The sequence below is a fragment of the Nanorana parkeri genome, unplaced genomic scaffold (genome assembly GCF_000935625.1).
Source record: "Nanorana parkeri isolate BGI_ZX_2015 unplaced genomic scaffold, ASM93562v1 scaffold397, whole genome shotgun sequence".
Lineage (NCBI taxonomy): Eukaryota > Metazoa > Chordata > Amphibia > Anura > Dicroglossidae > Nanorana > Nanorana parkeri.
Window position 1 is genome coordinate 1,193,410 of NW_017306665.1, and position 72,089 is coordinate 1,265,498.

Genomic DNA, 72,089 nt, shown 5'->3' on the forward strand with positions numbered 1-72,089 from the left:
AAAATGTAGCCATAACTCCCCGCAGGGAGCCGCTGATTGCCCGGTCCTCATCTAGTCAGTCTAGGGGTTGATTTTTTCCGAAAGCCGGCTCAATGCTTTCACGTCACATAGTGACAAGAAGCATGGGGACGGCTTCCCTGCTAATCAGGAAGGCGGGTGGCGAGTCAATACACACCGCCTGGCTTCCTTGATGGAACTTCCGGTATCGGTATTCTGTATCGGCGAGTATGAAAAAAAAAATATTGGTACTCGTACTCGATACCAAAATACTGGTATCGGTGCATCCCTAGGTAAAATAATAACTAGTAATCCTGCCATGAAGATTCTTGTCCGGGCAATAACTGTTATAGGGTGACAACGCTCCGTCCCTTTTTCTCAGTGCTCTTGCGTTGTTATCCTGTCACGTAGGCCTCGAATGGAGACTACAAGTGGCATTAAGCAAGCATGATCCACTGATGTCACCATCAGGAAACCCGCACCTGAGAAATGCCATGCAGCCATCGCTGGAGTGCATGTAGACGGGAAGTGGCTATAAAGAGGTTCCAGGAAATCAGCAGCACTGTAACGGAAGAAAAAAATGGGAAATAAATGCCCATAAAAAAGGAACAGAGCCTTTATTGACTTTACCCACTCTACATGTTAATGTGTTGTTAATCTTGCTTAATACTTGAGTTCTTGCATAATGATTTAGCACTGAAGTGAGCGGATGCACATGACATAATCTCCTTGATTCATCGATCTGGAGGTTGGCCAGCTATTGTACCTGATGCCAGTGTATGGACAGAACATACCTCAGCTATGTCCAAGCATGGCATTCCCAGGAACTCACTCCTCCTGTGCAATGCTGAGGTCACCCCACCCCAGCCTATTCTCTTTCACAACCACAGAGAGTTGGGTGAAACTTCCCAGTAACCTCCAGAACTATTCAATGTATCACACAAGAATTTGGCATCCCATCCGCTGATTGACTTGCGGCGGATCATCAGGATTGTTGGATATTTTACCCCTTCATGACTGAGGCCTTTTTTCCATTTTTTGCACCCATGTTATATTCCACATTTTAGGCCTGAAAATTACTTAAAACCCCCAAACATTATATATTTTCTGAATGCCAAGACCCTATAGAATACAATGGTGGTAGTTGCAAATTTTTATGTAGCGCAATTCCTTATTAAACCCCAAAATTTAGTGACAAATTTAATTAAATGCCCCAGAACACAAAAAAATACCCATTTTTTTAATGAACATAAAAGATGAGGTTACAACGAGTAAAACAATACCCAACATGTCCAGTTTACAAATTGCGTGCGTCCGTGAAACGGCGAATAACTGCAGTACCCCAAAAAGTCAATAGAAGACGCTTTAAAAGCACCCACAGGTCATCAATTTAGAGCTACCCCAAAATACTGGCCCTATAATTATTGCTCTCACTCCGGCGTGCGCGGCGATACCCAACATGTGTAGCGCGTTCGTCGTTTTTATATGTAGGCGCACCCGGCGCGTGTTTACGTGGCGATGCGCGTGCTCGCGGGGGCGGGGGACTTTACATTTTTTTTTATTATTATTAGATTTATTTAATTTAATTTAAAAAACTGTTTTTTTTTGTTTGTTTTTTACTTTACTTTGACTGCTCTCACATAGGGGGGCTTTCAAGCCCCCCCCCATATGATAGCAGATGGTGGTGGCAGGTACTCTTTAAGGTGATGCTGGGGGTCCAAATGACCCCCAGTGTCACCTTTACACTGGAAATAAGCTATTGAAGTGCAGATCGCACTTCAATAGCTTATAGCTGGGCTGCAGGAGCCCAGAACTGACAGCCCAGGGACCGGAAGTGATGCAATCTGCATCGCTCCCGGTCTCATAGAACGGGGAGGGGATCGATGAACGGAAGTTTGTCAACCTCCTCCCCAGCTCCCCGCAGACACCAAGGACGCCGGTCCTGTAGGATGGGCAACAGAGCCCGGGAAGCACGGCGAGGGTGTTCGGCAGGGGGCCCTTCTTCGGGACACAGAAGCGATTTGGCGACAGGTAAGTCGCCAGAATCGCTTCTGTTGTAAAGCCGACAGTCGGCTTTACAAGTTTAAACAGAGTCCCGGCGGAGTCTGTTTAAACATCCCCGATGCTGGCGACAGGTCCGGCCTTAGGCCTTTAGGCGCCCTGTGCGAGAAAGCTTTACAGCGCCCCTCAGTGACCACACCCCTCCGTGGCCACACCATTTAGCGGCCACACCCCCAGTAACCACACCCATTTCCCCCAATATCCGCACCATTTAAAGACTCCTATTTTGTTAAGCCGCAAAGAAACATTAATTCTCTCCCCCTCACCGCTCCGCCATCCTGACAGCAGGCAGGCGCTCCCTCCTGGCCCCCCCCTGAAGTGGGGGGCGGACGAGGGAGCGCTGTCATATCGGATGACCAGCAGTGAGGGGGAGAGAAGCCGCCCACAGGAGGAGCTGTGACGGCCGCACATCCGACACTCCTGGCGCAGAGATGGGGGGCCCACCGGCCGCCGGATACTGATGGTTGCCATGGCGATAGAATGCTGAGCCGGATCGGGATGTTGGCCATGTTGGCCACCGGTGTGTTCTGTGAATGCGTGCCACCATCCTGGAGGCGGGGAGCATGACGTTACATAACCTAGATATACACCAAGATGGCCGCACCCAACATGTGCGGTGTTATATAACGTCAAGCGCACTGCCTGTAGAACACACCAATGGCTGAATCCAACATAGCATAAACATTTGTTTTGTTTGATGAAACGAATGAAAACTTTTTTAGTCTTTGTTCATTTCATCTGAAATTAATTTTTAGTCTTCGCACATATCTAATAATATGTGTGTGTGTGAGAGGGGGGGGAGAAGGGGGGCAGTTTTACATTTTATTTTTTTTTCATTTTGTATTATTTATTTTGATTAAATTAATTTTTAGTCTTCGCACATGTCTAATAATACGTGTGTCTGTGTGTGCGTGGGGGTGGGGGAGGGGCAGTTTTCACTTTTGTAAAATAATTTGTAAAATGTTTTATTATTTTTTAAATCATTGTTTATTTTTTAATTATTTATTTATTTTTTACTGTTGGGGGGCTTCGAGGAAATATTGGGGGTCTAAACAGACCCCTGACATTTTGCTTTTAAAATAGTTAAGAAATTGAGGACACCAAATCCTCAATTTCTTTTTCTGCAGCCTCAGCACTCAATGAATGGGAAGCCCTCAGTACAGAGGCTCCTCCCCATTCATTCAGACACTGATAGTAAAATATTTACTATCAGCAGTTTCTGAATGGGGAGGAGCCTCTGTACTGAGTGCTTCTCCCCATTGAGGAAATCTTGAATGAACAGGATGCGATGTAAATCACAGCCTGTTCATTCATAACTGGGGACACATAGTACTATGTGTCCCCGGTTATTTACAAACACTGGAGTGATCAGACGATCAGTCGGCCGCCTGGCGCCTTTGTTGCCATGGCTCCATGTGCGGCCGCACAGCTCGCACACCCCTAAGGGACAGGACGCTGTCGCCTCTAGAATGCACTGGAATGCAAGCCAATTGACTCCCTGCGTTCAGGGGCAGGAGGGGGCGTGGGGTTGTATTGAAGTCAATGGCACGGCAGCCATGCCCCCCGCCCACAGTGTGATCTCCTGCCTGCATTCCGGTCCAGTGCAATCTGCAAAAATAGTGCTTGCAGCATTTTTGCAGATCGCACTGGAACGGAACGCAGGCACTAATGATCGCACTGGAACGGAACGCAGGCACTAATGATCGCACTGGAACGGAACGCAGGCACCTGGAACGTTCCAGGTGCGGGTGATAGCACTGCGGGTGAGGGGCGTGACTGTGGTGCCATTGACTTCAATGCACCACCATGCCCCCCCTGAATGCAGGTGTTTTTTCGTTGGTAGATCTCATTGAGCGTGTCATTTAAAAAGTAGTTCTCCGAAGAAAAATTGTGGTTGCCCCTTCTGTAAGTGTTTGGCAAAAATGTAAAGAAATGCTTTAGGCATCAACAGTGATGACTAAATAAGGTACAATTGTGTGAATAGTTAGGGTGCTTGAATGCATTTTAAGGTTTATCTCCTGAGTTTAGTGTCACTTTACGATAATCTTTATTATGTGTGCCATACTTGAGGGCTGGATTTTATTATGCGGTTATTTAAACACATAAAAATGCTCTTCCCCACTTCAAATGCTGAAGACATTCCATAAAAAGCACAGCATGACTAAGGATTGACTGGGATGATTGCACTCCCTCCCGCTGTAAAATTCAGGTCATTATATGGTAATGTTGGAAGCCTGAAGTCAACTCTCATCCCAGACCAGACCTTGTAAGTGCACAATATTCACTAATTTAAAATTTGTTCCTGCAACATCAGTGGGTGCACCTAGTAAGGAAGCATAAGCAGCAATGAAGCTGTCCAAGTGCCGCAACCCAGCAACCCTTCAGTTTTCAGCTTAGGATCTAAACTTCAGGCAAACAGCTAAATGCAGATACAATACATATATAGGAGCTGTTGTGCTTGCCAAAAGATTTGTATTTCTGTCCATCCAATTCTAAGACTTGCACAGCTTTACCACTGTGCTGTTACACAGTCGTAAAAATATGACACAATGCATAGTCATGGTTAAGATTCATATTAATGTGAAGTGAGAATTTATATAGTTCATATTCCTTAAGCCATGTGCTCATTGGTATTGTATGGCTAATTTATATACTGCCATCTTGTGGGCATTCTGGTTATTGCACCACATTTTTCTGTGTTCCCCGATCTATGATGTATTTCCCCTTTCTTCATGAGTCTTGTCGTTTCTGGCATCAAAATGTCTGACAGTAACATGGCCACATATTAATCTGCTTGCATGTTTGGAAACATTACCATCTCTGACCTTCAAATACCGCTTGTTCATTCATTTGCTGTGTCCTGTTGTCTGCTGCAATCTGCTGCATGCAATAAAGCAATTCGTGGATGAAAAGGTATTTGATGAGTTCTGCTATCTGATAAGGATTGTCCGCAGTGATTATATCTGCTTATACACACAAGGCATAGAGGTCTCAGCAAGGCATAAATCACTAATACAACAATCGGAGTTAGAATAACCACACAGCACAGCACTGTCTGGCAGAGCAGGAGACATGATTTTTCTGTGCTTCAGTTAAGTAACACTTACAGGTCTTTTACTATCTCCAGCCTGCAACTGGACACTGAAGAAGAAGAAGAAGCCGCAGACTGGTGAGCTCAACTCTCTGTCATTCTGCTTTCTCCATCTACCCGCTTGCTCTTGCACTGCAGCACAATTGATTGGCTCCTTGTGCTGCTTCTTCCTTACCTACCTTAAAGCAGACCTTTACACTCAAAAATCAAATTCTACCAATGCATCCCTCTATGTATGATGATTAATAATAACATATTACATGACATATGACATGTCAGGTGTACAATACTGTGATTGTGAAATACTTACACTTGCAGAACATTCACTTCCTGCTTTGAAAGGGCAAAATGACTTCAGTTTGGCAAAGCAATGCACACTGGGATTGCCTTGTCATTAGCAGAGCATTGCTGGGAAATCTCATCTGTAATCTCAGGAGATCTCAGGGAAAGTCACTTTCCTCCCCTCAGATGATGTGCATGGTCACCTGTCCTAGTCACATGTTGGGTTACATGTGCCAGAAATCGAGGAAGTAAAAGGAGAGCTAGTAATCTGCCCTTAGTAAACATGGCCACTGCCAGAAGACTGGGGAAGAAAAGAGAAATAAGGTGCAAAGAATACAAAGCCGGCAATTATCTAGAAGTATGTGTTTGTAGATTGTCATCACTAAACATTTCTAAAGGTGTCTTTGTTGTCATTTTAAAGATATGGGGAAGGTCCTCTTTAAGCTCTTCTGTACAGAGGCTGATATCAAATGTAGCAAAAACATCAAAAAGGGCGCAACGCTAGGTGGGCTAACTGACCGGGTCGGGAGACCTTTCCTCTCTCTCTCTCCTGGCTGCCTCCCCTCGCTCTCTCTCCTGGCTGGCTCACCGTCGCTCTCTCTCCTGGCTGTCTCCCCTCGCTTTCTCTCCATTTGAGTTTCGCCTAAGGCCTCACAAAGTCTAGAGCCGCCTCTGATCATGCAGATCAAGATTTCTGACGTAGCTAGCTTCATACTTGTTCCAGGTCATTGAATCAGAAACTAGTGAAACCTGAGTCAGCCAGACAACTAGAATGTTTGTTAGAAATTTCTCCCTTTCTTCCCTTTCAGCGCCAATACGGTTCATAAACCACTCCCATATAAGGAAGAGAAGACACTTTCAGTTTCCTTTTTCAAGCTATTGACAGAAGTAGGAAATTGAAGGTAAGTTTTAATATATTATGTAGCTTTATTCTGAACCTTCTTTCAGTTCAGATAGCCTGGAATTCTTCTTTAGCCAATGTAGCAGTAAGAAATCTATGAAAGGACTGAAATCCTGAACAACTCATCTGATGTGGTCATCTGAGGAATAGTAAGCATGCTTTGCAGCTCATACGGTACATGTGAATGTAGGAAGTAATAACAGTTGTTAAAATAGTTATTCATATTTCTGTAAAAAGGCAAAATATAAACAAAACAGTATTTTAACTGCTCATTTGGTAAGCAGAATGCTTCTAAAGTGTGCTTCATAAAGGGGATGTAGCACAGCCATTCTTCCTTTAACAAGACTACAGCATTCCATAGTGAGGTGTAAAGCTGGCCATACACCTATAGATTATCTGCAGATTTTCTGTGGTCAGATGGAAAAAGTGCAACAGATTCCTCCATCTACGCTAAACTGTGTGCATGGAGGAATCTCCCGCTGGGTCAAGCTTCAGTATCTTGCTAGTCGGCCCCGCTGGCTCTCAAAATACCTGAATAATCTGAGCTATAGACTCATACAATGAAGCAGTAATGGTGAGTTCATATGATTATTTTTTTTGGTCACTTTTAAAGAACATTCACAGATGCTGATGGGCTGAAGCAATACATTTTACCTTGTCTTGTAGATCTAATTTGTTGTCGTGCAAAGGGAAACTCTAGAAATTTTGTTTCTAGTGTTGGATAGAGTGCCTGTCTGTCTACCCAAAAACAGGTTTATTTCTCATTTATCATCTTTTTACCATGACCCTGTCACTACGGGGTCTAAACAACTACCCTGTTTCCCCGAAAATAAGACCTACTCCGAAAATAAGACCTAGTACTATTTTTGGGAATTGCTAAAAAATAAGACCTACCCCGGTAATAGCATTACCTACCTAAAGAGAGAGGCTCTATACATATGTTTTTGGTGGTCCGTGTAAACATTGTGATGCTGCTCCAGGCCACTGCAAGCATTTAACACATTCAGGGGTGAATTCCTGCTATCTTCGCTGCACACAGTGGTTCCTCCTACCACCTCGTATATCACCTCGAGTTCACCAAATTTTTTTGTTCTTGCCTCGGGCGCAAAAGGAGCTAGCTACATCTTTGCAAATACCTGACCAGTGCACTGTGTATGCTGTGCCATACATTACATACTTTTGACAACTGATCTCTCTATGTTTTGCTGTTCCCCGCTAAATTTCCTTTTCCTCCTTTCCAAGCAAAAATCCCCCAACTTCAAGTAAACGCTCTCCCAAGGTAAGCATCCAATGCTCATCTCTACCCACCTCCTCCACTGCAGTGCACCCCCCCCCCCCACACACACAAACACAACATAATTGTGCACCAGTGGGGAGGCAGGCAGGTGGGGACAGAACTTCCCAGCTGCCAGTGCAGCACAAATATTAATGTAAAAAAAATGCAGATGGTCACAGCAACGGACAAGGGCACTGACCCATAGATGTGGGACATGTGCCCCCCGGGCTCTGGCAACGCCCCTGACATCTGAAGATGAGCAACATTTCTGACAAGCAACAACTAGCAATTATAGGGATGTTCTGATTTTAGAATCGGAATGTGCACAGCTGTACCACTGTACGCTCATGTGTGAATGAGGCCATAATCTAAAGCTGGGTATACACCCTTCTGCCCAGCATCAGCTGATCGAAGGAGCAGGTTGGAAAATTCTTGGACAAACAACTAGCAGCCAATCAGCTGCAAGCTCCATTCAGGTATTCTGACAGCGGCCACTGTAAGAATACAATGCAAACAGTGGGTTATTCGTCCATGAACACTCGTAAGCGTTGATGAAGGATTATGTTATATTTTCTTTGTTTAGCCCCCAGGTTGAACTAAAAAAATATAAGCGTGCATACCTGGCTTAAGAGGTGGGAAAATATCTTGACACAATAAGCAAAGGAGATGGCAATGACTAAAGAAAACTACATGGAGGTTCCTGGTTTGGGTTTGCAGGGGCTGATAGATATATTAAAGATTAAGACTAGTATAATAGGATAGAGCAGGGGTAGGCAAACTCTGGCCCTCAAGTTACTGTGGAACTACAAATCCCATTAAGGCAATGCAAGACTCTGGCAGCCACAGGCATGACTACAAGCGGCAGATACTTGATGGAATTTCTAGTTTCACCACAGCTGTAGAGCCAGAGTTTGCCTACCCCTGGGATAGAGAATTTTGCACAACAGGGGTTTTAGGTGCTCTAGAGATACTTTGTAGTTGGACATGAAAATAAAGTGGCAGTGAAGAGGGGAGTAGGTACTGTAAGTGCAGAAGCAGAAAAAGATATTTAGAGCATATTTGTGTATGAGGTCAGGAATTTAGGTGGAGAAAAATGGTGAAGTGCTTCGAAGGCAAAGCATAGTAACCTGAATTGTATTCATTGGAAGGCAGTGAAGAGACTGATAGGTGAAAGTTTTAGCAATTAAATACAAAATATTACAATATTCATGACAAGCGGATAATAATCAGGGGATTTTATTATTTCCTAAATCCAGAAAGTACATATTTTGGAGATGCTGCACATGTGGAAGGACATGTAGATGTTCTAAATATGAAGGGTGAAGGTGGTAGCAGATTCAAAGGTGACCCAGACACAGCATAGGCATAGGAGAGAAGGTAATTAGCTGGGTTTTATCCAGGTTGCATTTAGGTACTTCTCTGACAACTATGTTGATATGGTTGACAGGCAACTAGAAGTGGTCATTAATACAGACAGGGCAGGTCCGGAGATCTGTGTACAGGTCGTATTGGAGACCACTTTGCTGCAAGAGGAGAGACAAATTGAGGGCTAAGCCTTGGGCAACACCTATAGAGTGTATGATAAAAAAGAACCACTGAAGAATAAGTATGAATAAAACCAAGAGAGGAAAGCATCTAGAACGCCAAGCGAGGACAGAGTTTTCAGTAGAAGTGGTAGGGAGGCAGTGGCGGAACTACCGCCGGTGCCGGCGCCCGGGGCCTCAGGCTCTGGGGGGGCCCAAGCAAGATGCCGGCCGCCGGATCAGTATCCAGCGCCCGGCGGGCCCCTGGTCTCTCCGCCGGGAGTGTCGGATCATCCGTTCATCCGACACTCCCGGCCAGTGGCATAGTGAGGGGGGGGCCGGGGGCGCCGGCTCGGCCGGTCGCACGAGTTGACTGGCCTGCGGCATCAGACGCGGCTCTGTATCTTTTCTCCCCGCTGGACGCTGCTCTGTGTCCCAGCGGGGAGGAGAGAAAGTGACAGCCGGCCGAGCGCTGCGAAAGGAGAGCGCTGTGTTTGTGGGTTTATGGGGGGGGGCCCCAAAAAAAAATCTTGCACCAGGGCCCTTTGTTCCTTAGCTCCGCCACTGTAGGGAGGAGAGGTTAAAGAGCAGATGCAGGGAAAAGCTGTCATTTGATTTGGCTCTGTAAAGATCATTGGTCACTTTTGTAAGGGAAATGTCTGTTTACTAGCGAAGGTGAATGCCGGAATAAAGATGATCAGGAAACAAGTTACATAAGAGGTAGAGGATATACACAAGGCATCCAAAGAGCTTTAGAAGACAAATGAGGCTGTAACTAAAGTGTGCAGTTTGCAGAGAATTTCTTTAAAAAAGAATGAGTAAAGGAAGAAAGTCAGTACATTGTATATAAAATGTAGCAGTCATATTTGGACTACCTAACCCAGGGACCAGCAACCCGTGGCTCCAGAGCCGCTTGGGGCCTGAGGCTGTGGGGGGGCCCAGTGAGGTCCGGTCCGGGGCACCCCCCCTGGTGGTATATGCGGCAGTGCAGGGTCCCGGGGCCCCGCACTGCCGGCGGGCTTCTCAGCAAGGGGGCGGGTCCTGTGACTCACCTCCTCTCCCGGCCTGCAGAGCCCACCATAGAGAGTGTCAGCTGTGCAGGATCTATGATGTGCTCTGCAGGGTCACTCTCAGGTGGGCTCTGTGGGGTCTCAGGTAAGTCCAGAGCCCAGTGCGTTACTAAGTACACATATACCTATATACATAGCATACAGGTAAAAAAAAACGATATACGCAGTGTTATCTTCATTTTAGATGTAAAAAGGGTTTTGTGGCTCCTGGTGTTTTTTTTTCTGTGGGAAACGGATCCAAATGGCTCATTCAGTGTTTAAGGTTGCTGACCCCTGCCCTAACCTCACAGACCAAAAAGCAGTTGGTCCTTTGCACCACTTAACATTATGCCGTAATCTCTCATATATTGTAATATATACTGTTTTCTCTCCTAACAAAGTAAGTTTACCCTACTATGGAATATGATTGCACTATATAAATAAATATAATGTTAATCTTGTTAAAGGCACTCTTCTTGGAACCCTTTTGAAACAATAGGACACGAGAGAGGATCGCTAGAGAATGACAGGTAACTATTTAGACTTTTCTAACTACAATACTAATCAATCAGGACATCATAATAAATAAACCATATTTTCTTTCTAGACCATCTAAAGGCTGCAAGGTTGAAGTTTGTGAATACTGTAAACAAAGCCACGATCAGTGGACTGGTGGATATACTGCTACATCAACATGTGATCAATGATAATGAGAAAGAAGTGATTGTTGAATCATCTCCAGTCACAAAAGAAATAGCTCGGGAACTGATTGACATGATTATAAAGAAAGGAGATTCTGCATCAACCATTTTCAAAGAAGCAATTGCTACTCAGGATCCTGTAATATATAATGAGCTATTTTCTAGCTAAATTCCTAAGATTTTATTTGTACTCATCATTAGTAAAAATGCTCCACAACCACATGCTGTCACTTTGGATTTTGTTGGAAGTACAGTAAACAAGAGATAGAATCATAAAGAAGGTGACCTTAAATGTAATTAATCTGTTGTGGGCCCCCAAGCCCAGAACTCCTGGATAAGGACAACCAATAATAACAGAGCTGTTCTCCGCTTAAAATCCTCCTGAACTGAAATGACATCTTACATTTTAGCAAAGCTCCCCCACCTTGGACCCAATCAGCCTTCAGATCAGAGCTTCTATACATCCAGCTGGCAACTGCACAGTGCTGCCATCGCTGCTCGCATTGCTTCTGTCTGCAGGGCTGAATGGAGTTCTGCACCTGTCCTAATAAGCTGCCTGTATGGGAGCTCATGGTGGAATAGAGGCTATGACTTTTTGTGTTTTTGGTTTAACTCAATAGGCATGTTTTTTTTAGCTTGTGTATGATCTGCAGTTTGTTTTTATTTTTTAATTAGGCTTTGAGGAAGGGGATAGAGGCCAAACCCAACAAGTGGAGGTTTCAACTTGGTTCTTGGCACCATCTCCACCACACATCTATACAGTTGTGAGCCTCAGCAGACCAGTTCAGAGCACTCTCAGCACTCTACGCAATCCGGAATCGCACATCCCGGGATCCTGCGGTCCTGCACAATGCAGGCCACAATTGCCGCACTGCCCCATTGATTTCAATGGGGTGACATCCGCACAGCAGTTGCAGAAAAAAGGTACATGTACCTTGTTTTGCGATACATCGTACGATTTTCGGCTGGTTTGAACGGTGCTCGGGAGACAAATGCCGAACGGGCCGGTGTGCGCATGGCACACTGCCCGTTCAGCATTGCGGTCATCGGAAGCCCGCCCCTCAGGGGGGCGGGCTTGCGATGATCGAGAGTATGATCTGCCTGTCCAAGATGGGCAGATCGTACGGTTTTTTAATTACTTTAATACCATCGCAAGACTAAGGTCTTGCGATGGTTGTAAAGTGTATGGCCACCTTAACAAAGGTTGTAGAGTTTTGTTAAACGTATCAATGTTCTTTCTAGGGGCACTGTTTGAGAAACCCATGCTTGTACCAAAGGAATAAGCTACAATATGATGAGTTAAAAATAGCTATGTGAGGTGAGCAATGAGAGGGAAATGGTTTGTACAAAATGGGATATATATATCTGTAGTTAGATGACACTCGGTGAACTATAAAAAACATGCTAACCCATACTAAGTTAGAGTATGAACAGATTCATTTAGCTCTTAATTACCATCATTTACTCAAACTATTTTATACAAAACCAGGGCTGAACTACATTGTACACCAAAGGGTTGCAGTATACCACCACTTACTGAACAATGTAAGTTTGAATGCGCTCCAGACAATGAGGGGACTTTATCAAAACTGGAGCAGCTGTGCATAGCAACCAATCAGCTTCTATCTTTAATTTTCCAACCATAAGTAAACAAATTGAAGAGAGAAGCTGATTGGTTACTATGGGAAACTGCTCCAGAGTCTGTCTGCTCAAGTTTTGATAAGTTCCCCCCAATGTGTTATATACAGTACCTTCCACTCAGCAGAAGGGATAATAATGATGTGCATTTTGACAACAGGAATAGGGTACATACCGGTACTATTCATGGGGCAGCAATAACTAGACAATATCCTTTTCTGTGGAACAAAATTTGGCACCCTGGCAGCAACAGCGATCTACATTTCACTGAACGCTGGGTGCTAATTGGGTACGCCTCATAAAGTTTCCAATTTGTCTCATGGATCCCAATACACTTTCTTTTGACATCAAAGAGAGAGTTACGTTATTCTACACTGGGTATCAGAAAATGGAGGACACCAAAGGAGCTTGTTATAGCTTAGTGATGTCAGGTCAAGGAGGAAATTGGACAGGAGAAAGAGGAGAAACTGACACCAACACAATGATTCTTAGACTTATCTTTACTTAGATACTGTAAAGTCTAAGACTACATGCTCACAGCCTTCTGTGTTAAACACAGGAGAAGTTATCTGGGAAGAATAAACAAGTTTTAGGCTTCCCAGATTACTATTACCTGGGTTTACATGTTCCTGGGTTTAGCTGTGTTTACATGTGCTTTTACCATGTAAAATCAGGATAAACGGTTCCAGGGTGCATTCAATTCTTGTCTTTGTAAACACAGCTAGACTTCTAGGTGTTCATTTAGCCATAGCAAAGCATTACATGCTTCCAAGTGCATCAGGAAGTCTTGCGTGCATGGGGCCTAAGCTTATAAATAAATGTCAAAACAATTTTCTAGAAGCTCCAACTCAGCCTTCACAACACATTGCTAAACTATGAATATGATCCTTTCTATCTCTCAAGAAGGGCTTGAAAAGTACGGATTGCCCTAAAGACATTACACGTAAAATTATGGATAAAAGCTGACCTCCGTGCAGATATTTAAAATACCGTTTAAAATAACTTTCAGCAGCAATATACAGAAACAGAAACCAAAGAATAACCGCACTCCTCAAGATACAAGTGATGAAGCCTGTGTTTATTGATGCAAAATCAAGTGTACATCACAGCAAGCTCCCCAGACCAAAGAGCAAACTCCTCTTACATGTTTCACCAATGTGGCTTACTCAATATACAGAAACAGTATATATTTTTAATAAAGCTGTACATTGTACTATTAAAAAGCAGGTATAAGCTCCAGTCAAGTGACTTTGCCTAAGCAGGGACCACGTTATCAGTCTTTCGCCGTGTCAGACATTTGTGAACACAGCCAGCAGGATTTACATGACTGTGTCATCACTGAGCCAGGATCTCCATCCAGGAAGCAGATGCGTATCATGCATAGTTCATGAACAATGATGATGCCATCCTTTAGTAGAGAAATTAAGATGAAGCATTATCAGGGGGGAGTACTGTGATTTCTAAAAGAGGTAATAAATACCTGAAAGTATTACACTTGCACATCAGCAGAGAGGTGATGCCACTATATTCATTAACAAAGAATGTAGTGCCACTCTCCTGGCTGTACTGTCTGGCAGATGTGTATGAGGTTACCTCGTAAAAAGAGCTACATCACATAGCTCAAGCAGCTCGCCTCCGAGCCCTTTCAGCTAAGAGTAAGATTCTAGAATCAACCCTTTACCCACACCAATACCTTCTGCTTCTGAGGGCCCGGGAGCTGAGAGGAGGAGTCACCCTGCCTTAGGATGCTCATCGGTAGTAGTCACCACTTTACTCAGGGCCAGAAAATAATTTGCCAGTGCAGTCTACCATAGAGTCTGGGACAGGATTGTTATCTTTGCAATGGGAAATGGATTTGATCCTTTTCATCCTCAGACTCCCACATTGCTGGACCTTTTACAGAAGAGTCTAGATTTGGGCCTGAGCTTGCACACTCTCAGGTTGCAGATAGTTGCCATCTTTGCATTGACAAACTCAAGGTGGGTGGGGTAGAGGATCCCTTTGTGATTTGCTTCTTGAAGGATGTAGTGAGGCTGAGGACTCCCAAGAAGAACAGGTTTGCTCGACCTGTTGAAAGTTTAGGGACCTAGCTCTGTCCTTAAACTTCCTGGCCAACCCTCTGTTTTCTCTAGTCAAACCCTGCTCTATACTTGATTTGACCACCAAGGTAGCTTCAAGCTGCAACATCAATCAGGATTGGATATTCCCAACCCTCATAGATCAACCTGACACACAGGATCTGCACAAATTGCAGGTGGCAAGATCTCTCCAGGCTTATATTTCTATAAAGTAGTTTTTCAGGTTGTCAGATTCTTCGCGCACCCTGGAGGAGTGAACAAAAGCAAACAAGCCTCTAAAAGAACCTTGGCAACATGGATAGTGAAGCTGATCCACCGCAGGGCATTAAGTGTTAACGGGTGAGATCTTCTTCAAATGCTGACTGCCCCTTTGACCAGAAGAATGGCAGCGTCATGGGCAGCCTTTACCAGTGTTTCTCCTGAAACTATCTGTCAGACAACAGCTTGTTGCCTTTTGCATATGTTCCTAGCGCATTACAGAGTGGACCTGCATTCTGGGCATTCACAAACTTTGGATGCAGCTGCAGAACTATTGCTGCTTCTTTATTGTTCCTCATAAAAATAATTCTGCATTATGTCCTTCTGTGTGGCTATTTATTTACTAAATGTATGCTCCCACATTGGCCCCATGGAAATGGAAAATCGTATCCATTCTCACCGTAATTTTCCTTTCTTACCTAAACATGGAAGCAATTTATGTCCCGCCCTCTAATGTTGATGCTATTTATGAGAATTAGGGTATCGTTAGACCTGTGGGTAGTTAGGTACAGAGCCACTTCTATATGTATTCTGCCATGTTAAGGCACCAAGAATGGAAAATTAAGTTATTAATATAATGTTCATTTTATGCATGTTATTTAACTGTAAAAGCCTCCCTTGTGAAACTTGTGTAGAAATTCATAAAGACTGCTGCTAGGCGCAGCTATCTTAGTTGTGATGTCAACAGTCCCAGCAAACTCAAAGTTTGGCACTTTATAGTATTCCCCTTCCCTGGCAGTTCCATAAATGGTTATGTAGGGAGATAAAGGGAGGGGAGAAGAACCTTGGCCAGCACAGAGAGTAATTCGACATCCTCAGAAGAGGACGGAGCTATGACCTGCAAGTGAAGGGCTGTGATAGAGAATTGGCTAGTGATATTTTCTAAAACGTTCACAGGCATATTGCAAGTAAGCATGTAAAATACTTGATTTTCCTTGCTTTTGTCTGCAATTTTTGTTTAAATTTGTGCCAGGGCCATGTTGTGAGATTTCGATATTAACCCTATATATTTCATATTGATATTAATCAGCATAAACACTGTTATTGATATTATTATTAAAGTTAGGTTACTGAAAGTTATAAACTTGCAGAGCATTTCACATATAGTAGATATATATAATGAGTTGTATGAATAAACAACATGTGGAACGTTTAGCCTTCTAGGTCAAGGTAACTAGAATTCATGTAGAACATTTAGGCCTTATAGGTCGAGGTAACAAGAGTTCAATGACAGAAAGTCCTAAACATGTTTTCTGACCTTGGTTTAAGGAACAATAGGTTCAATGCCAAAACAGCTGTCCTCTTACCTTGATGTGAGGGAGTTTTATCAAGACGAGAAGACCCAAGTAATGTTCTTGGCAAAAGCTAATATGAGTACAGGGTGGCATTATTATCTGATTTTTGGAGATAATTCAAGGTAACACATATGGTTATATTGTTAAAATCTTATAAAAAGGGCTGCGAGTTAGGATTCTTTAAATGCTTCTGAATTACTGCTTGTTCCCGGCTGGCCGAATAAACCTACTTCTTCAAGATCTGCCTGGTGTTGAATCTTCCATTTATTTTACTTCAGTCACTTTAACATTCTGCCTTCACAGTGCTCTGATTTTGTCAGCCCTAATGCTGCATGAATCACTATAAAGAAGCCTACTATAAAACTGTAAGCGATTTGCTGCCTGGATAAATGGATCAACAGCTGTAGAGAACAGTAAACCAAGGCATTGCTCTCCTGTTCATGTACTAGTCCTCCATTTATTACCAACACAGCACTGAGATTGCTCTCTGTCTGCAGTGACTGAACAGCAGGGATGTGTGATGGTGATACAGCGAAATGACCACTGTTGGAAGTAGAATAAATGAGTGATTAGTGCTGGTGTTCTTTTTGCCAGCACACTGCCTGACAACAGAACTACAGTACCCTGTTTAACAACTGATGTGAGAGCTCGGCAAAAGTGAGAGTTGCTGGAACACCCAAAGTCAGGCCTTCAATGACATAATCCCACCTGTGCCTAACCGCTGAACTGTTGCTTTCTCAAACAACTCATTCCCACACAGCTATCACCTTTTGTATCACTTGCCCCGCCCCTTTTAGATTGTAAGCCCTCAGGTGCAGGGCCCTCCTAACCATCTTGTTTTGAATTGCATTGTAACTGTAATGTCTTCCTTATATTGTAAAGCGCTGCGAAAACTGTTGGTGCTGTATAAATCCTGTATAATAATAATAAGCGCTCAGGGCAACAGGCAAAAGAGGAAAGGAGGTAGCTGTTGTATTCCCCAGGGATTAGTGGACCTTCAATTTTCAAATTCAACTCCAAAGATACTTGTTCAACAACAGCAGTGGAAAGGGGAGTGGTGGTCCACCTTACAGCGGTGTGCACGTAACCCCACTGCAAACAATAGGTGTAGATTATGGTAAGTGTGGCGCGGAAATGTTGTTTTTTCAGGTTTGATAGTAAAGTGCCTACACATTGTACATTATTTAATTAACACATTATGTCAAGCCACAGAAACAGTTATATTACCCAGCAAGGGCATATCATGCCACAACTGCAGTTATTATTCAGCTAGAAAGCATTATACCGTATTTTTCCGTCTATAAGACGCACCCATGTATAAGACGCCCCCAACTTTTCTTATCCAAAATTCAGAAATCAATATTTTAAATGATATTATGCATCACACCTCTGAGCCAATCACTTTATTCAGCCTCTGTTGCATCACTGGTTTCTTCATCACTTTTAGCTTCAAACATATCAGTTTCTTCAACTTCTGCTGCATCACTGCTGTCTGCTGAGTCACTGTCTATATATACAAGATCATCCTCAGTTCCGTCCATGGCATTGCTGATTCCACATTTCTTGAAGGACTTTACAATCACCTCTTGTTTGACACCATACCATGAGTTTAGAGAGTTTACAGGTTGTTTTTCACTTTCTGACATTTTTATGGTCACAGAATACTCCGACATTACCGCTCTGGGCACTGCCTACACGATCTCCCCAGCAACAGCTCACGTCAGGTTAAAAAGATTTATGACTGGAGGAGAACTGTTATCTTGTCTCTGCAATCCGTGAGGCTAGTTTGCAGTTGTATCAGCACTTTCAAAACCGCGGCCCCCATGTATAAGACACACGTCTATTTTTAGATAAAGATTTTTATGAAAAAGTAGCGTCTTATACACAGAAAAATACGGTACATACCTCCCAACTTTAACATTTAATAAAGACTGACACTAGTGATGTCCAGTTCCTGAACGAATCGTTCTTTTGAATCGATTCTCTTCAGTGAACCAGATGAGTCGACTCCTCTGAGTGAGCTGATCCGTTTGAAGCAGCTCAGTGTGTTCAGTGTGGAATCAATACGGTTGCAGAGCGGCTCTTGTAATATGATCCTAGAGCTCAGTTCAGCTTCTGCCAGCCCCGCCCAACCCCTCCCTGCAACCAATCACATCTGTGAGCTGGATACACCTCCAACAGCACACTGAATCATAGTCCACTCAGTCTAAGGCCTTGGTCACACTGAAAGCGGTGCATTCCAGAGCGGTAGCTGCTGGAATGGACCGCGATCGCTCACACAACTTCCCCCTGCATTCTGGGACAGGAGGGGGCGTGGCAGTGCATTGAATTCAATGGCAGCGCTTCCACACCCCCCCCCCCCCCCCCCCCACTGCAAACGCAAAAAATAGGGCTTGCTCTGGAACTCGCCAGTTTCGGTTTGAACAAGCCCTAAGGCTCGAGAGTCAGATGGGAAGTTCGGATCTTGAAATGAATCGGTTCACTTGCTGAGTCGGCTGACAAGCAAGTGAACCGAAGCTCAGGAGCTGTCTGAACCTTCATAAAAGAAGACTGATTCAAAGCAGCTCCTGGGGAATATTGATCACTGCCTTACCTCAGAGCTTTCACAAGTTTAGTTTGTCAGATCAGCCATTCTATCAGATCAGCCAATGTCATCACTTCTGGTGACGTGCGATCAACTGACAGTAAAAAGCGTGTTACTGCGCATGCGCTCCACATTCTGATGAGGTGATGTCACAGCGAACATTGTTGCGGTCAGATTTGTCCATAATCTTTACAGCGCATGGGTGGGAATACCGATAGGATTTTAGTACCGTGGGCGCAGTAGTAAATCCAATCGGTATTGCGCTCTAAACACTAGGGACAAATCTGACCGCTAGCAATATGACATCACCTCATCAGAATGCGGAGCGCATGCTTTTACTGTCACACCTGATCGCACGTCACCAGAAGTGACGACATTGGCAGATCTGAAAGAATGGCTGGTGTGACATAAAACCAAACTTGTTACATCTCTGAGCCAAGACACTGATAACTAAAACGATCCCCAGGATCTTCCACCCTTCTCTGATTCGGTTCTTTGGAATGAACCGTTCAAAATTAACCGATTCGTTTTAAAGATCTGAACTTCCCATCTCTAACTGACACATGAGAGCAAACTTTATGCAGCCTAATTTGCACCTTGAGAGGTCTAGAGACACCACTGGCAATCATGCCCTGGGGGTGGGGGGAGCGCTGAGTTGGAGTCTGAGTTGGGGACCAACCAAAGGATACTCCAGTCCTCCAGCAGGCCAGTCAGAGACTGAACAGAGGCAATTGATCTCCACAAAATAATGACTGGGTTGGGAGAACAACCATCTGCTCAGAGCAGTTCTTTGGGCTATTAAGTTCAGACAGCAAGCGAGGTCAGTCAATGAACAGCCAATGCTATCCACGAAATACTGTAACTTTGTTTATGAAAATGTATTAATTTACCTTACTCTAAACTATTTGTATTTCACTGCAGCCCAAATCAAGAGAGCCCTATACATGTGGGGTGAGTGCCTGCTTCCTGAAACCTGTTCAACGTCCCCTCTCTCTCTCTCTCTCTCTACTTGTTCCATCTCCAATGTAATTCAAAATTCCAAAGCAGGTTTGCACCTTATTGCATATGACTTTGATACATCAGGTTTCCTGTATGTGAGAGGCTGAAAGTAGTCTGCAGTGAGTGTGTTTGGAAATTCCTCTTCTACATTTCTAACAAGTAATCTAAAGGGACATCTGATGACCAAAAAAATTGGTGTACAACAGCTTTGTCTGGATAAACAAATTGTAGCTCTGAGTATAAAAGGAAAACACTGTGCTGCAAAACACCTGTGAATCATTCAGCTGTGTATGTAGTCTGATCACCCCTACTTTATTATGACCACACAGCTGTAAGACTAAAGAGAGAAAGATGTTAAGGTTGATTGGAGCCCACCATTAGCTGGCTGCAAGTAGTACAGAGTAATAGTAATAATAATCATAATCATAACAATATTACCACACAGATGTAAGTCTAAAGAGAGAAAACTGAGGGAATGAGATACAGAGACAAAGCTGTTAATCTTGCTAACCCTTAACTGGGTGCAAGTGGTATAAAATAGTAATAATAATTACTGTAATATTACATATTTGCATAATCAAAACTAACTAAAAGTACAAAAATATATGTTTTATTACCTAACAAATAACGAATTAGGCCAAGTATGGACTGCCCTGGCCAGTAAGTGCTATTACTGGGCTAGTAATTAACAGTTCATAAAGTACAACCCCACTGTGTAAGGCATCAGGCAGTTCATAAAGTGCATCACCACTTAGGAAGGCTTCAGACCTCCATCCTTCTCCTGTTTATTCACTGCTGCCCCTGCAATATATCGCTTAAACACCATACATTCCCATTAAGGTTACAACATCCGCATAGAGTCTTAAAAACTTTAGTGCAAGGATGGATTCCCTTTACATGGTTTGCTCCCAATGTCATCAACACTGCATTCTGAAAAACCAGTAAAAGAAAAGGCAGGACCATGGTTAATCATTTTATGTACATAACATCCCATGATCAGTCCTAGAGGGGAAAGGTGAGGGACCAGAACAGGTTAAAGTAACAAGACAACATTTATTTATTTAGTGGTGGACAATCAGAGGGTGTTTTTAAAGCTGTCCAATAGGAGGAAGTTCCTGTGGTTTATACATGAACTCTTACCATCAAATTGTCTTTTGAGATATTTGAAAACTAACACTGAGAGACAAATTCTACAGGAGTTTGAACAAGTTCCAAAATGGTATGTACTAACCTTTCTAGATAATATTTTAAATATAAATGTACAGTGTAACTTTTTGTTTCTTTATAGCAGCCATTATCGTTTTTGTTAATAGTTATGGTACTTGATTTAATTTTTAAAATGTAACTCCTGTCACTTTAAAGACTACCGTTAACCATGAATAGACTGCTTGGGCATGTAGCTTCTCGCAGACATAAATAAACATAGTTCTGCTGAGTCTGTTGGTGTTCGAGTTGATATCACAATTTAATATAACATTTTCTATATGACAATCATTTAAATAATTATTTGTAGCAGCACTCCCAACCACATGCATCTTTCTACTATGCTAGAGATCAAGGAGGTGCTAAAACCTTAGATACTTTGCTGTTGATGAATTGACAGTAGTAAACAAAAGGTTAAAGTATTTTACTGTGATCTTGTTTCATACATGACAGAATCAATTTGTGCCAGATTGTTTTTTTTTTTTCCTTCTTCCTAACTTTCTTGTTTTCACATATTCTGTGTTTATTTATATTGTAGAATATTCTCAATAGAGATCCCATTAGAAAACAACCCTGACCTTTCAAGTCTTCCTTTCAGGGTATTTTAAATATGTATTAACGCAAAAATGTATCTTATTTGTGTATCACTCGGCTGTAGATCCTCAAATCATCTCTGAATTGGTGCTGACACTGTCCTTCCTTCTGAAGGGTGCCTACTTTTGTTCCATATGGTCTCTGTGTGGGTTGTAAAATAGACACCGCTCCAAGCTCGCTCCCTGATTAGTAAATGTGAGATTGTAGAAGGAAGGACAGTGTCAGCACCAATTCAGAGATGATTTGAGGATCTACAGCCGAGTGATACACAAATAAGATACATTTTTGTTAATAGGTATCGTATTTGAATGCATTGTTAAGATATAACTCCTGAGTTTAGTGTCACAGATGAGAACAGAAACTTTCATTTAGATATATTGCTCAATAGTTACATAGGATATAAAACAACTTTGTGTGTACCAAATGCAGTTGCAAACACAAACATTACTTTATAAAAACAAAAGCAGTGATATCATTACTGTACTGTACATGGCCTGTGCAGGATGGGTGGATACAAGACCAGTCACACTGCACAAGGAGAGGGAGGAGCAGTGGCAGGTCTTTAGTACCAGAAACTTCTGCATGGAGACAAAGTTTCACACTGGAAATACTGCATAGATCTGGAAGAAATAAACAAATCACAACAAGATTCAAATAAGAATACACATGACTCTTGTATTTGAACAACATTTGCTTATCCTGGAGTTCAGCTTTGATATGACAAATATGACAAAATATAACAATCAAGTACTTTTATTTCTATAATTTGCATATTAGTTCTTTCTTTTTTGCATGTTTACAAAGTTACCTTTATCTCCAAGACATATTACACACGTTGTTTCTCTATTTCAGACTTCATACACTGACAAGGGCCAGAAGGTAATTAAATGTTTATTGAAAGTGGTATTAAAGTCAAAATGTTTTCAACGGTATTTCAAATGCTGTTTATATCACTTACAATGGATGATGCTATTTGATGTTTAAAATATTTACAGGGTTATTCACAAAAGGGTGAAGAGTTTGGAGAAGGCAGGAGAAGTGAACTGTCTGGGACAAAATAGCTGATCTGGAAAAATTCTCCAATTCAGCTCACTTTCCAGTTTAGCTATGTCGTCCTAGATTGTTCACTTCTCCTGCCTTCTCCAAACTCTTCACCCTTTTGTGAATAACCCTGTTAGTTTCCTGCAGAATCAGTTGGTCCCCTGAGCACTGGCCCTGATATCCTATTTTAGGGTAGCTCCTTTCCCTTGCATGGTCCTATGGAGTCACCCTTGTGGGTTCTAGTAAGCTATGTGTGTCTCCACAAACACACAGATACAACCAAGCAGGCCACTCCCCTCTCCCCTCCTTCCTTTTCCAAGCTAGTAGATGGAAAGTTGAGGCAGAATAGTCTGTCCCTTGTGATCTTGTACTGGACAGGAGGTTCAGGGAAGCCGAGCTGAGAGAGTTGGAACTAGCTGTTTGGAAACATAATGACTTTAAGTGCTTTGGCAAAAATGTAAAGAAATACTTTGCTGGTCAGTGTATATTTGTTTGATCTGGATTCATTATTGAAAAAAAGATTGAGACTGTATTACTACTTGAAGATAAATGAGCATTCTTTTTGCTGATGTGAAGAATAATGGAAAACGTTCAAAGCATTTGGATGTTAACACATATAACAAGGGGATTATCTGAAATAAGATGGAAGGCAGCATATTTGTTGTTTTCTGATTCTATATTGTGTTAACAAATGACATTATTCTTTACAGATTATACAGAATCAAACACACCATTAAAGTGTATGCAAAGCCAAAACTTTTTTTGTTTTAGATAGAGTAAGAGTAGATAAAAGAATGGTTAAGACTACTGCCAGATGATTTTCTGCTGTCTGTGGCTCGTTGTGGAGATTTCACTTCACTTCCTGTCCAGCAGACACTTCAGGAAATCAAAGGAGATCTCACAAAAAGAAGACACATTCAATCTTAGACTTTTCCACTGGAAGATTTCCCCAACCTTCTGTTTCAATGAAAACTCATTTTGGATTTACAGTCACATTTTTTTACAGGAAGAAACCTGAGAGAGGTTCTAAACCCTACCTACTCTATCCAAAACTGGAAAAAAAGCTTATTAAAGGAGAAGTACAGGGAGAGTAAAATGTACAATAGTTAGAGCCGGCGGGTGACACTGCAGCTGTTCAATGCCAGCTCTATAGATGGAGAACTTAATGGAGCAGAGCAGAATCAAGAGCTGGTCAGACAGAGCCGAAGGTCAAGTCGGGCGGGCAGAGTGGTACCGGAAAAGGAGGTAGAAGCATAGTCAGGGCAAGCCAATGGGACAAACCAGCCAGGCAACAAAGTACAAGAACAGAAGACAAGGCAAAGTTTAGTAAACAGGCCAAGGTCAGGAGGCAATCCGTGTCAAAACAGGAAACAGGCAATCCAACAGAGTAAGGGGTGCACAGGTCACAAGCTGAAAGCCATTCAGCAACTATGGATAGGGCAGGCTTGTTTATATAGGCCAATTCATTAGAGGGGAAAACCTAATTTCCTGTGCGCCTGCACACTAGCGCATGTTTCCCTGTGATATGGATCACAGGCCCACTCGCATGCACAGGAGGGGTCATTGCTGTACAACTCATACCAAGATGGACATCTATATTGTAAAATTGCATCATGTGAACTGTCACAAAATTATGACATAGAGAACTTTAATAACCCTGAAGAAACCATGAAAATAATGATGAAACATGTTGGGTATGAGTTTTAGCAATAAGAGATTTAGTGAGAGCTGTATAGAAAAAGACCAGCAAACAATTAACAGAGGAAAAGAGAGTGCAACAAATAAGATTAGAGATTAGAGATAGTAAAGATACTAAGATTTGCAGAAACAGTTAAAAACAAATGGAAGACAAAGGAATAATGTACAGCGTATACCTTTCTTGGAATGGAGCCTCATAGTACCCTAGCTTCTTTCTTCCCCCTGCACATTCCTATTGGCCAGTGAGGCAGCCCATCATAGTGATGGGCAAATAGAAATGTGAGAAGGGGGCTGCCAAGCACCTTTATTTATTATTCCCCAAGAGACACACTGAAAGCCTCAAATCTTATATATCTTGTATAAAAATTCTATGCAAAAATATAACAAAAAAGTGCACTTATATTGGAATTTAGTTGATGTAATCAAAATAATTTTCAACATAAAAATAACATATTGTTCTATTTTTAGCATGATAAAGGTCGGTTTCTGAGCTTCCACCATCTCACTTTTTGGGTTGGAAACGCTAAACAGGTAAGTTATTATAATGCTGCACACGCAGTGTTGGAAGATTATCTGTGCAGATCATGTAGGGCTTCACTGGTCGCTGCCAGGAGCACGGGTGATGTCAGAACCAGCAACCAGTAGCTGCATCTGTCTACCTCAGAAAGCCTCAGACACTGCCGGAAGTGTAAAATATGGTTAAAGATATTCACACTGAAAAAAAATATATATATATAATATACATACATACACACATTTTTATTTACCATATTTTTTATTAAAGCAGGTAATTAATAAGGCTGACTTCATGGATAAACACTAAGCATGGAAGAATGTCTGTAAACCTCTATTTAATGCCCTTTGGCGACAAGTCAATATCTTGAATTAGAGAATCTTTTTGAGATCTAAGGAGCATTGTTATTAAATGACTCAATGCACTTCATTAACCACTTAAATGTAATAATATTAAGAAAGGCAAAGACATATGTAATAATCCAGACTCATAATTCTGGGTTATGAAGAACAGATGTTCTTCAATAGAACTCTGCTCATGCATGCGCATAGCTACGTGAGACTGCTATGAACTGCAACTGACAAATAAATCGAATTATGTGATTCACAGTTGGAATCTCCCTACAGGCTGCATCATTCTACTGTGACAAGTTGGGATTTGAACCTTTTGCCTATAAAGGTCTTGAGACCGGTTGTCGAGATGTGGTATCACACGTTATCAAGCAGGACAAGGTAAGCAACGTGGGATACAGTGTATAATATTAGTGTATCTATATTATTTGATTATGGAAGGTGCCAATTGTGTTTTGTACAATTATAACTCACATGGAATATGTCCACATTTTGATACATTTAAGGTAATAACTACTGTCCTGGCAGGGAAAATAAGGCGATTCTTAAGATTGAAAATAAATAGCCTAATTTTATTAATTTTAAGGAAAACTGTTCAGCAATGAGGGTGCTTTAGTGATCTGGCTCCATCAACTTTCAACAAATGATCACATGTCACATCGCCCAAAAGAGTTTCTTAATCTGACTTAGGACCTATGCTGACAGGCATTTGTTCGCTTCAAGGGGGTTCTGCATTTACATACACATTAATTGGAATGCAAAACCTGCTTAATGCAGGTCAAGTGCAGTTTTGAAGGAGGTCAACTGCAGGTCAGAAGGTATAATGCACTTGTTAATGAATTCTAAATAACATCAAATTGATGCCATCAACACTAGCCCAAAGCCCATCAACACAGGCCCTTAAAGGAGAACAATGGGGAGAGTGAAATGCACTCATCCCCACAGTTAAAGTCAACGTATGACACTGCAGCTGTCACGTGTCAGATCTATTGTTTGAGAACTGAGTGATCACAAACCTGCAAAGAGTAGTGACTGTCAGTCACGGCTTCCCGCAGGTGCAGCTGGCTCTGTCTCTAGAGAGGCAGAGCCCGCTGGTAATCAGGCATCGGGGTGGATCCCAACAATATTGTCAGGATGTTTCATGGCTGCAGTGCGGCTCTGAGCTATATGCTGAGGTTTGGGTCCATAGGTTTGAGCAATTGTCCTCCCGTGCCCCAAAAGAGAACTAACGTCAAAAAAGGTTTAGCCATTGCTCTCTTTTAAACTGACTTCCTGTCTAACAAACAGGACCCTAAAACATTGAACATTGCTTCTACTGTTGACTTTACAAAATAGTCAGATTAAGGAACATTTTGGTGCACTGGTGATTGATCTATTATTAATTTTCAGATGACATGGTAACATGTTAACTATCTAGGGAATGACAATTTTATTTAGGTAATCATAATGTAAGGAAAGATCAAAAAGAAAACTAAAAGAAAGCAAAAATAGACATTGTTTTGATGATTTTGGTGAGATTGTTGTTGATGTTACTCCAGTAATATTTATCAAGCAGTTAATTCCACTGTTTTATTATTGTCTGTATTAAAATAATGCTGATTTGTCTGGAAGCTTTTTGTTTACTGCACTTTATCACAACTGTAGCCCAAATCCTGCTTGTGTTAGTGAAAAGAAGGTGTAGAACTGGTATGGCAGTTTGCCATTACAATTACAGCCTACATCTTGCTTGTGTTTATCGCAGGGAAGATGTGGCCAGTAGCCTATCCCACCTCTGACAGTGATCTCCTATCCCCAATGCAGATTTCCAAACACCAGGGCCATCCTTGTTATGGATGGCTTATTTTTGTTAAAAAAATGTTAATACACAAAAGATTTTTCTTTATTGTATCTTAGATTTTTTTCGTGTTTCAATCCCCCCTAAATCCGGGTAACCGAGGTAAGTTTTTTATTTTATGCCTTATTTATAAATATGATTTTAAGCAAAGCTCAAGTCCAAACTGTTTTTTTTAGCTTTGAATAAAGTGGAAAGTAACCTTTCCATTATTGTGTGTGGCCATGTGAGGGAAACATCCTTTTACTTCTCTGTCTTAGGGACAGGAAGTGAGGAGAAATTGGTCCACTGGGGAAAAAGGCAGCAATACAAATTTCACAGAGGTTTGAACCCTTAAATATGTCTGAAGTTAATACTAAAAAGTGTCATGGGCCATTAGCCAATATACCAATAAAAACAATATTCTACAGCAGAGATTAAAATAAATCTTCCCAAATATCTTTTTTTGGCTGCATAGAGCTTATTGGCTTTGTTGCGATCACATGATTAAAAAAAAAAAATTCCAAAAAAAGGAACAACCATAATTAAACATTATGAAATACAATTTGTATCATCTTAACTATAATAATATTTATGAAATAATCATTGTTCTTACAATGTTGGAGGTAGAGTTTGTGTTGATGGACAGCCCCTGTCACACTGGTAATCATGTTGGGCGGAGAGCATGGAGAGACGGGAAAGAGGCAGTGGAACGGAGCGACCAGTGGGAGATGGTGAGGTGTGATTGGGGGGGTGTTGGGAATGGGGTGATGTGGGGTAGCGGAGTTACCTCCGCAGTGCAGAAGACGTCCAGGCTGGAACAAAGTAAAAGACAGCAGCCGGCTGCAAAATTATGCCCCCGGGAGCTGATTGTAAGCACAGCAAATAACTGCGGATTAGGGGAGCGGGCCTGAAGGAATTCATAGCTATGCCATGTGCCGACCCCACTAACCCCCCTCCCCCCCCGCCTCCATCCCTCATTTTCAATGTGGCCATCTATTCCTGGGTATTAATATTGATATACCTGCACTGTACAGGACAGGAGGATTTTCGCCGCTCACACAGAAGAGTCAGTCCGAGTGGGGTCTGGGCAGAGTCACAGCAGGTGGCGAGTGCTTCAGATTGATGGGCAGTGTTTGGAGTTTGTACTGTGGGCGGGCAGGGGAGTTGGGTTATTATCGGCAAATTTTTTGTTGTTTCGGCATTTCCCCAAAAGAGCTATTTTCGGCCGATATGTATCGGTCTCCGATATATCGGTGCATCCCTAGTTTGAACTGATCACGAGTCATCTTTGTCCTGTGAGGATCGGATGAAGTTTTGTAATTTATATGGACTTTAGTTATTTATATATTTATATATTTTATTATTGATCATTCTTTATATATGTACACACTATTCACATTATTTGATGATTTATGCTGATTGATTTGCATATCTTCGAATATTAATGAGTCACACATTATTTCACATTGTTTAATATATTTTTTGCACCATAATTATTGTATTTTATGTGTACGTTTGATATACGGTGGTATACACACATAGGTGTGTTTTGGGGTTGTTTTATGGTCTACTCGGAGATTTAGGGGGTCTTATTCAACTGTTTCACAATAAGGGGAGATAGCGCGGTGTATTGTTTTAGCACTGACAATACATTACTGACAATGACACTTAAAATACAACCTATGTTTACAATGTATCATATGAAGAGAAAATTACAGGGGCAGCAAAGCAATTTTCAGTAAACCCAAGAGGAGAATGCACCACCGGTGACTTCTGAATTACTCTCTAAGCTGCTACCAACTGCCTGACTGCTCCCAGCCAGATAAACACTGTGAGAATGTCTGGAGAACATCTGGCTGGTCATTCCCCAGCAAGTATCTTCCAAATTCAGTATATGAAAAAGCATTTGAGTTAGAAAGGAACTACAAAGGACTCATTAGCCACTATGAACCAACCAAAGGAAAGGTCAACAAAAAAATCAATATACAGCTCAGTTTTCGCCATGTCCAAAATCCATATGTCAAAATACATTTCATCAAGGTATGACTACTAAAGTGACACTAAACTCAGGAGTTAAATCTAGTTAAAGTATTTAAACGCATTTTTAAGATTCAACTTATGATTTGGACATGATTTTGATGTACAAAATGTTCAATGGTGATAGCAACATCAGCAATAAACTTTTTACAGTAAACTCCAGTACAAAGACTAGAGGCCACCATCTAACATTGGTGGAGAAAAAGATTTAACCACAAGGGGCGTAGGGGCTTCTTCACAGTTAGAGCGGTTAGGGTCTGGAACTCACTGCCACAAGCAGAGGTATCAGCTGAGAGTGTGAAAACATTCAAAAAGCATTTGGACAATTTACATCCGTTACAGCCGTAACATGGTACAGGTACCTGTAAATAAATAAATAAATAAAAAAAGGGATCACACAAGGACCCATACACGCATACGCATGCAAATCCCATACATACACGCTATAATAGGTTGAACTCGATGGACCTGTGTCTTTATTCAACCTCAAATACTATGTAACTATGTAACTCTTAAGTTTAGTGTCACTTTAAGCATATATTAATCTACTGTTTCAAAACCTTGAAAACATGTATACTTGGTGACTGCTGTTTTCACACCTATTATTATATATTGGATGTGTGTGAGAAGCCAGAATGATATACTGCATGTATTTACAATTATGGTGCCACTCCCAAATGTATTCATCTACCTGCCTATGTAAGCACTGATATGCTTTCCGGTGTAAAATATTCCTGGTGACCTCTTATTTCAGAATGAAAACAAACTTACACACAACTGCCCTGTTGATTTTGTTTCTCCATGTAAAATGGCACTGGCAGCGCCTTCTAGCACTGCTATCTTCCTACCTATGCCATCTGTTAGAAACATACATTTTCAGTCTAGCCAAATATTTGTATTTATGTTGTGCACACAGGTGCCGGAGGGTGGTCAGATTGTGTCTAAATGCACAAACCCCCTGCTATACACTGTATGTATAGGACTTTTGGAATGGACATAGTGAAACCTTGTATGACAAAAAAACTAAGAGGACTGGTCTCTGTGAGAGTAAGGGTAAACCTTTGGCTTTGTCAGCCTCCTTCTACTGATTTAAAAAAACACATACAAATGTAATACACCAGATATTGATTCTGCTCTTGGGTACCACATCAGTAATGTGTTTGCTGTGATACATTATATGAGCATCATATGTCCATTACTCTCAGTAAAGCTTGGCCACATATATATTATGGGCCAGTGTACATTACATGCTATGGCTGATTTAGCTTGATTGCCACTCAACAAGACCAAGTTTGAATCACTGCAGAAACACTAACTAACATTAACACAATAATCTGAGTAAATGTCAATCACAACAAAATACTGTGCCAATAATGTTTCTCCTACATTTTTCCAGAGATGGGGGAACATTTGATCAAGCATGGAGATGGTGTAAAAGACATAGCTTTCCAGGTTGAAGACTGTGACTTTTTATTTCAGGTAGTCCTAATGTCTATTATCAGCTAATATGTGTGATGGTATAATATAACTTTTTATCCACAGAAGCTATTTCTCTAGCAAACATCATAGCAGGACCATTGGAGTAATAGTGCTTAGATAGTCACATGCTGATAGAAAAGGCCCTTGTATTTGAACATCTAGCAAGGTATGTTTGTCCTTACAAGTATGCATAGCATTCTCTCTTCTGGGTTTGTCCTGTTCCCACAATGACTCTTGCTCAAAACTCCACAGCTGCCGGTGCCATCCTCAATGGAGCTTCTTCATTGTCTTCCTAACTCATTGATAGAGCAACTTGTGATGATGCAGCTCCCATGCATATACAGTGGAATTGCACCATCCCAGCGATAGGCTCCACCCTTCAGCGTCTGGCCAATGCTGCACGTGTACACTGCACCGTGCACGTGCAGCAGATAGTTAAAGAAATGGGAACAAAAAGGAAGTTTTTGGAAGCAAAGGACATACAAAGTTTAGCTTACCAAACAAATATGGACATGCTAGCAAATTTTTTTCAAGGTACATTACGATTTTGTGTGTTGACTACAAAACGCCTCCCCTATGTTAAGATAAGAAGATGGGGAGTTGTCCTTCATGTTGCAAAGTGACAACCTTGCGCATCCATAGATACAGTATAGATAAGCATTATCACCCTAGGACAGGAAGTGTCTTACTGGCAGGATTACCAGGTGAAAATAAAGGAAAGGAGGCATGAAAAAAGAAAATGAATGCAGCCACAATTTAAAGACTGTTAAGCTGTATTGTATTGATTTGTTTTATTCTTTTATTTACATACACTTTAGAGAAGAACTCTGGGCATATATAATCTTAACCCTCCCTGCCCCTCACTTGCTCCTCACTTGCTGAGGCGCTCCGTCCATGACAGGTTACACAGCGGGGAGGATTTCCCTGCTGTGTAACCTGTTAGATGCCGATCTGAATGGAGAAAAGGCTGTCAGCTTCAGACATGAAGCTGACAGCTTTTCCCTCCATAATTCTAGGTGAGGCTCTGCCTCCCTTTCCTCCCCTGACCGCACGTCCCTGACCACAACCACCACCACCATCATCACTATACTTACCTTTCAGCGAATGGTTCTTCCCCTCTGACAGTATGGGTCTACGCACCCCATACTAGCATCCCTGCGCTATAGATGGTGTGTTTCACTTACAAGTTTCAAGCACTCATATTTAACCATGCTAAGAAGTGCTTCTTATTGATCTGACCAATGAGAAGCGCTTCTTAGCACAGTTAAATACGGTTTTGGTTCAAATTATTTTTTGTATCACGACAAGTAGATTGTCATGAGAGACAAGTAGATTGGGCCCCCACTTCAGTCCTTGGACAAGTAGACAAGTGGACAAGTAGTTCCAAATTCCACACCCCTGATAATAAAAAATACTTGCTGAATTTGACAACATGGGGCTATATAAATCATAAATGAAAGGAAAACTGACTTGGGTTTGCTGGCGAAAGCACACTGACGATGAGGCCACATACAGGAAGACACCATACCACTGCAGAGTTACATTTTACCTATGTAACAATCTAACACATTTATTACAGTTAAATACATGCACACTAAATGTTCTTGTGTTTTAGGTTTACAATGTAAATAACTAAACCAAGAAACAAAAAGCACTGGCCAAAGGTGTTCACAGAAGCGTTAAAGGACATCACAATCATTAGAGAGCGTTGACACATGCAGATATAATCTGACTGCCCTCGGGCCCCTAACTTGAGGTTATGCAGAGGAATGGGGGGAGAAGCACTGTGCAGTCACTTCTGGTCCAGTTTAAAGGAGAACTATGAGATGAGTGATTTCCACTCACCTCATAGTTCTAGCTGACCTGTGACAATGAGACTGTCACAGGTCGGCTCAGTAGATCGGGAGGTAGAGGTAAAAAAAATAGCAATCGAAACAATGTTTCTCATTCTGTTAGAATGCTATTGCCCACAACAAACTTTGGCCTGTGGTGTCTGCCGGTGGCTTGTAGACATTAGGAAAATAGCGAGATTAGGAGACTATAATCTATTGTTTATGGGCGCCTTCACTCATTAGTACAGAGTTTATATCTAGCTGATCGAAATATGTGACCTCGTGAGTAAAAAAACCCAAAAAAAACAGTTGTAATGTGTGACACACGAACTGTGGTTAAGATTTAATGTGAGAGCAAACATGACGGTGCTTTGAAAGACAGACTTGTTTAATCTGAAAAAAAGCTGTTTGTAAAAGACTGGGCAAAGTTCTGAGCTCAGTGACATCACAGCCAAATCAAATAAGCTAATGGAGTGAGGAGGCGGACTGGAGACTCCAAGAGGAGGAAAATAAGGCAAAGGCTTAGAAGCACACATTTCTGTTGTGATTAAATACATATTTCTAGTAAAGATCAGCTTAGGAATGTATTTGTTCAGTGGCTTGTACACCTCACAGAAAATCTTTTTTTTCCACAAGAACTGCCGCTTGCATCTTAATGAGGCTGTCGGGCCTGATTATATAATGCAATCAAGTTTTTGTCCATTTTCCAGATGATCTCACAATAATGGCCACATAACTATCTTTTCGTGCCAAGTCAACTAAACTGTGCCCTTTGACTCTTTAGACACAGATTTCATGCTGAACATTACAGTACCAATTACAACATTTTATCCTTGAGAAAGGAGGCTTACAACATATCCTGAAGTACTGAGCTGCAAAATTACACAAGTGAGCTTTTATTAACTGAACAGCTGAGGCATGATACATTTTAACAGCTTCATGCTCACAAGCTGTATATTAACATCTTCAGACACAATTCCCTGTACCATGAAGATGTTATGCTGGTGCTTGCTGTTAATCCTGAGACCAAACTGTCACTGAAAGCCGAAGATTGCGATGTAACAATCTGGAACCAATCAGCATGGTTCCTAATCATGTGAACATCGTGACATCCAATCGTGATCACTCAAGGTTTGTTTACAAACAAACCTCTCCCATCGGTGATCTCTAGCTGTGAAGGCAGATTTCTCTTTACAGTCTCCGATGTCTAAATGCAATACCCGGTATTGTCCCTGGTTATCCACTCCCAGCTCATACCTGAGCCCTGAAGCCTGTGTAAGTGTTGCTATAGAGCCAGGCCACCTCTTGACTAGCTCATTTGGGGCCACCTCTTGACTAGCTCATTTGGGGGAACCAAGAGCCCAATATTTCCTTGCTACTTGGTTCTTGTAAAGATGCTTTGCCTGCAAAACTTGCAATGTTCCTAGCGTTGCCATAATAAGTACCTTGGCCATCAATCTTACAGCATCTGCCTATCATTCACAGTAGCTGCAAGGTATTTGAGCTGGGGTCCATAGCTCAAAAACTGGAGTCAAACCTTTGCATTTTAAAATGTACTCCAATGTTGTTATGTATGTTACAAAAAACACATAAAAATGCACCTTTGAGCACAATGCATATTGCACATTGATGAGTCAAAAATAATTTTTTAACAAAAGACGATGCGTGCATTAAAATACAGTGAACTAAGCCTACTAAGTACCCAGGGCTGCTGTAGATTGTAATATCATACAAATTCTTTCCTGTAGTGATGCACTAAAATGTAGTAAATATGCTATTTTTTTATAACATTACAGTGTTTATCCAGAATTACGAATATGTATGTATGTAGGGGATTTATCAAAACTGGAGGAGACAGAATCTGGGGCAGTTGCCTATAGCAACCAATCAGCTTCACTCTTCAGTTTGTTCATTTAAAGTGTTATTAAACCCTCAGCTTCTTTGCATATATCTACTGCTAGCAAGCTAGCAAATGCAAAAACATTTTTAAAAACAAAAACCGATTTAAAAGCGGTTTAAACTTACCTGCGTTTTCCCGGCACGCTCCCGTCCGAAAATCTGAAAATTCTCTGGCGGCCGCAAAGCATCTATGGGCGGGCGCATGCACAGTTCCGATTTTCGGCCAGGACGCGAGGAGAGACACAAGGTAAGTCTATGGACGGCGTGCACCCGCATGCAGACACCGTGTGACAGGAAGTACCAGCAAGCCTAGAGGAGTCAGCGCTGGATCGGAGACCCGCCGCAGTGCTGGAGGGACACATGAAAATGTCAGGAAAGAAGAAGATCGGATTAAGAAACATCATTTAAGGTAAGTGCTTACACTAACATTAGGGGGAGATTATTTCTGACTTTAATGTTACTTTAAGCTTTGATAATGAAAGAGAGAAGCTGATTGGTTGCCACGTAAAGCTTCTCCAGATTTTGTCTGCTCCAGTTTTGATAAATCTCCCTCCGGGTATTGTAGCTCATGCTGCAGCTAAAATGTAGAAGAAAAAAAAAATATCGAAGATTTTCTTTACTGTATACCCTTCTAAATGTCATCACACATCATATTATTGCAAAACGTTCTGCAGTTGTTTGATATATCCACTAGATGGCACAGCTACATTATATATCAATTGATATGGGAGCATTATGAAGCTGCTTACTGCTAGCCTTTTGTAGTTACAATTGCCAGCAATCTATGAAACCAAAGAAAAAGAGAATGTGTCTAAAAGCATTCATTGAAATTACAGCTTTTGTTTTCCATGTTTTTTTTTTTTTTTTTTTTAGTGTTTCACAAATGCAATAAAACCAAGATGTGTGGTTTTACTGCCCCCCACCCGTCCAATGCAATGGTAGCACTGCTGCCACACAGTGCTGTATTCAGTACCTCAGCCATGATGATTTGCATCGTGGTGCTGCAAAAAATATTGAGCATAATATACAGCATGTCACTTTGGATAGGCGGTGCCGCTTATCAAACATGACATTTGGAATGAATGGGATTTGGGTACATGGTTGTGGTGCGGCATTTCAATAGAAAATCTTATTGGGATTAACAAAACACCTACATTCAAGAGGTGGCAGTGTTGCCTCCTGAACACTGTGCAACTGCTGCTCCACCTCCCTCTGAAAAGCGAACCACCATTTCAGAGGGCAATGCCACCCGTCTGAATGAGGCCTAAGGGTTATTCTGACGGTCAGGACGAGGTTTTGGTTTCAGGATAAGGTCAGCAGTACAAATGTAATATAGGTGATTAACTCTTACTACTTCAATTTAAAAAGCAGTTCTGGAAAACATGTGACAGCAGCAAGAGCTGCTTCACACCATAGTGTTGTGCTAACCACAAGAAACACGCATGTTTAGCCCCTTTCGGACACATCATTTGACAATAGTCAATTCCTGGCTGGGCAGTGACTGCAACCAATCAGCTGCAGTCACTATTCAGGTACTCGGTCGGGGGGTTATTGTACCTCCATCCACATTAAACAATCCAGCGCTGATCTAACAGATTGTATGTTGGTAATAGTGAACCCCCCTCCCCTTTACTACTCACTATTAAAGCCAACCATCACATTTACAAGTAACAATAGGTTACTAATTGAAGTCCCTTAATAGATGCATGGCCTTTCATCTTTCCCGACACTAATTCTGCATGAGCTTACAGGAGCTTCTCTGGTCCATGTTCAGCGCTTCAGAATTACCTTAAAATTGCTTTTTATTAACCTTTGTGCTGGGTTAAAATACTGTTATACAGCAGCCCGGGTCTCCAATGGTCTGACAATGGTCTGACAACCCCCTGCCCAGTGCTTCAATTAGCAGTGCCTATGCTTTCTGAGCAGCAATTGGAACACTGGGCAGGGGACTTCAGATGGCTGAAGTCCGAACTGCTGTCATGCCAAAGCCAATCTATAGGAGCAATAAAATTGTCCATTTTACAATAAAACAGGCCCCACTGCAATAACTATTTAGAGTGCTCGTGTAATTTTGGAGTAACAATAATACTGTGGATGAGGAATGCAGGGGGATCAGGTACCTTAAAGGATTTGGTAGGTTGGAATTTTGTCATCTCTGAAACTTAAACCAGTGCTCCTGGCAGTGAAGGGGGAATCGACTGATGTACATAGAATAATGTATGTGCATACTGGGGCATGGAAGGTCATCTAAGAGTTTGATATCTTGTTTCTAAATGATCTTAGTATGGTCACAAGAGAAGGTGTAGCAAAGAAAGCCCCAAAGGAGGTCACAATCCAAGGCACCCACTTCACATGCATACATACTAGAGTCAATTTAGACAGAAACCAATGAACCGACCAGCGTGTCTTTACAGTGTGGGAGGAAATCAGTGTACTCAGAGTAGACCAATGCACGGGTCTCTTCCTTGAGATTTATTTTTTCTTCAGTGCCACAGAATAATGGTAAGACACCCAATGCATGCAACCCACATACCTGACATACACAAAGGCATGGAGCTTTTTGAATGTCACAGGGATGGGACTTTATAAATCTTTATTTTCTGTCATTTGTCACATAATGCTTAGTAAAGGAAGAAAAGAAACAGTAGACCAATTTCAACCACGCAGCTCACTGAGATAAATTGAGGGTCACTACATCTGTATAATTTCACAGATAACAAAATCAGTTTAGTCTAAAGCTGGCCATATAGATTATCTACAGATTTTCTAAGGTCAGATGGAAAAAGTGCAACAGATTCCTCCATCTACGCTAAACTGTGTGAATGGAGGAATCTTCCGCTGGGCCAAGCTTCAGTATCTTGCTAGTCGGCCCCGCTGGCTCTCAAAATACCTGAACAATGCCTGCATCCAATCAGATTGTTGAGGTCTGCCGTGTGTTTGGTGCTGGTCTGAGCTCTGCAGGGCATTGGTGCTGGTCTGAGTTCTGCCATTTATTGGTGCTGGTCTTGCTATATTTTTCTTGAAAACGTTTCACTGGTCATCCAAGTCCAGTTGCCTTGACTTATTGTTTACAGATATATCATGACCTGGATGAATGAGAACCTTCACAGACATGTTCATAATGGTTGCAGGAGGAGGCAATCACTGTTGGAGTCTAAAGGTGCCCATACACTGCTCGATTCTCGTACGAGAATCGTGGGAAATCCCGCGATCGTACGAGAATCGAGCAGTGTGAATGGAGACGTGCGACCGTTTCTAATGTACGGCAAAACAAACGACAAACGCACTCAACAATTTGTTACCACCTTTTCGTTGTACAGTGTATGGCCACCTTAAAGCTGGACATACACCTTACAATTATCTGCAGATTTTCTATGGTCAGATGGAAAAAGTGCAACAGATTCCTCCATCTACGCTAAACTCTGTGAATGGAGGAATCTTCCGCTGGGCCAAGCTTTAGAATCTTGCTAGTCGGCCCTGCTGGCTCTCAAAATACCTGGACAATGCCTGCATCCAATCAGATTGTTCAGGTGTTTTGAGAGCCAGCGGGGCCGACTAGCAAGATACTGAAGCTTGGCCCAGCGGACAATTCCTCCATCCACACAGTTTAGCGTAGATGGAGGAATCTGTTGCACTTCTTCTATATGAGCATAGAAAATCTGCAGATAATCTATAGGTGTATGGCCAGCTTAAATAACTCTCCTCGTCCCCATTGCTAGTCTTCCATGCTGCTGTTGGTTGTAAAAGCATATTTCAGTCCCTTTAAATAGTAATGTTATCCAATTGGACTGTGTAATATCAGTGCTACAATAAATCCAAACTGCAGGCTTCCCAAGTGATATTACACAGGAGATGGAGCCACAGTCATACGACTACATCTAACCACCCAGGTAATTGCAAAATGTTTTACCCCACACACAAATCAAACATTCGGCTTTATCACTGAATAATGAAGTCTTTCAGATGTTCACTTGTGTATCCACCCAGATACAATAAAGATAAAACTGTCTGTCAACTCAAATGTCCGGATCTGCAACTAAGAGGTGATTATCCTCTCACTTCCTGTTGAGTCTACAGGGCAAAAAGTGAAGGGAAACCTCCCTAATGAGATATAGATGGAAAATGAAGAAAAACACTGACCGTGATTTCAATCATTTTCTACCTTACCTAGAATGAGAAAAAAAAAGTTTTGGCTTTAGATATACTTTAAGGCAGGGGTAGGCAAACTCCAGCCCTCCAGCTGTGGTGAAAAAACAAATCCCATCATGCATCTGTCTCTGGGGGTTATGCCTGTGGCTGTGAGAATCTTGCAATGCCTCATGGGATTTGTAGTTCCACAACAGTTGGAGGGCCAGAGTTTGCCCCCCATTGTTTTCAGGAGTGTTTTTTTTTTTTTTTTTTTACTTTAATATTTTTTTTCACAGGAGTGTATTTATAAACTATTTGCAAAACCATTCCGCCTGTAAAACTCATTCATTCTGTGCAACTCGAGTTCTCACAGAACGAATGAGTTTCACAATAATAAACATTTTAGTATATATTTTTTCAGGTTGAGTGTAATATCTGGAAAATACCACATTATGGCCAGTAGATGGAGCTGGGGAGCATAGGAAATAAATATTTCTTTCCCCTACTAATCAGGTGCTAAAATAACAAAGATATACACACCCAAATTTCCAAGCGGGCCAGCTGTCACGTCACTCCCTCCAGCCTGTCCCCTCCTCTGCTACAGATTAGAATGTTGCTCTGGATCCTCACATCTATGCACAGTGAATAGACATAATGGTTCACTGGACCTTAGACTGCTGCAGAGGAGGGGAGAGACATTCCAGGGACGGGTCTATGAACAAGCCTCCTCAGAGCTTTGGGTGAGTAATTCTTTTAAATTAGTTTTTTTTTTTTTAGCTTAGACACAAACGAGCAGTTAACCCTTGCAATGCGGGGGTAGCACTTTAAGGTAGGTTCTGCTTTAAGTGTTCTAAGTTATAATGTAAGCCAACAAGTTTTCTTTCTGTTTAGAGTGGGGATATACTGTATATTGCTATATGTGTATCAAAACTAGGGGATGTCTGTCTATAGTTTGTAAATACACTGTTTGGGGCCGGTTCACACCATTAACAGTGCGTTCCATAGTGGTCAGGCTCTGGAACGTACTAAATAGCATTCCTGCCGGCTTCCTGCGTTCAGGGGCGGGAGGGGGCATGGTTGTGCATTGAAGTCAATGGCACCGGAGTGGCACCCAGTGCGATCTGCATTAATAATGTTTTGGCAGCGGGGGGCGTAGCTGTGGTGCCATTAACTTCCTCCTCCCGCCCCTGAATGCAAGCACTATTTATGCATGTGCCATGATGTGCCACACGTTCTAGTGCGGGCAATCGCACTGCGGGTGGGGGGGCGTGGCTGCGGTGCCATTGACTTCAATGCACACACATGGAAGCAATGCATGATGGGATATGTAGTCTTGAGAAATCAAGATTGCATCACGTCAAGGAGCAGGGAAAGAGATGCCCCCGCCCCTGAACGCAGGAAGCTGGCCAGAATGCCATTCAGTGCGTTCGTGAGCCTGACCGCTCTGGAACGCATTGTTTATGGTGTGAACTGGCCCTGTACATGTAGGCAGCTACATCTGCTCAGTGACCGGGATGTACTGTTCTCTCTCGCTGCAAATAAATCAGTGAAAACAGTAGGTATTCTACGGGGCTTTAATCTGCAGAGGAAACAGGCAAGTATGTTACAAGAACACAGTTTAAAGCTATAAATGATGCAACTAAGAGAACCTTCCCGGCTATTACAAAACACCTAACACTGTGTGACTTACTTATTTACAGAAAGCCAAAAATCATGGAGCAGTAGTTATAAAGGAGCCCTGGATTGAAGAAGATCAAGGTGGCAAAGTAAAATATGCTGTTATCCAAACTGTAAGTTTTGACACCTATTGAAGGGTTAATTAAATGATCATTTCTCTTCTGACACTAGAGATTATTGAAAGCTGCTATTTGTTTCCCTTACCCCCGCAGGCCCTGTTTTGTCCAGTGATTAAACTCTCTCTCTTTGATCTCTGGCTTCTTTCTGATGAGCTCGTTTTCCCTACTGACAGTCACTGGGAGGGGGGACTTCAATTCACTTCCTAGGCTATTTGCCTGCAGCAAATTCTTTCTAGGAGAACTAATAGACATTGTAGAATACACATGCTACTATTTCACCGTTTTTTTTCTTCTGCAGTATGGAGATACTACACATACCCTTGTTGAGTACCTGGGGCCGTATCAAGGTGTATTCCTCCCGGGTTTTAAAGAGCCACTGTTCAGAGATCCAGTGCTTGCTACTTTGTAAGTTCATACTGACAATGGGTACACTGATTTTAAGAACAATGTAAAAATAGACTGAATGTGGACTGTACCTATCTGAAATGCATCCAAGTACTATATATATAGATATCTATATATCTATATATATATAGATATACAGTAAGATATTTACACTGTATATCATGTGACCATGTGACTAGAATACCGAAAACATTTTAAATACAGCATAAGGCTCCAGTCACACTTACCACTTGGGTTTTTATGAGATCTGTCTGCAAAAACAAGCTAGATGTTTTGTTTATGCTTCTAATAATGCTTAAAATGAGGAGCGTTTACATGCATATTTGTTTAGATGCATCTGTCCTTTGGGGTAGCCAGTGAGATTTCTGCAAATACACACATCTTGCATTTACAATCATTTACATGGGTTTTGGTGCGTTTAGAAGTTCAATTCGATTTCTGGACACACCGGACTTCTATTTTTTCTAAATGCAGCTACACTGACTGCAGATAAAAGCATTTAAATGCAAGATGTGTATAGATCCCTTGGAAATCATTAGCTGCATATGTGTGTTTAAAAAAACGATTTTAAAAGCATATAAATGCATCTAATCGCATCTAGTGTCAATGTAGCCTTACTGTTCTGCTGCCCTTAATGAGTTATTTCACTATAAACTGATTCATATAAATGTTATATCTCTAAGGCCTCATGCACTCTTATTGTTCAAAGCTTTGGCTGGGGATTACTGCAGAAAGAACCTGTGTATTCTTGCCGCAGGAATCCCGGTGTGTCCACACAGATGGACCCACTGTGGTCATTAATCACATGCTAACAGCGGTCACATCTGTCCCTGGCTGTCCTCATGTAATCGTATATGGAACCATTACCTGTGCATCGGGAGAGATGCTTGTCCCTGGACGCAGTCTCTCTGTGTAATTGTTCCTTGTACAATTATTTGTGGGCAGCCACAGACAGATAGGGACACAGTCAGCCAATTATTAACTTGAATGGGCACAGTATATGGACACACATGGGATTCCTGCCCGCAAGAATCTGCAGAATCTTGCCACAGGGAGCATAAGGAATAGTAACGGGGGGGACGGAACGGAACGGAATTAAAGGGGATATATAGGATATATATGTATATATATTTTTTATATATATGTGTGTGTGTGTGTGTGTGTGTGTGTGTGTACTTTTTGTTCTTTTTTTTTTTTTTGGGAGGGAATAAATATAATAGGGACGGGTTTTTTTTTTTTAGTAGAGGATAAATATAATATGGAACGGTATGGATCTAAGTGAAACGGACTAGAATAATAGTTAAGAGTACAAGGGAAAATATGCATTTATATATGGCCTGTCAGGAGTGTAAGATTAAGGTGATTTCTTATGGATGGAATGTTTAGGAAAATGAGAAAGGGGAAATATTGAATAATATGTAATGGAATGAGTGTTGATGTTTAATGTAAGTACTTCCATGTATTTATATGTATATATGTATATTTGTCATTTGAAAAATTTAATAAATATATATTGAAAAGAATCTTGCCACAGGAATCTCTAGCCACATCTTTGCACTGTGCATGAGGCCTAAAGCTGGCCATAAGCCTATAGATTATCTGCAGATTTTCTAGGGTCAGATGGAAAAAGTTCCACAGATTCCTCCGTCTACACTAAACTGTGTGGATGGAGGAATCTCCCGCTGGGCCAAGCTTCAGTATCTTCCTAGCGGGCCCAGCTAGCTCTCAAAACACCTGAACAATGCCTGCATCCAATCAGATTGTTTAGGCAGCGGGGCCGACTAGCAAGATACTGAAGCTTGGCCCAGTGGGCGACTCCTCCATTCACACAGTTTAGCGTAGATGGAGGAATCTGTTGCACTTTTTCCATCTGACCATAGATGGAAAAAGTAGAACTCAGACCAGCACCAATGCACAGCAGACCTCAGACCAGCACCAATAAATGGCCGAACACAGACCAGCACCAATGCACAGCAGACCTCAGACCAGCACCAATAAATGGCAGAACGCAGACCAGCACCAATGCACAGCAGACCTCAGACCAGCACCAACGCACAGCAGAACTCAGGCCAGCACCAATAAATAAAACAAGAACAAAACAGTATTGTAGCAGCAGTCTCCCCTACCAAGATGGACCAAGACTTAAAGGGGAACTATCACTCAGCCTCATAGTTCGAGCCGACGTGTGACAATGAAACTGTCACACGTCGGCTCAATAGATCAAGAAGTGAGCAAACACATACCGTTGCTCGCTCACTTCTCGATCCTGTCCCTGCAGAGAGCCGTGACTGTCACTCACGGCTCCCTGCAGGGATTCCCCCCTCCCCTGTCCGATCCTCCAGCGCTGACTGATGGGCCAAGCTTCAGTATCTTCCTAGCGGGCCCAGCTAGCTCTCAAAACACCTGAACAATGCCTGCATCCAATCAGATTGTTTAGGCAGCGGGGCCGACTAGCAAGATACTGAAGCTTGGCCCAGTGGGCGACTCCTCCATTCACACAGTTTAGCGTAGATGGAGGAATCTGTTGCACTTTTTCCATCTGACCATAGATGGAAAAAGTAGAACTCAGACCAGCACCAATGCACAGCAGACCTCAGACCAGCACCAATAAATGGCCGAACACAGACCAGCACCAATGCACAGCAGACCTCAGACCAGCACCAATAAATGGCAGAACGCAGACCAGCACCAATGCACAGCAGACCTCAGACCAGCACCAACGCACAGCAGAACTCAGGCCAGCACCAATAAATAAAACAAGAACAAAACAGTATTGTAGCAGCAGTCTCCCCTACCAAGATGGACCAAGACTTAAAGGGGAACTATCACTCAGCCTCATAGTTCGAGCCGACGTGTGACAATGAAACTGTCACACGTCGGCTCAATAGATCAAGAAGTGAGCAAACACATACCGTTGCTCGCTCACTTCTCGATCCTGTCCCTGCAGAGAGCCGTGACTGTCACTCACGGCTCCCTGCAGGGATTCCCCCCTCCCCTGTCCGATCCTCCAGCGCTGACTGGGAGAACGGACGGGGGAGGGGGCGGGTACAGCTGGCTCTGCCTCTAGATAGGCAGAGCCAGCTGTCAATCACACAGCTGGGTGGATCTCGACAGCAGTGTCAGGATCCGTCCCGGCTGCGGCGGTCTCAGTATGGGAGCATGGGAGGACGCTAGTTTGTGTCCTCCCATGACCCTTAGGAGAACTATGGGGAAAAACACTGACCCCATAGTTCTCCTTTAAGTATAAGGCCTCATTCACACAGCGTAGTCGGGCCGTACAGATCCGTGGGGCAACGGCCATATAGGGCCATTCCCGGGAGAGATAGGTGCTGCGTGTGATTGTACGCAGCAGCCTGTTCTTCTCTATGGGAGGACACGGCCGTACGTTCATTCACCCGAGCTGAACATACGTGCCGGTGTGGGTATCCGTACTTGCACGCAAACAGGATGGACAAGCACGGACACCAGCACGTATGTGCAGCTCGGGTGAGCGTATGACAGCGTATGGACGCGTCCTCCCATAGGGAAGGACAGGCTGCTGCATACAATCACACGCAGCACCTGTCCCTCCAAGGAGCAGCCTGCTACGGCTGTGCACGCCGCACGGATCTGTACAGCCTGACTGTACGCTGTATGAATCAGGCCAAAGGCATGCATGCAGACCCATGCAAGTGCACAGTCCACAAATATATATATATATTAGGGCAGGATTAAATTCAAAGCTATTTGTGGATCAAGATATTGCAGTGCATTTGTGGGGGCCTGTGTGTGTGCAGGTATGAGGTCTAATGTATGCACATACATTACTATTGCAGGTGATCCTCCGGCTCTGTGCACTGTGCTCTGTGATAACTAAATCAGGCGGGGAACAGAAGATCATTTGAGTCCGGCAGGCGGGTTATCGATTCTCCTCCTTTGGTCCTGCGTGCTGCAGGTAAAGAATCCGCCAGGCAGGACCTCGAGCAGACCGTCGAGGGCCTCCTGAGCGCGGCTCCGCGCACGAACGTCATCTGGTCACGGTGGGTGGGACTTCAATCTGACAGTCCGATAAGGGAAAGGCTGAGAAGAAGTCAGGAGTAAAGGGATAGCAAGGCAAATGTGAGGAAGTTTGTGAAAGTGCTGGCAGCCAGAAAGAGTAAGGCCAAAAGCAAGCCAACCGTGATCATGCATCCTCCAACCCTTCAAGAAAGATAACAGTGTTTCAATTCAGCAATACCTGAAGTGCGAGATAGCGTTCTCAGAGCACATTGATACAGACAACCAGGTGTTTTATTGCCCCCGGGGCACCCCAGTGCATTACAGCTATGTCGGGATGAAGAACACAAGCCTTAAAGTGTATTTCCACTTTTGCAGCCAAATTGGGATAATGCCTATTTTATATTTGTTACATGCTCTCATTCACATACTGTACTTTTCAAACCTGCTGCTTGCTCAATACATGCTTGGTTCTAAAAGAAAAGTTGTCTTCTGTATGTTTTTCCTTTAGAATGCAAGGGGGGTGGCTAGGCAGGTTATCATTTACCATAATTACCCCTGTATGTACTATGATGGCAGATCTCATATGTAAACTAGATGTGAACACTGTCTGTCCTAACTTTTGTGGAAGAATCTAGGCTAAAAGTTATCATCCGAACAACGAATACAGCTGATCAGCTGCAGTCAATATCAGGGTATTCTGACAGCTGCAGGTGGTGGCTAGCACAATACATTAGCCTGACGGGGAAGATTGCCTCATTCACGCTGTTTAAGCTGGTATACACAACTAAAATTTTGTTCAGAAATATCAACGTTATCGACTGCAGTGCCAAAACATATCAGCAGCGAGATGTAAAATATTTCTAACAGTGAATGTGTTTTTTATTCGGGAAACTCCATTCATTTCCAAATTCGATTGTTAGAATCATATTAAATGTCTATGATGGCATTATCACATTTTTCATACGACATTCTAACCATGTATATCCAGCTGTTCGTGTGGATGGGGAAATGGAGCGGTTTTTTTCTCCTTCAGCCTGCGGGCCTGTACAAGAGAAAGCACTAAGGGGTCTATTTATAAACATTTTGCAGAGCCAAAGTGTTCATTCTGAGCCAATGGAGACAAAAACGAATGTCTCTATTGGCTTGTTCTATTTATTATTAAATGCATTGTTTAAATGCAAGCAGTGTAAGTACCTGAGTTTTACTTGGTATCAGCCTCTTGCAAACTCCTATATAGTAGCACTCAGATTGGGGGGCTGGGGGCAGGACTGGGAACATGCAAATATGTTGACAAGGAACAAGTTGATGGGAGGTGAGAGCAGAGTGATGACCTCATCGGTCTGCTGCTGCTCTTTTGATGCCCAGTCAGAGGTCTGGGGATGGAGAGAGGATACCACTGTATTTCCTAACTTTAAATGGTGACACCACCAGGCTGTGCTGTACAAGGGGGCTGTGTAAATCCCAGATATGGATGGATAGAAACACAAATCCTTTGGCAGGTAAAACAGCTCCTGTATATGTATATAATATGTGGATTTATCTGTTTTAATGAGGTTCAGATATATATTTTCCTTTATATGTAGCTCTTTGCCTGGAGTCCAAATTTAAAATGTATCCAAAGAATACTATTCTGGCAATATACATATTTTATAACCTAGTACGATTTTCAGTAATATGGTTTTAACAATTTCTATCAAAAGTCTTTGATGCATTTCCAAATAATGTTAATCTAGTGATGCATTTAAAATATAATGCAAACCCATTCAATAAAGCAGAGCACAGAATACCCAAATGCTAATTGCAGCAATCCATAGTGACAAATCAGAGTTCAGTTTGCTTAACCCTTTAACTGCCCGGGCCTTTTTTTTTTTTATGTTTGCACACATTTTTTTTTAAATGCACATAATTAGGCTTTGAAGGTTATTTAACAACCCCCAAAACATTATGGTGGTTATTCACAAAAGGGTGAAGAGTTTGGAGAAGGCAGGAGAAGAGCCCAAAATAGCTGATTTGGAAAACTTCTCCAATTCAGCTCACTTTCCAGTTCAGCTATGTTGTCCTAGATTGTTCACTTCTCCTGCCTTCTCCAAACCCTTCACCCTTTTGTGAATAACCCATTCTATATTTTCTAAAATCAGAGACCCTGTAGCATAAAATGGTGGCCATTGTTTATGTTACACCATAATTGCACTACTGTCTGTGAAGGAGCTTACAATCTAAGGTCCCTATCTCACATACAAATATACAGGGACAATTTACACAGGAGCCAATTAACCATCTACCATGTTTTTGCAGTGTGGGAGGAAACCCATGCAAGCACAGGGAGAACATTCAAACTCCTTGCAGATAGTGTCCTAACCAAGATTTGAACTTGGGACCCTCGGTGTGCACCCAAACACAAAATAATACCCAATTTATTAGGTCAAATATAAAAGATGAGGTTGTGTTGAGTAAATAAATACCAAGACACATAAAAGTAAATATGTCAAGACTCATAAATGTACACAACTGTAAAATGGCAATAAACTATGGTATCCATAGGTGGTGCTTTAAAAGTTTTTACAGCTTTAGAATTATTGCTCGCACTCTGGCATGCATAACAATACCTAACCTGTGTGGTGCAATCATTTTCCTAGGCATGTGCACTTGATGTGTGAGTTTGAATTTGTATGTGTGTGTATGTGGAGGTGGGGGCTTTTATTATTATTATTATACAGGATGTATATAGCGCCAACAGTTTGCACAGGGCTTTACAATATAAGGAAGATATTACAATTACAATACAAATCAAGATAACATTTTAAACTTTTTCCTTTTTTTAACTTAAAAGTATTGCTAACCCCCTTTGTGATTGTATAATGGAGGTGACAAGTTCTGTTTAAGGAGACATCCTAACGTACTGCACCTCCAAAGATAGTGTGAACCCCAAGGCTGAGCGCTTCGGGGTTCACACTACAGATAGGAGATCAGCGCCACTCTCCATCCTGACACCCAGCGAAGGTGCAGAACCTTCATTCACATGCAACGGGATTACTTCTACTACATAGCCGACAGCCAAGAGTGAAAATCTAAACAGACTTCTGGCTGCTATAGCTATAATGTTATTGCTGCTGAGTTACTTCAGCAGCAGCAAAAGTAAAACTGTTTTTAAAGAGTGAAGAAATGCTGTCTTTTAAAAGAAATATAGAAATCATCCAACAGTAAATTAACATGGGTCATTACTGTGTATTTTGTTATATAATACGCATGTAACAAAAATAGATACTGAAAATGCAACAATATTTACCCGCCCTTCTCTTCCACAGGCCATCAGGTTGTCTTAAATTTATTGATCACATTGTTGGAAATCAACCTGATGATGCTATGGTTCCCGTGGTGGACTGGTAAGCAAATACTGAGCGGAGTTAATACCATATTAATAGTAATTATGATTGAATATTGTAAGCATCCTAAAGGATCAAATGGTTTGAAATGATGTAGTCAGAGTGAGTTGTCCAATCTAATAACTAATCCTGGCTTGTTACATTAATGTGATTTAATTTGTCTCTTATTACAAAAGTTTCACAACATTCCCTAACTACTATAACTCAGCAGAGAGGGATCATAAATAAACTGAGAGATATACTGGACTTATTGTCTGCATTACCAGAGTCACAAGGGCACGTTATTATCATAGAGCTACATGGGCAGTTTAATCCTTTAAACTAAGAAAAATACTTACTTGTTAAGCACCATCTCAGTAGCAGCACATTGATTTCAGATATCACATTACTGGAGCAGGGCACACTGGAGGGTAAGTGTGCCATAATGTGCAAGTAGGCTATGTACAGTATACTTTATGGCAAGAGTCCACCCCAAAATGCGGGGTTTACAGACAACATCGGCCTGGCCACTGTCAGAAAAAGAGTCATGTGTATTTTGAATGATCTCTACTGTTTTTCCAAGATGAGGTCAGTACTGGGGGTGTCTGCGCAAGGCCCTTACATCTGAATCATATTGAAGTCTGCAGGAAAGTAACAAAGGATTATGGTACTGGCATTCTGGTACATGAGGCCCTCCATTTTGGGGAGGTAAAATTGTTTCCCTTGGACCATTACACTGTATGCAGAGAACTGTGTTTTATGTACACCTAGCTCACTCATTGGCCATTTTAGGACACAGTGGTTTCTAAAGCTGGCCATACATGGCTAGAATTTTGTTCAAAGTTTTGTTCAAAATTCTGAAAAATCATTCATCAGCATTAAATCTTGTCAGATGATCACTGAGCCAATTTTGTTCGAAGACATGCTACTTGAATGGAAGCTCCGATGTATTATACAGATTTTTTTTATCAATGAAAAAATAATGCAAAGCAAAGTTTATTTAGAAGTATATTTTTATATAACATTTATCAGCCTGGGAGGTTGTAGTAGACATACAGCATGTATTAAAATATACTAGAATGTTACTTATACATCCAGGTATACATGTATTATACAGAAATGTTTGCATTGTTCTTTTATACATTTCTATACCATACATAATTGTTTAAAGTGACACTAAACTCGGTAATTAAACCTTCAAAATGCATTTAGGTACCTTAACTATTATCAAAAATGTATCTAATTTGTGTATCACTCAGCTGTAGATCCTCAAATCATCTCTAAATTGGTGCTAACACTGCCCTTCCTTCTGGAGGGTGGCTACTTTTGTTCCCCATGGTCCCTGTGTGTGTTGTAAAGTAGCCTCTACTCTAAGCTCACTCCTGTGATGGACTACAATCTCATGTTTAGTTTACTGATTTGTATTGCGACTATAGTCCATCACAGGAGTGAGCTTAGAGTAGAGGCTACTTTACAACACACACAGGGACCATGGGGAACAAAAGTAGCCACCCTTCAGAAGGAAGGACAGTGTCAGCACCAATTCAGAGATGATTTGAGGACCCACAGCTGAGTGATACACAAATAAGATACTTATTTATTAATAGTTAAGGTATTTGAATGTATTTACAAGATTTAACTCCTGAGTTTAGCGTCAGTTTAAAAGATATGTACTTTACAATAGGTGCTATTTTTCCCGAGCGGAATTTACATCTACGGTTAGAACGTTGTTCGTTCAGATAAGAAACAAAAAAAAAATATTTCTATTTCCCCGTCCCTGTGGTTGAAATCGATTGTCGACCGCACTAACCTTTTGATTCATTAATCAGATTGTGAAGCTACCAAGTGAGACAGTTCACATGCTAAAGGAAATAACATTTTATACAATACATAATCACTATCGTAATCTTTTTCTCTAAACATATCACAAAAACAATATTTTAAGGGAACTGCCATCAAAAAGCTAACAACTGCCTCCTGCTGCAAATTGAACAGTGTGAAAACTACACATTAACACTCTACATTAGTAATGGTCATTATGAAACTGATCAGCTGGAATGTAGCAATTCAGTATAAGGATAGATTTTAGGTTTCTTTTATTTACCTATGTTAAGTGCAATGAAATATTTTCCAGCTCTTCTACATTGCTCTGTTATCAATGTTGATAATTTAAAAAAAAAAAGGTAAATCTTTTTATTTTACGATTTTCTAGGTATCAAAATTGCTTGCTATTTCATAGATTCTGGTCTGTAGATGACAAACAGGTTCATACCGAATACAGTGCGTTACGCTCAATTGTGGTAACAAATTATGAGGAGACCATAAAAATGCCAATAAATGAGCCAGCACCTGGGAAGAAAAAGTCACAGATCCAGGTACCATGAAGTAATACAGTTACATGAGGCGTTGTGATCAGTGTAACATGATGGTGCTCTTAAAGACAGCAGCGGACAGCAGTAGAAGAAAAAGAGTCGCCAGCACTCAACTGAAGACTATTATGGTTTTATTTATATCATGTCACACTGGTCAAATCTAACTAATGTTTCTCGCCTTGCATATTACCTTCCTCAAGGTGACCCACTGAGATCACTGTGAGGGAGGGACTCTGCGATGGTCCAAAACATTGAACCACAATAATCTTTTCCCCTTCAATTGAGTGCTAGATCCAGGTACCAATTGTATAAAAATTGTTATATTCAGAACGTAACCTGTTAAACATTTGTGTGTAAGGGTTAAAACTACTATAAGGTTTTTACTGCTGTCTATATTCCCATTAAGGAGATTACCCCTTTTTATCTATGCTGAAGCCACAGCAAAGTGATTGAAAATCCTAACTTTTGTAGGGGAAATCTTTAAATGTGGACAACTATCTATAAGGGGATTTCCCCTTACTTTGGGGGCATTTGTCCTCGCTTCCTTTGTTGTTCTCAGAGTAGGAAGTAAAAGAAAATCTCTACAACAGGACACAGACAGAAAAAACTGATAGGGTTATTCACAAAAGGGTGAAGAGTTTGGAGAAGGCAGAAGTGAACAATCTAGGACAAAATAGATGAACTGGAAAGTGAGCTGAATTAGAGAATTCAGCTTTGTTTTCCTAGATTGTTCACTTCTCCTGCCTTCTCCAAACTCTTCACCCTTTTGTGAATAACCCTGTGAGAGTTTTATCTAATTCATATTTGATCTAAAATTTAAAAAGTTTTGGCTTTAGATACTTTACCTGAACACAGGCATACAAAGACACCACTGAAAGCCAATGGTGGCCATAGCAAGCAAGGGCCGTAAGAGTGCAAGCATGTCTACTGGGCATCAGTCCCCTTAACCTACATGCCCTGGTTGTCTAAGCATGTATATTTAACTGAATGCAGAGGAGAGAAAATGGGGAGCATAAAGCAGGCAGCTGTTGCCATGGGTATGTTATTGTCACTTAGTCAGAATAAAAAAACGGTTAGTTGTGGTCATTGTCATGTTTATGTTCATGGAGAGTTGGCCAGTGGGAATGAGCTCAGAAAGCTGATTAAAGCTGTGTAAAAGGAAGATCTAGAAGTGTTAAAAGAGAACTATAGCCAAACTTTTATGGTTTTAGTTCTCTTTTAGATCACAGGAGTAGATTTACTAATGTACTCCTGTGACCCAAAGTCAGCATATAGCAGGCATAAAGCCCATTATATGCTGACAGCGCAGAGCCACGTTGCAGCCAGGAAAGATCCCGACAATATTGTCAGGAGCCATCAGGGCCGGCCTTAGGCCTTTAGGCGCCCTGTGCGAGAAAGCTTTACAGCGCCCCTGTGACCACACCCCTCAGTGGCCACACCCCCAGTAAACACACCCATTTATCACCCATATTTTTGGTGTAATATATTAAAAGCGGGGTCACGTCGGATAAATAGACACCAAACATCTCATGCTTTAAAATTGCGCGCACCCGCAAAATCGCAAAAAATGACCATGCCCAAAATTGAACTGCCACTCTAGAGCCAGGACTAGCTGTGCCTGCCCCTTCCTGTCTGTCCCTCCAATGAGAGGTATAAAACCGATGTGTGACAGCTGCACTGTCACACACTAGCTCAAACTATTGGGAAGAGTATATTTTACTCTCCCAATAGTTCTCCTTTAATTGTGCCTAAGCACTACCCTAAGTGTACCTTTTTTGTTTTGAATTTCACCTGCAAAATAGCAGTATGTCAGGGTGCCTAAGCACCTTCGGCCTCCTAGCTGTATATTTGCAGTGTAAGGCACTGCTGCCTCTGACTGCTAGGTTCAGGAGAATTGTAGTGAAATTTGGTGATGTCACTACAGTACTGATCACTGTTCTCCTTGTGGGAGGATCCGACATGAGGAAGCAAAGCCCTGCCTCTACCATAATGGCTCCTCCACACAGAGACACAGTGCAGAACACAAAGTCACAGTAAGTCAGTATTAGGGGGAAAAAAATCAGCAGTGGGGAGCCTTTAGAACCTTGGTTCTCAACTGGTGGGTCGTGGCTCTGTGTTCAGTGGGTCGCCGCATGCCTTCCACTTTTCTAAGTAAGAGGCTCCTCTGCCTCCCCCTACCGCAGAACTGTCAGTTCTTGTGCCAAGCAGCCATTCAAACTATTCTGCCCAGCACCCAGTGCCAGCTTGCGGTGGGATTGGATGGGGCTATGGCCTCGAGGGAGCTCCATCCATATGTGCATTGCTTTCAGACCCCTCATGTGTCCTATAGAGGTGCCTAGACTGAAGTGACATCACATTCTGGCTCCCAGCACCTTTACAGGGCGCGCAAGGGAGCTGTACATGCAATGCACATATGGAGGGAGCTCCATCACAGCACAGCAGCCCACGCTGGACCCCAGGCTGAGGATCCACTCCAGTTCTCATAAGGTAAGGAGACTGGGTGGACCTAAAAAAAAAAAAAAAACTTTTTTAGAGTGTGTATGTGTCTGTGAGATTGTGTCTGTGGTTGTTTATGTATGTCAGTGTTTTTGAGGGCCCGTTCATACTAGTGCAATGCAGTTAACGCACTGTACCAAGCAATCGCACCTTCCATGAATTCTGGTGTGGGAGATGTGTTGCGTTGCCATTCATCTGAACCCCAAATGCACCTACCACCCACAGTTCGTACGCCTGCACCGGAACGCGCGGTACCCTAATGCTGTGTGTTCCATTGCAGTGCAGACATTGCAGACTTGGGTCACGACTTAATGACCAAGGGCAAATGTGGGTCCTGAGGTTACACAGGTTGAGAACCACTGCTTTAGAACATACTGATGACAAGTCCTACACCTTTTGCCTGTCTTTTTGGGGCACAGGTTAAATAAATCAGTTTTCTTTAAAGTATATCTAAAGCCAAAACCTTTTTTTTCATTTTGCATAGACGGAAGGTTAAAAATGCTGTCAGGTTTTGTTGCCACCTGTGCCTCATTATAGAGATTTCCATTTCCTTCCTGTCCTGTAGATTCAACAGGATGTGAGAGGATATCTTTCCAATATGAGGAAAGTCCTCTCTCTGACAGTTGTCACAGGAGCAAGTGCCCTATTGGAAGAATTTCCCACTATTCCTGCTCTGGTAGCAACTACGAATTTTGGATTTACCTTCACTAACACTGGTTAACTGAACATTTAGAGAGTGAAAAATCTTTGCCTTTTGTTATACTTTATAACCCTCCCCTATTATATTCAATACGAAAAAAGTATTGTATATAGACAAGCTTTTAGAATGAAACAATGGACAATAAAGGTGGTGTAATATTTACAGTGGCTATAGAGAATTTAGAAAAGCATCTATATGTTTTATGTACTCACCAACTGATATTTTATGTAGCCACACCTTATTTTAATTATACAGGGCTGATTTACTAAAACAGCAGACAACAGGAAGCCAAGCTGACCCACAGACAAGGAAGAGGTTTTAGCAAAGTTCCAAGTTGCCAGTCCAGGCCTAATATCTAGCTCTCATTTAATCAACTAGTGAAATCTATGTTTAGCGACAATTAATCAAATGACCTTATTTTAACTTTTTACTTTTCCCACCTAAGCTTTCACAAACTGAAGTCCAGCTTTGATTTCCCTTTGTCTACATGCACTAGTTAAATAAGCAGATGCTAAAAGCAGAACTTATATAGTTTAAAAGGCTGACTCTTTTCCTGTCTTGAATTTTTTTCAGGAGTACGTGGACTACTATGGTGGTGCTGGTGTACAGCACATTGCTCTGAATACTTCCGACATTATCAAAGCAGTGAGTAATGCAGACAGATAGGTATAAAAGAATAGGCAACCGCGGGAGGGGCAAGTCCTCCGGTGACTAAGGCTTTGATCTCTGTGCTGTTTGGCTAAGAGGGTGGTGTGTTTATATATGCGAGTCCGTGCATGAATACCTGTATATGTTTTGAAACTTGTCTGCTGTATATTTTTAAGTCTCCTCTTGCTATAAGTTATTATGAAGGAATTAAAATTAAACTTGCATGGCACATAACCATTCTAGCACCAAAAATAACTTAGTGTATTTCTTATGTCTATGGTTCTTTACACAAGTTAGGGAAAAGCAGAATAAAGTAAATTGCAAACTTTATTTTGCAGGACAATTTTAATCATTAACTGTAGTATAATCTGCCAAAAGCAGCACAAGCTAACCTGACCTAGTCAGTGATTGGTGTGAAAGCCTTGAAAACAAAAACAAAATGCTGGGAATTCATCAAAATTGGGGCAGGCAAAATCGGTAGCAGTTGCCCATGGCAACCAATCAGCTTCTCTCGAGTTTGTTCAGTTAAGATATGAAAATGAAAGAGAGAAGCTGATTGGTTGCCATGCACTGCTGCTTCAGATTTTGTCTGCTCTAGTTTTGATAGATTCCCCTTAATGTATTCAAATATCTGTGATACCACCAGCCAGGGCTGTAGCTACCATGGGGCGAGTGAGGCACTCGCCTCAGACGCAGCTGAGAGGGGGTCCCAGCCAGTGCCGGCCTGGCTGTGCCCCTCACCCCTGTTGTCATGGCGAGTACAGGGCGCCATTGGCAACAGGGGCACCAGGCGGCCAACACACAGCAGGGAGAAGAGGAGCAGCACAGGCTCCAGCTTCTCCTCGGATCCCCGCTGCTCTCCCCCACCTATATGGGCAGAGGACTCTGTCCTCAATCTCTTTTTCTATTTCAAAAGGGAAATATCACCGGTCTGTTTAGACCCCCAATATTTCCCTGAAGCCCCCCGACAGTAACATAATAATAAATAAATAACACATATTACTAGACATGTGCAAAGACAAAAATGTGTTTCGTATGAAATGAACGGAAACTAAAAATGTGTCATTAGATTTGTCAAACAAAATACATGCTTATGCCATTCTGGATTTGGCCACCGGCGCATTCGGCGCATGTGTGCCGCCATCCTGGAGGCGGGGTGCATGATGTCTCATACCGCACACATCTGTTGGGGGGCACAATTTTCTGTTCTTGCCTCGGGCGCAAAAGGAGCTAGCTACGGCTCTGCCACCAGCCATAGATGGACATGTGTCTCCGAGAAAGAATGGAAGTTAAAATGTGACATTGATTACTTTGCTACGCAATCACATACAAGTCTCTCCATCTTCTCCAACCCATCTAATGGGAGAATTCCAATGGAAAGTCCTGCTCTCTTTTTTTACAAGTGGTATTAGGTAATAGGAACAAGCAGCTCCTGCTTAGACAGAGATAGTTAAACAAATAGGCATACCAAGTTCATTGAAACCCCACCAACACTAGGCCATTTTAGGGTTCTACACGTGTACCCTATGTAGTGCTAACCATTTTGCATACTTGGGGATTGGTGCTGATGACATGTGAGGGGCATGTGAGTGTGTTAGACTGTTAGTGGTTTTAATCAATTATGGAGCATTTCATGTGGGGGGTACTGCATATTGTATAGGTTCCATTGCATATTTCATGTTGTTCGTTCGAATATATTTATTTGTATGCAATGAATATATTATAAAGGGGTGCAGAGAGTATTTACATAACAGTCACTTTTGGTGGGGTTACATGTTCTCTGTTTTACGCACTCAGTGTTTGTTTACATTTCTTTGGTCTTCAGCTGGCCATACACTGACTGGCTGAACGGCTTTAGTCATTCAGCGCCCGGGGCCGAAAAGACGCTGTTTAGCATGGCTGGGGGAATCCCCCCTCCCCACCACCACCAGGCAATTGCATTCTGACAGCGGCGGGTACACTGCTGTCAGAATACTCACACAGTTACTGTTGGCTGCAGTTAATGTTCGTCTGAGGTTTATTGGACTAGTTCCTTCAACAAAATGCCAGCAAGGCCACACACTGCTGTAAATTCATGCAGCTTTACCAAAGTGATTGTAAGCACTAATTTTCCCACTCGGGAAACCCTAGATGACTGCTCACCTGATCAGCCGCATCATTTGTAACTAACAAACAATAAATTGCCATCCACACACTGCGTAAAGCACATACTGTATGTCAATTACAAGGCCCAGGAACGGCCCGCCACATATGTCAATTACAAGACCCACCAGTCCCGAGCTTTGTACCACAGCAAGCCGGGTTCCTTTTTTTTTTTCTAGCCTGCGCTCTGTCAGAAATATTTTTTTTTAGCAATTTAGCTGGCCACCCTCTGAGGACCTCACACCTCCCTCCTCAGCCGCACGTTTCTCCTCGCCTGCACCTACCTCTTGGGCCGCAGGTTTCTCCTTATCCAAACATTCCTCATCACCTCTGCCTCTGGTCTCGGCGGCTCCGGTAAGTCTCACTGCGTGGATCCGGGACTGACTGTGTGTGAGAGCACTGCTCAGGTAAGTCTCGCTGTGTGTATCCAGGACTGACTGTGTGTGGGGGCACTGCTCAGGTAAGTCGCGCTGTGTGTATTCAGGACTGACTGTGTGTGGGGGCACTGCTCAGTTAAGTCGCGCTGTGTGTATCCAGGACTGACTGTGTGTGGGGGCACTGCTCAGGTAAGTCGCGCTGTGTGTATCCGGGACTGACTGTGTGTGAGAGCACTGCTCAGGTAAGTCGCGCTGTGTGTATCCAGGACTGACTGTGTGTGGGGGCACTGCAAGTGTCAGCAGTCCCTGTCCATTTAATGGACAGGGACTGCTGACACTTGTAGTGCCCTCACACACAGGACACCAGGACTGTCATATAATGATTAGCGGGCCCGAGCTTTCTACCGTGGGAAGCAGCATGGCTAAAAAAAAAATTCTTCTGTATGTCCGGCCCCTTATTGTTTCACATCTCTCAGCATGGCCCCTTTGTAAATTTGGATTTCATACCTCTGTCATAAAGTATACTCTTAACACAGGTTATTTGAGCCACCAAACCTGACCTGTAATTGGTAGCAACCAGTCTGGTTTGTAAAGCATATGGTCATTTTACAAATCTTGACAATCATTACTAACATTGATACTGCAGGCCAGAAGGACAAAAGAAAAGTTGCGTAATGACGGAATAATTGCACAGGTGCAGTCATCATACAGCCTTTAATGCCATCTTGCCTGCGAATAATTTAACCAATTCATTTACTTCACTGTTTATCAGATGTCATAGTTCTACAACCAAATACATTCATATTCCTGCAGGTGAATCATTTGAAATCTCGTGGCGTAGAATTTCTTTCTGCTCCTGATACCTATTTTGATGATCTGAGAAAAAACCTAAAAACTGCCAAGATCACAGTGAAGGAAGATATTAGTTTGCTACAGGTAATATTATTGATTTACGCGCAGGTAATATAAATGATACACTTTTCCAGTTTGATCCATGTTGTTTATATCTTACTTACAGGAGCTCAGAATATTGGTTGATTATGATGACAAGGGCTACCTTCTTCAAATCTTCTCCAAGCCAATGCAGGACAGGCCTACTCTCTTCATAGAAGTTATACAGAGATACAATCATTACGTGAGTTATATGAGACATTACTTTTGAAAGTTATAAGTGTGCACAGGAACACAAACTAAGAAAGATACAAGAACACACTTCTGCTTATCAGGGTGTCGTAGAGGGAGTCTGAGTTATCACTTCTAGTTTAAAAGTGTACCTACAGTCAATGTGCAGTTAGATGCCAGCGTGATGGTACAATGGACACCGAGAGGTGCCTCAGCGATCTTCTGTGACGTCCTCATAGCCCCAAAACCCAGGGCAATCTAAGTTGTAAATACAGGGGTTTGGAGCTCCTATTGCCGGACGCCCGGGACATGCAGTTCCGGCACCAGGCAGGCGTTTTTTTTTCTACATTTAGCCCTGCACAGCCTCTCAGATCACTTGTAATCAGCCTGTTTGTCTGTCGCCTCCCTGTGCGGGGTGGTTTTCGGGGTCCCCTGCTTTTCTGGGGGACCCCAGACCACAGTAAATGCCTTCAGGATGGAGAGCGGGGAGCAGAGCGGAGAACATCTGTACAAGTAGCTTTTCAAAAATTTCCACACCCCTGCAATACCAATGATGGATAAAATGTAGAGCACAGAAGGCTTAAAGTATTATTAAAGTCCCAAACTCCCAGATCAAACAAATGAAGCTTATTGAAGAAATACTATCCTTGTGGAAGTGTGCTATCCTTGTGAGGACAGGTATGCTCATTGTGAGGACAGGTATGCTCAAAATAACACATTCATCCATATCAGGGGCGCCCACAATTTTTCGTCTGGAGATCAACTTTTCAAATAACGAGCTCAATGAGATCTACCAATGAAAAAACATCTGCATTCAGGGGCAGGAGGGGGCATGGCAGTGCATTGAAGTCAATGGCACCGCAGCCACGCCCCCAGTGCAATCGCCGCACCAGGAATGCAGGCACATTAGTGCCTGTGTTCCGGTCCAGTGCAATCTGCAAAAATGCTGCATCTTTGCAGATCGCGCTGGACTGGAACGCAGGCATGAATGTGCCTGCGTTCCGGGTGCGGGTGATCACACTGAGAGCGGGGGCGTGGCTGTGGTGCCATTGACTTCAATGCACCGCCACGCCCCCTCCCGCCCCTGAACGCAGGGAGCCAGCCGGCTTGCGTTTTAATGCGTTCTAGAAGCCGAACACTCTGGAACGCAGACTTTGTTGTGTGAACCGGCCCTCTCTCCTCGCGCTCTCTCCTCTCTCTCTCCCCTGTTTCTATCTGCTGTCTCTTCTTTCTCTCTGCTGTCTCTTTTCACTTTCTCTGCTGTCTCTCTCCTGTCTGTCTTTTCTTACCTCCACTGCAGCAGCTTCCCAAGTCTCCTCTCTTCTTCCCGTCTGCGGCGATTAATACATTTAGCCGCACGAGCACTGCGGGAGGACAGGGCACAGGTCAGTGAGCCGATTGAGATCTACCAGTGTTCGCTTTGCGATCTACTGGTAGATCGCGATCTACCTAATGGGCACCCCTGCACTATATAATATAAATTGGATAAAAATTGATTGGGTAGATGAGTAGGTCCTCATATTACATAGTTTTGGTAAATCTAAAGTTGCTTGTACAGAGATTGTACAGTCAGATTGTGTATGGGGACCCTTATAAAGGACAGAGTTATCAGTCTGGATGCATAACATGCAAGGCATCTAATCTATAACATAGAAGAGGAGAAAGATAAAGAGAGGAGCATATAAAAGTGTAATAATCTGTGTAAAATAAAACAAGAATTTCAAAAATAATTAACTTTTCTCATGAGGGACGACACACACTAAGGTGTTCATTTTTTTAAAACAGAGGTATGACTTTATCACAGTAATACTGCCACTTTAAGAAAAAAAATGCACACATTTATAAAAGCACATCAGCACGCTTTACAAATGTGCTTAGCACCCTGCTGACTTCGCTTACTGCTATTAAAATGAATGGAGTCAAATAAAAAAAGCTGGGAGGAAAGCCTGGTTATGTGACCTGTCAAAGACATGTGACCTGCCTCTCTGCCAATCACAGAGTTCTCCCTGCTGTTTTAAATTGTATTTCCACTTTTGCAGCCAAATTGGGATAACACCAATTTTATATTTGATACATGTTCCCATTCACATAGCATGACTTAAAACACCGCTACATAAATGCATTTCAGAAAGAAACAGAAATGATAGTTATTTCTATTTCAGGGCTTTGGAGCGGGTAACTTCAAGTCTTTGTTTGAAGCAATAGAAAAGGATCAAGATGCCAGAGGAAATCTAACAGTGTACACGAGTAATGGAGAACCACAAGTGTTTAACTGAAGAGAGAGAAAATGAAGTGGATGACTGACCAGGCACACATTTTTAAAGGGCCATATTTGATTAGATGCAATAACTACATAAAACAATAAAGTCTAAAAAAGTTTCATTTATTATCTATATTATGTTTGTAAGAATAATGTTGTTGCTGTTAAATGACTACAGCTGGTTACTGGTATTTCTTAAACTGTATTGGAAGAGTCTACACTCTCATTATTTGTCGCCATTTTTAAAATAAAGTCAGAAAAGGAAATTAAATATGACCTTCTACAAAGCAAGAGATGACCAGTGCTGCTGGGAGAAACACATGCAAAGAAATCTGACTGGCTACTGTTACAGACCTTCTACTGAAAATGTTAGTTACCTGGCTGTCTATGACATCAACACTATCAGAGTCACTGGTCTGGAACAAGCATGCAGCAAGTGATGTTAGACAACCTAACATGCTTTCCTTGGTTAGAGAATCAGCATGGCAACCAGACAAATTAGACTTTTAAATCAGCAATAATAGGGAATGTATGTCCCTCAGTATATATTTCCTTTAGCCCTCATTCACACGAGTAACGGCCGGCCCGTACAGATCCTTGCTACGTGCATAGCTGTATCGGGCCGCTCCCGGGAAGGACAGGTGCTGCGTGTGATTTGTATGCAGCAGCCTGTCCTCCTCTATGGGAGTACGCGCCGGTACTCCGCCCTACTCTCCCCCGACCTGCACGTCCGTATGGGTGTGGATGTCACCTGCTCAGACGTAGACACGATCCATCCTGTCAGCGTGCCAGTACAGACACCCGCACGGACGTGTAGTTCGCGTGAGCGTAGGGCGGCATACCGCCGCGTACTCCCATAGAGAAGTACAGGCTGCTGCGTGTAATCACACGCAGCACCTGTCCTTCCCAGGAGCAGCTCGATACGGCTGTGCACGCAGCACGGATCTGTACGGGCCAGCCGTTAATCGTGTGAATGAGGCCTTAATCCGTTTTTTTACCTGCATTAAAAAAAATAGATCTAAAAAAAAATAATAAAAAGTGCAACACCACTCAAAATGAACATGTTATGTTGTGGTTTAAATGGGGGCAGTTTTTGATACCTTAGGACGCCTCATTGCTGCGATGGATCTTGGTGTCCATATAATCACCTCCCACCCCTCTTGTCTTGACAAGGCTGAGCTACTCGTTGACAACATAACCCCCTATGGATTCTGCATAGTGATGTATTAACATTTTAATGCTGGGCAGCACTTTCAATTGAAAGAACTGACCATACGGATGTAGACAACCTAAAGACATCAACTTCTATTGAAACTGTAATATACTCCTACCTGCTTGAGGTAACTGGTTTAATCACTTTGCAAACAAAGCCTTGCTGAAAGTGCCTAATAATTGGCACGTGAATGTCCAGCTTTACTCTGTAATGATAAATTCCATTATAGATTGAATTGCTCTTTATACTGTCATGATTGGGCTTATGCATGAAACTAAAATTCTTAAATTATTATAACTGTGCACGTTTTTGTTTATTTTTTAAACCATATGTATACCTCCTTCAAGTGACACTAAACTGAGGAGTTAAATCTTAGGCTGGCCATACACCTATCAATTATTTTGCTTTAACTCGCGGGCTGAACGAAAAAAAATTAAAGCGGAACTAAACTTGGCAAACCGGAATTAGAAAGCAGGTAGATGAGGAACTATTCCTCCCACTGACACCAATGATGAGGAACTATTCCTCCCACTGACACCAATGACGGGGGCACTATTCTTCCCACTGACACCAATGATGAGGAACTATTCCTCCCACTGACACCAATGACGGGGCACTATTCCTCCCACTGACAGCAATGATAAGGTACTATTCCTCCCACTGACACCAATAATGAGGTACTATTCATCTCACTGACACCAATGATGGGGAACTATTCCTCCCACTGACACCAATGATGAGGAACTATTCCTCCCACTGACACCAATGATGAGGAACTATTCCTCCCACTGACACCAATGATGAGGAACTATTCCTCCCACTGACACCAATGATGAGGAACTATTCCTCCCACTGACACCAATGATGAGGAACTATTCCTCCCACTGACACCAATGATGAGGAACTATTCCTCCCACTGACACCAATGATGAGGAACTATTCCTCCCACTGACACCAATGATGAGGAACTATTCCTCCCACTGACACCAATGATGAGGAACTATTCCTCCCACTGACACCAATGATGAGGAACTATTCCTCCCACTGACACCAATGATGAGGAACTATTCCTCCCACTGACACCAATGATGAGGAACTATTCCTCCCACTGACACCAATGATGAGGAACTATTCCTCCCACTGACACCAATGATGAGGAACTATTCCTCCCACTGACACCAATGATGAGGAACTATTCCTCCCACTGACACCAATGACGGGGCACTATTCCTCCCACTGACAGCAATGATAAGGTACTATTCCTCCCACTGACACCAATAATGAGGTACTATTCATCTCACTGACACCAATGATGGGGAACTATTCCTCCCACTGACACCAATGATGGGGAACTATTTCTCCCACTGACACCAATGATGGGGTACTATTCACCTCACTGACACCAATGATGGGGTACTATTCATCTCACTGACACCAATGATGAGGTACTATTCCTCCCACTGACACCAATGATGGGACACTATTCCTCCCACTGACACCAATGATGGGGTACTATTCCTCCCACTGACACCAATGATGGGACACTATTCCTCCCACTGACACCAATGATGGGGTACTATTCCTCCCACTGACACCAATGATGGGACACTATTCCTCCCACTGACACCAATGATGGGGTACTATTCCTCCCACTGACACCAATGATGGGACACTATTCCTCCCACTGACACCAATGATGGGGTACTATTCCTCCCACTGACACCAATGATGGGACACTATTCCTCCCACTGACACCAATGATGGGGTACTATTCCTCCCACTGACACCAATGATGGGACACTATTCCTCCCACTGACACCAATGATGGGGTACTATTCCTCCCACTGACACCAATGATGGGACACTATTCCTCCCACTGACACCAATGATGGGGTACTATTCCTCCCACTGACACCAATGATGGGACACTATTCCTCCCACTGACACCAATGATGGGGTACTATTCCTCCCACTGACACCAATGATGGGACACTATTCCTCCCACTGACACCAATGATGGGGTACTATTCCTCCCACTGACACCAATGATGGGACACTATTCCTCCCACTGACACCAATGATGGGGTACTATTCCTCCCACTGACACCAATGATGGGACACTATTCCTCCCACTGACACCAATGATGGGGTACTATTCCTCCCACTGACACCAATGATGGGACACTATTCCTCCCACTGACACCAATGATGGGGTACTATTCCTCCCACTGACACCAATGATGGGACACTATTCCTCCCACTGACACCAATGATGGGGTACTATTCCTCCCACTGACACCAATGATGGGACACTATTCCTCCCACTGACACCAATGATGGGGTACTATTCCTCCCACTGACACCAATGATGGGACACTATTCCTCCCACTGACACCAATGATGGGGTACTATTCATCTCACTGACACCAATGATGGGGTACTCTTCATCTCACTGACACCAATGATGAGGTACTATTCATCTCACTTACACCAATGATGGCTCCGCGAATGTCAGCAAAATTGTAGAAATGTCACCAGCACACCAATCCTTTTAAGATAGCAAAAGCTTAATTTATTGAAGTTTTTTGTCATATGACCAAACAAGCGCTTTCGGGACCGCACAGGGTCCCTTCATCAGGCTTTAGCATCGTCAAATGAGCATCTTAAAAGGATTGGTGTGCTGGTGACATTTCTACAATTCCTTACACTGACACAACGATGGAACACTATTCCTCCCACTGACACCAATGATGAGGTACTATTTCCTCCCACTGACACCAATGATGGGGTACTATTCCTCCCACTCAGGGGCGTAACTAGAAATCACAGGGCAAAATTTTGTATGGGGCCCTGTGATTTCTAGTTAAGTCCACGTGATAATCCAAACAGCCCACTTGAGGGTGACCCTGCAGAGCCCACCATAGACCCTCTATGGTGGGCTCTGCAGGGTCTCAGGTGGGCGGTCAAGCTCTCTTACCTGCCTGCCCGATCCTCTGTCCGCCTCCTCCTCCACGATCGCTTGCGGGCCCCACCTCCTCCATCACTGGGCCCCACCTTAGATCGCCGGGCCCGCCTCCCCATTGCTAACACCCGCCTCCTCGATCGCTGGGCCCCGACTCCTCCATTGCTGCCAACGACAGGCCCAGCCACCTCCTCCGACGCTGCTGGTTGTCACCGACTCAGCAGCGGCTGTGAGGAGGAACGCGCCGCTGAAAATGTGAATAGTGGCGTGTTTCTCCTCACAGCCGCCAGTGACAGCCAGCAGCCTGATATGCCATAGCGACCCAGTCGGCCCGCACGGCATCAGGGGCTCCATAGCGGCCGCCTGGGTCGCTATGGTGATTGTTACACCACTGTTCCCACTGACACCAATGATGGGGCACTATTCTTCCTACTGACACAAATGATAGGGCACTCTGGTTCCCAGACAATAATGGGGCATTTGTTTTTACACCCATTGACCAGTGTCTGAATGACAGTGTCCTGGCCCTTAGTTTACAACATTTGGGGATCCTGTCCTAACCATTCTCCACTCTACACAGAATAAACATTTTTGACTAAAAATGTTTTTGCTGAAGGAAGGCTTTGAGAATAAAACCCCACAACACCCCCCATGGTATAATGTGCGTATTATTGCACATACTTCTGACGCCCACTGTATGCACAGGCACGTTTATGTAATAATATGCATTTTTATTATAATAAGGGTTCACAGAAAGACACTGCACGGTTCAGATAGAATAATAAAATGGCAGCTTCACGACTTCCTTTGCCGTGTCAGCTATACTAATACACTGCGCTCTCTATATATGATCGCCAAGACTATATTAAACAGACTCCGAGTCTCTCAATATAAGACATGTTCCCGCCGTCCTTCAACTACAGTATACAGGCGGGTCCGAGCGGGCAGGACTATGGTGAACTATCGGGGACGCGCACAACGTCGGATACCAGGTTAGAAAACTCGAAGTCTGATTGGTCGGCGCTCGTCGAGGGGCGGGGAACGGCAGTGACAGTTCGGATGGAACATGACGCAGTAAGAATAGAACGTCAGAGATATGACGAAGAACTTCTGGAGCGGGCACAGGGTTGTCTGAGTGTTTACACCTTATCTAGCATTGCTTTTCTACCACAGCCTAACGGAGTGTGTGCTAGGAAAATAGATGTTCAAGAGAACACAAAATCTCATCCTATAGAAGAAATCATAAATGGTATGATTTATAATCAAAGATCGTATCAAAGATCAGCTGACCAGACAGTACTTGGGTAACTAGAGCTGGCTCCCAGCATTTAAACGTTATTTAGTTGCTCTTAGCAGTGACTATTATATATGTTATAGTTATAAGCCCTTTCAATGGATGTAGTAAACCCCCATAACTTTCCAGCCAAGCTATGGCGACTTGTGAATGACCCCCACGTCTGTTCCCTCCAATGGGACTCGCGTGGAGAAGGAATCATCATTGACCAAGAGTTGTTTGAGTCTGAGCTCCTCGCACCCTCCAGAGAGATCAATGTGACCGATGACCTGTTTAGGACGACAAGCTTCGGCAGCTTCATCCGTCAGCTCAATCTGTACGGCTTCAGGAAACTGGTCTATGGATCTGGCGCTTCTTGCCAACCCACCAGGAACCTAGAAGCTGGAAATCGCAACCTTCATCCTTTCTCTAATTCCTTCTTCCGCAGAGGTCACCCAGAGCTTCTCATCAATTTAAAGAGGCTGACCAATATTAACAAGGCAAAAATGGCAGCAGGCCATAAAGTGCATACCAGGCCACCAAACCGATATCAGCGATTACTTCCAAATCCATTGGAGAAACAGAGAAGGGCAGAGACTCAAGGTAAGGTCAGGACTGGACCATTGAGGGACACAGGAATTCTTACACTGTCAGATTATACTGCCACCTACAGGAAAAATGGCAGTTTAATCTGGCCTTGCACTGCAAGGGTTATCTGCTCGTTTGTGTCTAGGTTTAAAAAAAAAAGTTATACTCATCCAATCCTTGGAGCCGGCTGTCTGTCACAGCGCTCCCTGCCCCTTGTCTCCTTCCCGGCTGCAGCAAAGAAATGTCCCACAGTGTCCTCACATCCTATACACTGTGTATAAAAAGTGATGACTCGGGGAGCTTAAACCACTGCTGCGGAGGGGGAGAGAGGCTGGAAGGACCGGTCTAAGAGCTGGCCGGTGTTCTATTTAAAGTTCCAACTTATCGAGTTCTCCAACTGGCTGACTTCCGGTTTAGTTAGAACTAAGAGGTTTGACCAAGAAAGCTCTTCTGCACGAGCGCCAGCCGCGGCATTGCCCTATACACATACAACGTGACAATGAAGTATGAAAGTGAACCAGGATCACACTAATCCAGCATGTTATTATTCTGAGTTGCCCCACTCAAGCGGCGGCCATATTGAGCGGGGCACCTGAGAATAATAACGTGCTGCATTAGTGTTATCCTTCTTCACTTTCATACTTCATTGTCGCGTTGTATGTGTATAGGGCAATGCCGCGGCTGGTGCAGAAGAGCTTTCTTGGTCAAACCTCTTAGTTCTAACTAAACCGGAAGTCAGCCAGTTGGAGAACTCGATAAGTTGGAACTTTAGATAGAACACCGGCTTTGAGAATCAGGTCAGTATATGTTGTTTATTTTCCTCCCTAGACACAAACAAGCAGTTAACCCTTGCAGTGCGTGGGTAGCCCCACTGCAAGAGTTAATAACATTTGTGCCTGGAGTTCTGCTTTAAAGATGTAGTTCCAGTATCCATGTGTACAGCACATGACTGTGATGTGTAACTCCACCTTTATATACCAGAGTTTCACCTTAATTAGGACTCATTTGATCATTTTTAAAGTGCAGAAAAAGCACAAAAAAGCCCTATGCAGTGTTCCTGATTTAGCTTCACGTTGTAACTGGAGACTGACTCTTGCCTGACATCATGGCTAAGCCCTGTTCACTGATATTCTACTAGGGATGTGCATTGGCTTGGTGTAAACAGTTCACCCGAGCCTGTGCAAAACTCGCAGGACACATTCCCCTCCTTGCCCAATCAGCTGCGGCCAGGGCATTCTCCCCGAAGCTAAGCGTAACAAAGGAGCAGGGAATGCCCCAGGCCGCAGCTGATTGCTTCAAGAGGGGGATGTGTCACTGACAGTTTTGCACGGGCTTGGGCAAACCTTCTTTCGCCTACCAAGAAGCCGTCCTAACCATCTTGTGTTGAATTGTATTGTAACTATACTGCCTTCCTTTAGCACCTGTAAGGTGCTGCACAGACTGTTGATGCTATATAAATCCTGTATAATATTAATATAATGATATTAATAATATTGTCACTAGCTGCAACTGAGGCAGGATCAGTGAGGGGGTGCTGGTAAGGCGTCCTGTCAGGTTGTCACGGCTATTTGGATACCCCATTAGGGAGATTTAGCCTGACTTCCTGTCCTGCTAACAACAGTTTTACCAGACAAATAGTAAGGTAAAATCTGTAACAGGGGCACAGACAAATAAACATCAGACAGGTGTTCCTATACTTAGGCAGGACTTGTACATTTGACAGTTTAAAATGGCTGACATGTTTGTAATCTTGGCCTAAACAGTACATAAGTGGAGTTTCTTTATAAGTTGAATTGTTTCATTTTCTGTGCTTTATCTTATTTCTGCTATTTCCGATCTGTAGGTCTAATGCCACTCGAACAAATTCATCGTTATTCTAACCAGGAAAATATTTCTCTATATCCCTATGCTGGGCCGGTAGCCCAGAGCTATAATGCTTCTATGAATGGGTTTGGTGACTTTCCGGTGTCTGCTATGATGTGGCCAAGTTCATTGGGACCTCACCAAGGACACTTAGGTGTTCCATCATCATTCCCAGAAAAGCCAGTCTTTTTTCCTGCCATGCAGCAGTTCCCAGCAGTCGCATACACGCTGCAATCCACCGCCACTTCTCTACATGTCCAACAAAGTCACTCTTTCATGACGGAAGCTGTGCATAAATATGGAAGCTCACCCACAATGCAGTATCCTAATGTATATCATCCAGCAGGTTAGTCTTTAGTTTGTAGACAACAAGATGTTCAGTTGGAAGCGTTCGTCAGATACATTTTATATAAAAGTAAGCAAATATGTGTTTCTTTATTGTACATTGATGGACTCAGGAATTCTTAAAATTCTTATACTTTCAGGTTATACTGTCGCCTACAGCAGAAATGTAGGCGACAGTATAACCTGATAGTCTAAGAATTCCTGTGTCTCTCAATGGACTCCAAGAAAAGGATTTTGTCAGCGAATACAAAAATCCTAATTTCTTTAGCGCCCATTGAGGGACACAGGAATTCTTAGAGTGTTGGGTTATAGTGCCAACTATAGGGGAAATGTAGTTGCCACTGTAACCCGACAGTCTAAAAATTCCTGTGTCCCTCAATGGACTCTAAGAAAAAGATTTTTTAGTGAATACAAAAATCCTATTTTCTTTATCTCCCATGGAGGGACACAGAAATTCTTAGACTGTTGCTTTATACTACCGCCTACATTTCTCCTGTCAGCTTATTCTGCCACCTACATTTTTATGGAAACTAAAAACAATAAACAAAAATATTAATGGTAGAAAACATAAAAATAAAAAAAATCTGCAGAAAAATAATAATAAAAAAAAAAGGGAAGAAGAAAGGAAGGAGTTGATAAGGACTAATAGGTAATAATGAACTGATGTTATATGCAGATCAAAGGTGGCACCTGCAATCTATGTATGATTGAAACAGTAACTACAGTGTTCATAGTCAAAGAATGTGCCCTACCTTTTCCTGTCCTACCTCAGTGTGCAGGAGGGGCTCCTGTCAACTCGTGTTGTCAATCAAGTTATAACCGTTACACAGGGGCGTAACTAGAAATCACAGGGCCCCATAGCAAAATTTTGTATGGGGCCCTGTGATTTCTAGTTAAGCCCACCTGAGATCCCACACAGCCAAACCTGAGGGTGACCCTGCAGAGCCCACTATAGAATCTCTATGGTGGGCCCTGCAGGGTCTCAGGTGGGCGGTCAAGCCCTCTTACCTGTCTGCCCGATCCTCTGTCCGCCTCCTTCTCCTCAACGATCGCTTGCGGGTTCAGCCTCCTTCGTTACTGGGCCCCACCTCCTCGATCGCCGAGCCTGCCTCCCCATTGCTAAGACCCGCCTCCTCCATCGCTGGGCCCCGTCTCCTCCATCGCTGCCGACTACGGGCCCAGCCACCTCCTCTGAAGCTGCAGGTTGTCACCGACTCAGCAGCGGCTGTGAGGAGGAACGCGCCGCTGCACATGTGAATAGCGGCGTGTTCCTCCTCACAGCCAGCAGCCTGATATGCCATAGCGACCCAGGCGGCCCGCACGGCATCAGGGGGATGTCCTGGCCAGGGCCCCCCCGGGCCCCATAGCGGCCGCCTGGGTTACACTGCCGTTACATGAACAAGGATCCTTGAGCATGAGCCTTACATGAGCATGATCCGTGTTCATGCCACTGCCGCTACATGAACAAGGATCCACATAAAACCTTTTTCCAAATTGTATCATGACATAAAATCAGCAACAAATATCCTAACGTGTTTCAGCCTCAACAACGGGCCTAATCTTAGCTCATTAATCATAGTTAATTACAACCCCACACACAAGATGGGAGGAGTAACAACATCATTCATTCACTATTAGTTGTATTGATAGTCCTCCCATCTTGTTAAGGGTGGAGAATATTTAAGGGTTCCTAGTGCTGTGTCCTAACGAGCTTTGATTAAGGCCCGTTGTTGGGACTGAAACACGCCAGCATATTTTTGGGCGCTTTTATACCAATAAACAAAAAGCTTTTATGTTGATCTCTGTTCATGTGCTGTTTATTGCAGCTTCAGTAACTACAGTGTAATAATACATTATTACACTGTAATGCTCAATGACACTTCCTGACTATCTGCAAGTGTTATCTTACCAAGGAGCTGCTGCATTTTGGCAGCCACTCCTGATATGTAATACATAGCAATTTGCAGCTGTCGTTTTGACAGCTGGTAATTACCAGTAATAGTGGCGGGGAGCGCATCAGGGAAAGAGAGCAGGATGTACAAGACACATTCTAGAAACTTCTCCAGGTTTTTTAGGACATCGTTTCTACGCCTGAAATCCTGATGCGGTTAATTTTCTACTGTGTGTGCCAAAACAACACCTGTGTACACTTTAAGAGTACTGCCTGTAGGTTCAGTGAACCCTGAAAGTGGTTTAGTTTTTAGTGCTTCTGCCTTGTAGCACTGGTTCAAATCCCAGCCAGGTCACTATCTACAAGGAGTTTGCATGTTCTCACTGTGCTTGCTGGGTTTCTTCTACGTACTCTGGTTTCCTCCCACACTCCAAAGATATGCCGGAAGGCTAATTGGCTCCTGCCTAAATTTGCATGTGAGATGGGGACCTTACTTTGTAAGCTGCTTGAGGGCAGGGACTGATGTGATGTGCACTGTGTAAAGTGCTGCATAAATTGCCGGCACTATATAAATACTAATAATAATAGATAGGAAGGATGCTTCATGTACAGAACTACTTTGATTAGCAGGGGATCAATGTATGGAACTGACAGGTGCCTGTGATCCGAGAGCATTTTATTTAAAATCCGAGAGGATTTTTTTTAAAGTGCACCGCGCTAATTTTTAGCTACTAAAACTGTGCTAACCCACAAAATCATACGATAGAGATAATAAAATGCAATAACAAAAAAAGTACTGCAAATATTGAAGTGCGAAAATATATATATATTAATACACTGGTAACTATATAAATAATATTCAATATACCTATATACTAAAGTACCAACATACAGTGTATTGAAGTACAAAAAAAAAATACAGTATACCGTATTTGCCGGCGTATAAGACGGCTGGGCGTATAAGACGACCCCCCACTTTTTGTGTAAAAATATAGGTTTTGGGCTATACTCGTCGTATAAGACGAGTATAGCCCAAAACAATGCTTAAATGCACTTACTAACCTCCTTGGCGGTATTCCCGAGTGTGGCTCGGGGTTAATTTTCAGTACCATAAGTGTATATAAAATGTTTGTGCTAACACTAAGGCCTTGTTCACACCAAGGAGCAGGAGCTCCTGCGTTCCAGGAGCAGAGCAGTTACAGACCGGATCAAAACTGCGTCCAATGTATTCCAATGGTATTTTGGGCTCTAGTTCACACCGCCGCGTTCAGTTCCAGAACATGTAAAAAAAACTGCAGCAGGCCCTATTTTACCTGCTCTGGAACGCATTCAAACGCATCAAAATGCATGCAAACGCCCTGGAACGCACTGAAAGCCCATTTTAAACTAAAAAATAAAATATTTTTTTACCAAAAATAGCGCTAAACGCATCAAAAACGAGGCAAAAAACGCGGCGCAACCCACTGCGCCGCGTGTGCAGAAACAGTATGTTTCAACCACCAATTAAATATGCAAAAATGCCCCAAAGTTTATAAAGTGCAAAGTTCTTGTGTTGCAAATCATTCTATCTTCCAGTGATCCCCTTGTGCAAAACAATATCACATTCCACAAATGTTTGCTCCCTCCTGTCTGTGCACCCCTACATATGGATACACGTGGATTAGTGTTAGCACAAATTATATATAAACCGGGTTGCTCTGTCACGCAGAAAGATTGAAACCAGATTTTGCTTACCACGACCACGAGTTCGTCACATGTTTTGGCTGTGGAGGCCAAATTGAAACTTTTTCTGCGGCGGTATTTGGTTCCCCTACGCATTTTACGGCCATTCTTCTTACTCATCTCATTGTTTCCAAGGCTGTGAGGTTGAAGGTTCTTTCTACCATACCTGGTGGGATAGTCCAGCGGCCAAGCATTTCTGGAGTAGGTTGTACTAGCTTATAAATAGTCACAGGTAAGTCCTTTTGTGAGAACC

General features: G+C 42.8%; 2 protein-coding genes across 2 annotated transcripts; both read left to right on the top strand.

Moving 5' to 3' along the window:
• The first annotated feature begins 22,387 nt into the window (after window positions 1-22,387).
• Window positions 22,388-59,998, top strand: LOC108789435 (4-hydroxyphenylpyruvate dioxygenase). Its single transcript, XM_018559459.1, has 13 exons — window positions 22,388-22,409; window positions 24,738-24,800; window positions 25,410-25,514; window positions 27,027-27,069; window positions 30,380-30,462; window positions 40,022-40,111; window positions 40,416-40,522; window positions 47,806-47,883; window positions 50,075-50,237; window positions 54,004-54,075; window positions 57,411-57,533; window positions 57,616-57,732; window positions 59,882-59,998. The coding sequence occupies exons 5-13, from the start codon at window positions 30,382-30,384 to the stop codon at window positions 59,993-59,995; spliced, it is 945 nt and encodes a 314-aa protein (XP_018414961.1). The 5' UTR covers window positions 22,388-22,409; window positions 24,738-24,800; window positions 25,410-25,514; window positions 27,027-27,069; window positions 30,380-30,381; the 3' UTR covers window positions 59,996-59,998.
• Window positions 59,999-65,546: 5,548 nt separating this feature from the next.
• Window positions 65,547-68,410, top strand: LOC108789434 (heat shock factor protein 5-like). The gene is made up of 3 exons (XM_018559458.1): window positions 65,547-66,030; window positions 67,859-68,224; window positions 68,364-68,410. The coding sequence occupies exons 1-3, from the start codon at window positions 65,547-65,549 to the stop codon at window positions 68,408-68,410; spliced, it is 897 nt and encodes a 298-aa protein (XP_018414960.1).
• Window positions 68,411-72,089: the final 3,679 nt, after the last annotated feature.

What these genes read in the sequence shown, in the direction of transcription:
- LOC108789434 (XM_018559458.1), top strand. Translation starts at nt 65,547, where the DNA reads ATGGATGTAGTAAACCCCCATAACTTTCCAGCCAAGCTATGGCGACTT. An exon ending in GAGAAGGGCAGAGACTCAAG is followed by an intron (nt 66,031 to 67,858) that starts GTAAGGTCAGGA and finishes TCCGATCTGTAG; the next exon opens with GTCTAATGCCACTCGAACAA. An exon ending in TAATGTATATCATCCAGCAG is followed by an intron (nt 68,225 to 68,363) that starts GTTAGTCTTTAG and finishes TTATACTTTCAG; the next exon opens with GTTATACTGTCGCCTACAGC.
- LOC108789435 (XM_018559459.1), top strand. Translation starts at nt 30,382, where the DNA reads ATGGGGGAACATTTGATCAAGCATGGAGATGGTGTAAAAGACATAGCT. An exon ending in AATATGCTGTTATCCAAACT is followed by an intron (nt 40,112 to 40,415) that starts GTAAGTTTTGAC and finishes TTTCTTCTGCAG; the next exon opens with TATGGAGATACTACACATAC. An exon ending in GATCCAGTGCTTGCTACTTT is followed by an intron (nt 40,523 to 47,805) that starts GTAAGTTCATAC and finishes TCTCTTCCACAG; the next exon opens with GCCATCAGGTTGTCTTAAAT.